The sequence below is a fragment of the Quercus lobata genome, chromosome 9, assembly GCF_001633185.2.
Source record: "Quercus lobata isolate SW786 chromosome 9, ValleyOak3.0 Primary Assembly, whole genome shotgun sequence".
Lineage (NCBI taxonomy): Eukaryota > Viridiplantae > Streptophyta > Magnoliopsida > Fagales > Fagaceae > Quercus > Quercus lobata.
In genome coordinates, this window is record NC_044912.1 from 49,643,894 (window position 1) to 49,715,982 (window position 72,089).

Below are 72,089 nucleotides of genomic sequence, written 5' to 3' on the forward strand. Positions count from 1 at the left end.
GACCCAATGCATGTGGGATCCACCTTCATGTGAGAGGAAAAACATGCATCCAATGCATTTTGTATTATCTCCCAAATTACAAGTGCATTTTATCTGTCCTACAATTTGGTCCTTCTATAAAATCTTCTCTCTCTGTACATACAATCAATCCGACACAGGTTGGATGTCATAGATTCTAGGCTGTTCTCTCTTTCCCACTCCTTCACATACAAAATCACTGTCAACCTTCTCATCTGTGAATATGGCAGGAACGCTTATGCATGCGGTTCAGTACTTTGGCTATGGTGGAGGACCTGCTGGTTTGAAGGTTATTTTCATTTTTTTTGTTCATTTTTACAATTACGATTGAATTTTGTTATCGGGGTTTATCCTAATATATATGAAGTTTCATGATTGCTGATAACTTGTGTTCAAATTTGTACTTTTAGATTAGAAAAAGATTGTAATTTGCAAATAAGATTATAGCATGAGGTTTGGATTCAAGACTCATTTCACCGATAAGAAGTATTACATCCATAATATTTTCACAACAAATTATAAGTAGTTAGCTGTTATTAATTCAAATTTGAACCTACCAATGAGGTTACTTCTTTGACCTAACAATAACAACTAGTAATAAGCTGTCATTTAGGATTTGTTGTGAAAATGTTATGAAATTGTTACAGATCTAGCATTTATCTTTCACCAGTATTTGTAATTCTTTTTCTCTGTTTTTCAAATCATTTTTGGCTCATGTGCTATATAGTACGAGGTTAAAATCAAAATATAGGAGGAATTAGGACGTGTATAGATGAACTTTTTTTTTCTTTGGTTGGCTTGTTTATCAAGGGGCTTAGTTTTGTTTTCTGTTTATGTGAGCAACTAAGTGAAACTATTATATTTTTTTAAAACTAAAAAATTTCATTGGAGACTTATTTTGAAGTTGGGTTTTTAGGGGTTTAAATGATATCATTTTTATAAAACAATTTGTAGTTTGGTGAAGGCAATGATGGGCACTATTATATCTATATAGTATATAGCCTTGTCATCATCGCATATAATAATAATAATAATAATTGATGAACTCTATTATATCTTATGTGTAAAAGTAAAACAGAAGGAAATGATCTGACTTGTGATGGAAATCCAAAGTCAACCTGTCCTCCTCTTCACAAAATTTGAAATTTCAATACTTAAAATAAAAATTTTTAGAAGGGATGGGTAATATTTCTGTAATGACAGGTTGGGGTTTTTATTTTTCCTTTCTTTGGAAATTATTTGGATTCAGTCTGCGGTGTAGTAATAGGTAATAGCAAAGTAGCCTACATATTTTTTTTTTGTCAGGCTGCAAGGTTCATCATTTTGTTTTTTGTTTTTTGTTTTTTTATTTTTATTTTTTGTTTTCCTGATAAATAGTTTGTAGAAAATTAATGAGAAGTGATATATACATGTGATTGTACTTTCTTTGGCAGTTGAACATGGGTATTATGGAATCTGAATAGTTGATACTTGGTTCCTGTCAAATTCATTCACCTAGAGTTATTCAAAATTTTGGAATAATTGGGGGCAAATTTCTAGGGAAAAAATAACTGTTGGGAGATTAATATATGAATTGGGTGCATTTATTATAAAAGCATGTAAAAAAAAGAAAAAGCAGCATATATGGCCATCTGAAAAAAAAAAAAAAAAAATTAATGACTATAGTTTTTTTAACGAAGCTGAAATTTTATGTTAGGAAAAAGTTTGGGGATATGCATGTAATGACTGGGGGTGAGTTGTATAGATCTCTTCATGGTCCAAAGAGTAAGTTACTGATGCTTTTCTTGCTGCAGAAAGCGCTCTGTATGTCAGGACCCTGAGGGATAATACTAGAATGCTGGATATGAGTCATATGACACTGGTTCTGCAAATTTTTTTCATCCCTTTCCTTCTTTCTGTATTCTTTTTTCTAGTTGCTTCATCTTCTCTTTCCTACCCTTCTCATTAATTGTTTTTACATTATACATTGCTGTTTGTGAGTATGATTACAGCCTTTACAAACTTTAGAATGCAAGGAATATAAGTCTACTGTATGTGCTCACACATGTATCAAGCATTTGATGATGCATCATTGCATCACAATCATCAAAAAATAATTGTTTTATTAATACTTTTAATGTGTCATAGTGCAATAGGGCAGTTCCATATTTTGCCAAACTTGCTATTTGAAGGTTTTATTGACAGATATGACAGTTTCTCAGGAACATTTTTCCAAATCTGGTCTAGATATTTGTTTTCTTTTGTCTTCCTCTTTTTTTATGTAATTATTATCAACCTCAGATATGTGTCGAAATTCAAGTTTCTGTGAGTTAATTTCAACCATCAGCTATTGAAAATAGTAAGCAGATTTCAATTTACACACTTTAAATTAAATAATAGAATGATTCTTCAGCCTGGTCTGTGTAACTGATAACAAGTTGAAGATAATGTCAAAGTTCTGTTTTTTCCCCCCTGAACCTCAAGAGAGAAGAACTAAGGACTCTGATGTGGTGCAGTTTAACAAAAAATTGAAGAACTAAGAACTTCAAGTTGAGAAAAATTGAACTTGCTATGGTGTAGTTTTGGAACAGCATGGATCCTCATATCTACATGAGTTGGATTTGTGGTTACCAAGAATAGAGTTAGGATTATGGTACTTAGATACAATGGAGGTATCTCAGCTCTACGATATGTTCTTCCTCATGCCAATGAAGCTTAAATGGTTGAAATCAGACTTGTGTTGGAATGCATGAAGGGTTAATTTAATTGATGATCCATGATGTTTAAATAAACTGCCTCCCTTTATTTGGTCTCAGTTCAGATTGCAATTTTGGGTTTGGAAGCTTTGTGAAAGTCTCATCTTGTGATTATAATGCTTGTTAACAACTTTTCTTTGTGGCTGCACCTCTTCAGCACTTTGACTTCTTTAGAAGCCCTGGTCCCAGAATGATTAATCATAGCCTTTGTGGAAAATTAGTGACAGCTGATGGTCCCAATCTCTTTCTAGTTGGAAACTTAAAGAAGTTAAAGTTGTGAATGTAGTTTTGTGGTTTTATTTTCTGTGAATATTTCCCTTGCATCTGCTGCTTGCTTTCCAGAGCTGTAGTGTTAGAAGTCATTGAAATTATGTTAGTATTCCTGTTTGTGCTTTTAAAGATAATATATAATTTTCACATTATTGCAGCATGTTGAAGTTCCAGTTCCCATTCCAAAGAAGGATGAGCTCTTGCTGAAACTGGAGGCAACTAGTCTAAATCCAATTGATTGGAAAATTCACAAAGGCGTGCTGCGGCCTTTTTATCCTCGCAGGTTCCCTCACATACCTGGTAATTCTTTATTGAGTGTGGTTCCATTAACAGAACTTTTTTTTGAAGCCCTTTTTACCTAGGGAAGTAGTTTAATACATACACTTCATTGACATTTGTGAAGCTGAGTTAAGCCATATGTTGACTTTTGTTTTCCTGTTACTATTTTGAAGTTAATTTTTGACAAATATGCTTGACTAATAGTAAGTGCTAAGCATGACAGAACATATCATTTAATTTGTAAATGCCCTGTTCAAGTTAACTAAGAAAGAAAAAAGTTATGACAGTAAGTATTTTATGGATGCTCCTTTAGCGGCCATTTGTGTATCAATCACAAGGATGCATATACATGTTTCTTTAATACTGCAGATGCAAGCAGATACCAACAGGAAATTTGTACTTTTTTCTTTCTTTTTCCGAGGGACAAGGATTGAATGTTGTGCTCTTCCCCTCCCTTTCAAATGCCATGCTTTCAGCACTATGCTATTGATGCAGGACAATCATTGCTACTGCATCAGCTTATGATGTGTTTCTTATTACGTGTAAAAATGTTTCCTTGATGTGCTATTGCTTTAACTCAAATGACATTTATCCTGGAATAATGGGATGGAGGATAAGGTTGCAGTTTTTAAACCCATGGCCATGGGTGTAACTTACAATAATTATAGAGTAATTAAAATAAAAAGTAATCCTTACACCACTTTTTCTCCAAGTTTGTTTGATTTGGTGACTGGATTTGTTCAGGCTACTCAATTTGGCATGAAGAGGAACACCTCACTATTGTTGTATGGGTTTTATAGTTCAACTACTTATGTCAATTTAAAAAGGTAGGAGCATGTGACATCTTCTTCAATAAAACACGCAAATAGCCTTAAGATTATGAACTTTGAAAGCCAAAAATTGCATTTATGCCATTCATGTGGTCCTGAAGATTCTATAACCATCACATTATAAATGGTATAACTTTCTTAACTAATAAGCAGTTTAGTGATATATCTATTGAGCTGAATTTCATGCTGATGGTTGCGTGTTGCAAAATTTTGGGAAGTCTTCCATCTTTGCCTTTTGTTGATTATATTTTCTGTTGGAAAAGGTACTGATGTGGCAGGAGAGGTTGTAGAGGTTGGACCAGGAGTCAAAAGTTTCAAAGCTGGTGACAAAGTTGTAGCTACAACTAACCATGCCGTGAGAACTCATTCTTATTCCTTTGGTTTTATGCTTCCCTTTAATTAATATTCATACCCCCATATCTATCATCATTCTTATCTTAATAATTTTAATTAGAGCCTTGCTTGAGTTTCACTGAAGTTGAACCCACTTTTATTCTTTCTATTTTCGAAGTAATTCTAATTTTTAAAAGTCTAAAATTAAAAAAGAAAAAGAAAAAAAGGGAAGGTGAGAGATTAGTCGCAGTGAATTTATTATATCTCATTTATTATATCTCTGATCTTCTTCACCCCTTTTAACTAGAATGAAATAAAAAAAAGTGGTAATGTTAACACATTCAGGAATAAACAAGTTATCTCTATTAATAGACCTCCTATACACCTGAACCATATAGTACTTACTCCTCTTCTCTATGTGGTGGGATTTTGGGCCAAGGTCAACTAAACCTTATATTGTTCTTTCCATATATAAGGCTTCAAATTCCATTCTTTAGTAGACAAAAAATGCCGACTTTTTTTTTTTGACAAGAAATTACTTTTCCCCACTCAAAGAAAACACCAAGAAAGTAACCAATGCAGCAAGTCTCCACCTTGGCTTAAATTCAATCAAGTAATTTATTTATTTTTATATATAGGTAATAAACTTTTATTGAAATGAGACTACTTTGTGAAAAAGACAGGAAGAAGCCTAAAGAATTACAATTGAAAAAATATCTACAAATGACTCTACTCTATGAAGGATTGAACAGAGATATTACCTGTGATACCCGATACAAAAGACCACTCAAAAAGAGAACCAGTGAAGAATCCTTGCAATTGAGTTGAACTATTGTAATTAGTAAGCGTGGATGCAAATCATCAGCCATCACTTTCTTATATTGATCAATTAAATTAATTAATTGCCACAGTCAAACAAGCCTGTGTTGCCTTTCATTTGATATCCAAGCACAGCAATAAAGGTTTGGCCCGTTTGGGAGTAACCAGATTATCATTTTTTCCTTCACTTGTTATATTGACAAATGCGTTTATTTTTAAAGAAAATCAAGTTTCAAAACTCACCTTATCCAATACATTTGTCTGTAACTGCGAAGTGAGATATTTAGATTGTGGATTGTTCTGGCACATGGAATGGGAACAGGAAGTGTAGGCCACTAATCTGGGAATGTGGAATGGACTTGTATTTAACTTCAATAGATTGTTTTACTAAAAGTTAGAATTCAAGAAGGTAGTTATAAGTTAATACTCCTAATTGAGCCTTGTATTGGCCAAGAACTTTAATATATATATGATTTTTTTTTTTTTTTTTTTTTTTTTTTTTTTTTTTTTTTTTACTTTCTATATTGCTTTTCAGAAAGACTATAAAAGAGAATAAAAGGTTGAAAATATTGGGTTTTCCAGAACTAGTGTGCTGGAATTTTCTGCTCACCATAGTAGTGAATTCTGTTCTCTGGGCTGTTACATAATTTGGCCTAGGCTTCCATGAATTTGTTCTTTTTTTAAAAAAATTACTTCCAGATTTGGGACACATACAGTGGTGATCTATAGCACATTCCATTCCTGATTAATCTCTTACCATGTTAATTATATATTGACAGGACGGAGGTGGACTAGCTGAGTTTGCTGTGACTAAGGACAGACTGACAGTTTCTAGGCCAGCTGAAGTTTCAGCAGCTGAAGCTGCAGCCTTACCAGTCGCTGGTCTTACAGCTCACCAGGCTCTCACCCAAGCTGCTGGGATCAACCTTGATGGAAGTGGCCATGGCCCGCAGAAAAACATTCTGATTACCGCTGCCTCAGGTGGTGTGGGTCACTATGCTGTTCAACTGGCAAAGCTTGGAAACGCTCATGTGACTGCTACTTGTGGGGCCCGCAACATTGACTTTGTCAAGAGCTTGGGGGCTGATGAGGTTCTAGACTACAAGACTCCAGATGGGGCAGCTCTGAAGAGCCCATCTGGTAAGAAGTATGATGCCGTGATCCACTGCGCAAGAGACATTCCTTGGTCAACCTTTGAGCCTAATTTGAGTGCAGATGGGAAGGTCTTAGATTTAACTCCTGGACCTGGTGCCATTATGACATTTGCTGTAAAGAAACTTACCTTCTCAAAGAAGCAGCTATTGCCTGTATTGTTAAGTGCCAAGGGTGAGAACCTGGATTATCTTGTTAAGTTGGTGAAGGAAGGTAAACTTAAGACTGTGATTGACTCGAAGCATTCCCTGAGCAAGGCTGAAGATGCTTGGGCTAAGAGTATTGACGGCCATGCTACAGGGAAGATTATCGTGGAACCATGAGCCCATAAGTATAATATGCTTGGAATTCTTGAATTTGTATGCACTTAGGCTGTGTTTGGTTCGCGTAAAATCATTTCCGGAAAATATGCTATTTTCCGGAAATGCTATTTTCCGGAAAGGAAAACGTTTTCATGTGTTTGGCTGTCACAAAATTCATTTTACGGAAAATTAATTTTGGTGTTTGGTTCGTTTAATCAATTTACCAGAAAATACATCAAATCCGGCGAAACGCTCGTCCGACGAGGTCCGACAAGCGTCCGACGAGCGGCGCTCGTCGATCGACGAGCGCGCTCGTCCATCGCGATCGTCGATCGACGAGTGCCGCTCGTCCATCGCGATCGTCGATCGACGATCACGATCGACGAACGATCGCGATCGTCAATCGACGATCGCGATCGACGAACGCGCTCGTCGATCGACGAACGCGCTCGTCGATCGACGAGAGACGAGCGCGCTCGTCAATCGCGATCGTCGATCGACGAGAGACGAGCGCGCTCGTCTGTGCTCGTCGATCGCGTCGCTCGATCGACGATCGCGATCGTCCACCGCGCCGCTCGTCGGCGCGGTGCGATCGTCAGACGAGCGGCGCGATCGTCCCTCTCTCTCTCTGATCTGGGCTCTCTCTTTTCTCTCTCTCTCTCTCTCTCTCTCTCTCTCTCTCTCTCTCTTTTTCCGGAAATGAAATGAAGTGAAAATGAAGGCAGATTCTAATTTCCGTGGTCAAGGCTTCAAATTTCGGTCAACAGGAAAAGGATTTCCGGAAAATAATATTTTCCGTCACAGCCAAACGCTCCATTTTCCGGAAATTGATTTCCGAAAATCGTTTGAAGTCGATTCAAACGCACCCTTAAATGAGGGGTTTTATAGGTCATGTACATAAAATAAATAAATAAAAATAAAAAAACAAAAACAAAAACATAAGTCTTAGGTGGTGATTCTTTGCAGATGATCCTGTCCGCAACTTTGCATCACTGAAACACGTATGTAAGTTTTAACATTGAAGTACAAACGTTAAGGAATTAATATTTCATGTTTTCCTAGTGTATGTGTCTGTCTCTGTTTTTACCGTCTTAGGTTTTGATCTGCATAGTTTTTTAATCCGTAGAGTCTGATATTCTATGTTAGAGAAGTAGGGAGATTCTAGCCTTTTGCCCTTAATTTTGAAAAAAATTAGCAATATGTCCCTTTTTCGAAACTATATAGGGATATGCCCCTGTTTCGATACTCGATTACTTTAAAATCGAGTTTCATTAAAATACTCGATTCGTAGAAAATCGAGTTATTTCAAATAAAACTAAAAAAAAAAAAAAAGCATAGAACTCGATTTTAGGGAAGTCGAGTTCCAAAACGCCGCCATAAGGCTTTAAAACGTCACTATAGGGCTTAAAAACGCCACTATAGGGCCCCTTGAACTTGGTATGGGGAGTTATAAAAATTTTTTGCAGGAAAACGCCGCTATAGGGCTTAAAAACGTCACTATAGGGCCTAAAAAAAATCACTATAGGGCACCCAGAACAAAGCGATTACACTTATAAAAAATTTTGCAGAAAAATGCCACTATAGGGCCTTAAAACGTCACTATAGGGCTTAAAAACGCCACTATAGGGCACCGTGAATATGGGCCAATCACACTTCTAAAAATATTTGCAGGAAAATGCCGCTATAGGGCTTTAAAACGTCACTATAGGGCTTAAAAACGCCACTATAGGGCTCCCTGAATATAGAGCAATCACACTTATAAAAAATTTTTTTGCATGGAACTCGAGTTCTATGGAAATTTTTTTTTTTATATTTTTTTTTAAGTTTGATCGGGCATAACTCGATTTTCTACAAATCGAGTATTTAATTGAACTCGATTTTAGGATAATCGAGTATCGAAACAAGGGCACGCTCCTATATAGTTTGCAAACAGGGGCATGTTGCTAATTTTTTTCAAAATTAGGGGTAAAATGCCAGAATCCTCAGATAAGTAGTGCAAAATTCCTTAAAGCTCTCTCCTATAAAATGAGAAGAAAGCGACAAGAAACTTTTGTTCTATTTTTGCTACAGAAGCAAAGTATAAGAAATGTTGTGTCCGGTTCCAAGACTTTATCAAGTTTTGCATTTATTTAGGGGAGATTCTAGCCTTTTGCCCTTAATTTTTAAAAAATTTAGTAATATGTCCCTATTTCGAAACTATATAGGGATATGCCCCTATTTTGATACTCGATTACCTTAAAATCAAGTTTCAATGAAATACTCAATTTGTAGAAAATCGAGTTATGCCCGATCAAACTTTAAAAAAAAAAAAAGTATGGAACTCGATTTTATGGAAGTCGAGTTCCAAAACACCGCTATAGGGATTTAAAACGTCACTATAAGGCTTAAAAACGTCACTATAGAGCTCCTTGAACCTGGTATGGGGACTTACAAAAAAATTTTGCAGAAAAACGCCGCTATAGGGATTTAAAACGTCACTATAGGGCTTAAAAACGTCACTATAGGGCTCCCTGAACACACTTAAAAAAATTTTTGCAGGAAAATGCCGTTATAGGGTTTTAAAACGTCACTATAGAGCTTAAAAACGCCGCTATAGGGCTCCCTGAATATGGGGTGATCAAAATTTTTGCATTGAACTCGATTTCTTGAAACTCGAGTTCTATGCAAATTTTTTTTTTCTTTTTTTTTTAAGTTTGATCGGGCATAACTCGATTTTAGGGTAATCGAGTATCGAAACAGGGGCACGTCCCTATATAGTTTGCAAATAAGGGCATATTGCCAATTTTTTAAAAAATTAAGGGTAAAATGCCAGAATCTCCTTTGTTTAGGTTAGAACTCTCATAAGTCATAACCAACTCCATTTATTTGGGTCCATTTGAACCCTCATGCATCACATAAATGTATCTGATTTCATTTTTCTTAATTGACTCACTTTTATGTTTGCAATCTAGAAAATGAGCCATAAAGTAATTGTTTTATTGTTTGGTTTTTGTGAAAAATTAGTAATATTTCTTATAATTCAGTCGAAGTTATTATATGAACAATCATTTTTATTCGCGTAAATAAATGGGAGCATTATTAGCGTTTATTTGGAAAAAAAAGTAATTAACTAATGAAAAAACATTTGTTTTGAAAATAATTCTTACATAAAAAATCTGTAAATTTTTAAAATTAATTTTATAGATTTTTTCATGTAAAAATAATATCCTTTTAATGGCAATTTTTTTAACAAAATTGGACAAAAGATTTGAATTGAATAAATTTGAAATTTAAAAGACTCAATTAAAAGAAATAAAATTAGAAGATGGAGATGAATTTCAGCCAAACTTAAATGGTGCAATTTGCGTTTTCACCTAAATATTATATGGCAAAGAAGAATGTCAAAATGGAAAGTTTAGGAGAATAAGGTAGCAAATCAATATTTTTCCATAATAGAGTGTATAAATTCTTATACACATTTTTAGTGTTACATACACACCATGTTTATAATAACAATTTCACCACCAAAAAAAAAAAAAGGCAACAATTTATTACTTGTTTCCATTTGGGTTCACTGCTGATAATATGGCAAAATGTAAACAAATTAACAAATAAAACCCAAAATGGCAAAATATAAGGATCCAATCTTAACTCCTCTAAGCAACTCTCTCTTTAGATTTTGGAACGCTGATCTTTGTCTCTCAAACTCTCAATGATGCTCTCTCTGATGCAGTAAAAGTAAATGTGTTGATGTAGAACAAAATACCATGGCCTTCCTAGACTGTCATGCACACCTAAAATCATCGTGCAAGGCAAAAATGCACCAGTAGAAATCATGAGCCTTGGAGTCGGAATCACACAAAATTTGGCTAGCTGAAGCAAAGTGGCCTTTTGAGCAATAGTCATCACTTTGTCATGAAATACCCCTTGAAAATGGCGAATTCCTTCATTTAAGCCCCGAAAACTACGATTTTGCCATTTATAGTAATTTTTGTTTCCTTAATAACTTTTTGCTCAAAAGTCAAAATAAGGTCCCGCTTATTTTGGGATGACCCTTAAGGCTAGTAGTTTATGATTCTGCATTTAACTCGATTTTGCTATTTTTGGTAAATTTCAGTATATTGTCACCTAATCGCGTAATTAGTGCAAATTAGGGTTTTAGACATTTTTTTCAATATTTATATATTTTGTAGCCATCAGAGGCAAATTAGACTATTATCAATAAAGACAGACTTTTATCAATTTTCTATTTTTCTTCTCTGGTGGATTCCAGTTTTATCACCTTGTGGATTCAAGAAACTCCTCATAGATTCGAGATCTACTACCTATAGGAATTATTAGTTTAGTTTCTGTCCATCAAAGAGAGCATTGTATATGTTTTCTTTTGGTTTCTGCGACATCATGTGTGGTCTTTGTTTTTTGAGTAAAAATTTGTGGTCTTTGGGAGTATGGAGAGAGAAGGTTTGGTTTTGGGTGAAGAAGAAAAAGAATAAGAGAGAAAGAAGACTGGTTCATGGAGGAAAATAAATAAGTGGAAAAGAGAATATATTTGATGTTAGAACACGACAAATTATCACAAAATTTTCACAAAGCTGAGATGTCAACCTTTCATACTTTCAAAAGAAAATTAAATTAATTAGTAAAATATTAGAATTGAGCATAGCTAAAGACAAAAGATGTTATGAAAATGTTGTAATATTTTGTTACTTTTTAAATTAGTGATATTTTTCCTTAGAAAAAAAATAGTGGTTAGGAATTTGAAAAATATTATTATTGGAAATGAAAAATGAAGAATACAGAAAGATTAAAAATAATAATAAAGGAGCATTAAAGAAAAAAATAATATCCCATAAAAAAGATAAAATAATAAATAAATAATATTCAAATGAGACTAGCTCTCTTTTATTTTTATTTTTGTAAAACTTAATAATTTGCATTCATAATAATTTGGGATTACTACAATTTTACATATTTATTATAAGTAGGATAGATAAATAGATAAGCAATAAATAAATAAATAAATAAATAAAACACCAAAAAGAGTTTTATTTTAGAAAGATGTAAAGTGTAAACGTGTGATTATTTAATCTATATCTATCCTAAAAGGAAAAAATAACATTCATTTCAATTTTCTAACCCAAAAAAAAAAAAAAAAAAAAAAAAAAAAAAAGATTCCTATAATAATAATATTAAAAAAATAAAAATAAAAAACCCACGTTAATTTGTTTAAAAATGTATCCTTATCCTTATCCCATATATTTTCATGTAGTTTTTATTTTATTTGTTATTTTTTTTGAGATTATCTCAAAAAAAAGAGTTAGAAAGTGTAAAGAGAGGTGGTGCCTAATTTTATGGGATATGGAGAAATGAGATGAAAAAAAAAAAAAACTGTTTTTTTTTTTCCTAAACTTTACTACTTTAGAATTTTTATTTATAGTCCAAGGCTTAGATGGCTTGGAAGCTTTTTAAATAATACAATAGATATAGATGACAACCTTTTGAAACTTTCAAGATAAAATTATAATCTACAAATATTCAAAATAAAATTATAAGGACAAAGTTTGGATACAAACTTGTTTGTCGTCTAAGGTGAGTCGTTCTACCATACCCACCTTTTTTTTTGTGTGGGTATGGTACCCACCCATTGATCTAACCATTTATTTCACTTGTTTTCATCTTGGCTGTTTATGTGATTTTAATGAATTACCATTTACCAGTCAAGCAGGTAACATATAAAATCAAACACGGGAAAAAAAACAAACGTTTCTTTTTTCTTTTTTCTCTCTCACCTCACCGTCTCCCGTGCTCTCTCTACTTCTCTACTGCGTTCTTTTAATTTTGCTCCTCCTCATCATTCTTGGCCGATCTTCACCTCATCTTCATGCAAATCTCAGGTAACCATTCTTCATACATTTTCCCTGAATTTATCATCAAGATTTGGGTTTTTGAATGATGGATTTAATTAATGATTTATTTCAATTGAATGTGTGGGTATGATAGGTTTTTTCTTCATCTCTTCTCCCTTTTCCCTGAATTTATCATCAAGATTTGGGCCAATTTAATTGGTTTTTTTTTTTCTCTAAGAATTTTGGAGCAGTAATGTTGTGAAATCTTAATTGAAATTTCGTAATAGGCAGATTCAAATTGCATATCAAGCCACTTGCTTCGATTTTTCCCCCAATGGAAACCCCATGTGAAAATTTCCCATTGAAGAATCCCTTAGCAAGTTTGTAATGCAAAACTTTAATTTTTACGTATTTGTTTAATATATAGAAAATTTGATTTCATGACATAAATCTTTGCACTCATTCTAGTTTTTCATTTATGATTGCTAGTGTATCTTTCTTTTTGTTCAATGGCTTTGAAGTTCTAAAATGTGTAAATTAGTTAGTATGGTGCGTAGAGGTGGAGGATCCCAATATATGTCATTCAATGATAAATTGACACACATAGCAGTTGGATCTCCTTTAAAGATGTAATAAGTCCTTGACTCTTTTAAGCAAAAAGATTATTTGTAAAAAAAAATTGGTTCTTTCTTTAAGGTCCCTTGCTAGTATGGTGACTCATGACATTAATGTGATATTTCTTTTATTCACATTGGCTCTCTGTTATGCTTGCTGAGTTAGGGAATATCTTCCCTTATTTGTATTAGCTTCATCTCTCACTTGCTTTTGTAATTTCTTAGTGAGAAAAAGGAGGTAAGGAGCCTTGCAGCTTTGGGTGTTATTTATGTAGTTAAACGCACATGGAGCTAGAAGATTGAGATTGCAAAAAGTAAGAGATCCATGTTCTACTGGGATACATAGCCTATGATCTACTTCTTCCAAAAAGTTTGCTTATTTCTATATTAAAAGTCTTGGTGTGTGTGAGTGTTTTAAATTTCACATCCTAGTTCAAGCCGGACTTATATCGTTATGTGGGCTGTTATTATTTCTTTCATTTGTATGTATCTTAATTAAAGTTGGCGTCATAAATTATCAAATAAGATTCTACAGATTGGTTTGAACACTAGAAGCAATTATGGATATGTTGTAAGATTTTAGAAGAAAAAGTATTTGTTGGCTTTGAGAACTTGATTGCTCTTTTTACACTTACTAGCGTGCATTTTTTGGGTTTTGCTAATTGTTTCTGATTCTCAATATTTTTTTTCTTTTGGTTGAATATATTTTTTATTATGTTCTTTCATTTTTTTGGTATGTAGTAATGAATTTGAGACAGGTATTAAATATTCAAATGTGTTTAACTATTAGCTATGATCTCTTCTCTCAGAGGACTGAAATTGTTCAATGGGTAATTTAAGGAGGAGGAAATGTAGTGGATGATCCTGTGAAACAAAATATGCACTTTACATTTTCTACACATGTAGATGGACAATGAAGCCAGTCATCAACCAAAGCTGGAAGGTTCAAGGACAAGGTGGACGCCATCCATCGACAAGATATTTGCAGACTTGGTTGTTAAGTATATACAACTTTTGAAAGAACAAATTAGTTTTAGTTGTTGAGAAAATGTAGCTACAGTGTATGGATTCTAATGTGTTATTATAGAGTTTTTAGCCAAAACAAAGTTATTAGCAAAACTTGATTCTATGGCGAAACTTAATTCATTCATGCTTGGACTTCATTTGTATGTTAAAAGTTAAAACTATGACATTTTTTGTTGAAACTATTAACTTCAAATTTAACTATTAGCTTAAAACTTTTAACTGGTATAGCAGCAAATTTAACTTAGGAGTACAGTTATGTGCAAGTTCAAAGTTTTGTAACCTTAAAATGAATCATAACTTGCCCACAATGGATTCCAATGGCATCTTCCACTAATTATGATGCTACAAGGAAGGGGTGGACAGGAGGAAAGAGAAGGTTTGGGCTTTTTAGATACCTAAAATAATTTATGCATTATTCCTTGCGATGCTAGTGGTGATGAATTATTTCTTGGTAACAGTGCCATACTAATGAATGAATGTCGATAACAGATAAAAAGAATCCACTCCATTCCAAGTATATCACAAATCAAGATAAGTATGCCTAAGAAATTCTATAAAGCCCAATAGTATTTTAGAACACATCTCCTAATGTTCCATCAGTTCAAGAGAGGAGAATTCCATTGACAAGACAAACTTATCCAAATAAATGTGGTTCTTCCATCTACGACACATCAAAAAATAAAGATTATTATAGAATTTTGTACATTCACACACTACTTTCAGAAAATCAACCTTTTAACAGCCAATTATGTTCAAATTACACGTTCCAATATTTTATAGGAACAAATACCAAACGACTTTAGAATGAAGAGTTTGTATAAATTTTGCCAAACCCTGAGAGAGAGAGAGAGAAAGAGAGATAACTACTTTGTGGCACTGATAAGTCTTCAACAACGAAAACATTTCAGTGCTATTAGGGCTCTCTCAAACTTAGCTAATGGAGGCTATGCTGACTCAAATGAGGCTCACACTTATCATCATGGTCGAAATGCTAAACTCTCAACAACAAAATTATTTTGATAAATTTTTTTAAAAGGATTGGGTTGTTCATTTTGGGTAAAATTGGCCAAATGTGCTTAATTGTTTTTAGCTTTTCTATTGGTAATTTTTGTTATTGTGGAAATTTTTTGGGATGCATATTTTGTTTTAGATGGGTCTAAATGTAATAATAATTTATACCCGTGTTGGGGTGGTTATACCCGTGTCAGACACAGTCATTTGGGACACTTTTGCACACGTGGATCTAACGAAAATGCCTAAAAAATATAAAACCTGTTGTAGTAGTCTTGATTGATGACTATTTCATGCTGGATCTGTAGTTTAAATTCAAGTGTTTACTGAAAATTTTAAAATTGTCAACAATCTTTGGATTGAATTTTTTGCATAACTTGCTAATTGTATAGTCACCCTATTTCCAACCTTGGACACCACAATAAACACACAACTGTGATTAAGTTGCAAATGTTGCATAAGAACAATTAGAGAGCACATAAGGTTATACATCTTCGATTTTATAGTATATAAAATAATAAAAATACAAACATCAAGAAAGTGACATCAACTATGTTATTTTATAGTGAGGTATGCCCCTGAATGTGATGGAAGCTACCAAGGGAGATACGTAGGAAGTTAATTGGTATATTCAAATATTTGTGGAAGAAACCAAAGTAAATCCAGCTGATTTTTTTTTTTTTTTTTTTTTTTTGTGAACAAAAGTAATTATTGTGGTTGGGCTAATTTCTTGGGATGCTTTTTTTTTTTTTTTTAGATTTTAGATTTAAATTTTTTTAATAACTTTTAAAAATTTACTATTATGATGAGCGATTATTAGTAAGTAAAAAAGTGACTTCAGTAGTGAGCCCAAATGTAAAATTATGGTTAGATGTGACATTGGTATTGCCTTCTATGATGATTAAACTGTAAATTGTAAGGAAAAAAAATAGGGTACCACTGAATGTGACAAAAGTACGGTCAGAAGTAATTTTGGTACTCCATAATGTAATAATGGAATTGTCAAATTTGAGAATAAAAAATAGAGTACCACTGAATGTGACAAAAATAGAGTCAGATATGATGTTAGTACTACTTAATGTGACAATTGGGTATGGCAATTTCTGCCTGACCCACGGGTACCCGACCCGACCTGACCATAATGGGTTGGATTTTACCCGACCGGATAAATAATAGGGTCAGGTTTGGGTTTAAAAAAAAAAAAAAAACCGAAGCGAGTTCGGGTCGGATCCGAGTTTTAAGAAAAAGCCGGCTCGAACCCGGACCAAACCCGACCCGCTTAGTTTGGCTAAAATTACCAAAAAACCTAACTATATATATTACCATATATCTAACCCTAAGTCTCACTCTTCTCTCATTCTACCCTCACTCAGCAGTCGCCCCTCTCTGCCTCTCATGCCTCAACCTTAGTTTCTAGTTTCCACTCTCACTTTCAATCTCAACTCAAGCGATCATTGATCAAGCCTTCCCTCAAGCGATCAAGTCCCACACAAGCCCTCCCTTAAGCGACCAAGAAAATCCTCGCCGACAAGCCCAGCCACCGTGAACTACCCCTCACTAGTTATAGACCCACCACTAGATGGGTTGGGGTTTTTTTATTTTCGTGTTTTTGTGAGCAAAATTTGGGTTTGGGTTTTGTTTTTGTGAGCCGAATTTATTGGTATTTTTTTTTTTTTTTAGTATTTTGTTGGTGGGATTTTCAAATTTACTAGTTTTATTTTTGGATTTGCAAAATTTCTAGGTTTGTTAGATCTTGGCATTCGTTTGAATGCCAAGAAAATTGCCAGGAAAATGTTGTTCTGTGATGATTTGTGCTTTTGGGTTTTTATCGATTTCTTTGTTTGTGATTTTGGGTCGGGGCTCGCGGGCCCCGTGGCCTCCGAAGGGGCGGGTTCGAGTGCAACCAAAAAAACCCGTTTATTAAACGGGCCTGGTTCGGGTTATGGGTATAGGCCCGCAAGTCAAGTTCGGGTATAAAGAAACCCGGCCCGAACCCGACCCGTTGCCATTCCTAGTGACAATGAAACCATCAAATTTGAGAAAAAAAATAAATAAAGGAACCACTATATGTGATAGAAGAACTGTCAAATTTGATATTGGAGCTGTATAATGTGATAATTGAACCATCAAATAAAGAAACCACTAAATGTAACAAAATAACTATCAAATGTGATGTTAAAATTGCACATTGTGAGAATGAAACCGTCAAATGTGAGAAACAAATAAGGGAACCACTGAATATGACAAAAGAACTGTCAAATGTGATGTTGAAACTGCATAATGTGAGGATGGAAGCATTAGATGTGAGAAAAAAAGTAAGCAAATCACTAAATATGAGAAAAGAACTGTCACATGTAATGTTGAAACTGCATTATGTGAGGATGAAATTGCCAAATGTGAGAAAAAAAATAAGGGAACCATCGAATGTGAGAAAAGAACTGTCACATGTAATATTGGAATTACACAATGTGAGGATGGAATCGTCAAATGTGAAAAAAAGAAGAAGTAAGGGAACCACCCAATGTAACTAAAGAACCGTCACATGTGACAAAAATATAGTAGATGCGATGTTGATACTATTTAATATGACAATGAAACCATCAAATTTGAGAAAAAAATAAAAATAAAAGAACCACTATATGTGACAAAAGAAATTGTTAAATGTAATATTGGAACTGCACAATGCGATAATGGAACCGTCAAATATGAAGAAAAAAAATAAGGAAACCACCAAATGTGACAAAAGAATTGTTAAATGTGATATTGAAACTGTACAATGTGAGGATGAAACAGTCAAATGTGAGAAAAAAGTAAGGAAACCACCAAATGTGAGAAAAGAACTGTCACAGGTGATATTGGTACAGCGTAATATGAGGATAGTACCATAAAATATGAAAAAAAAAAATAAGGGAACCATCGAATGTGACAAAAATACAGTCATATGTGATGTTGGTACTGCGCAATGTAAGGATAGTATTATCAAATGTGAGAAAAAAAATAAAGGAACCACCGAATGTGACACAAATACAGTCACATGTGATCTTGGTACTACGAAATGTGAGGATGGTACCATAAAATGTGAGGAAAAAAATAAGGGAACCATCAAATGTGACAAAAGTACAGTCACATGTGATGTTGGTACTGTGCAATTTGAGGATAGTATCATTATGAGAAAAAAATAAAGGAACCACCGAATGTGACAAAAATACAGTCACATGTGATTTTGGTACTGCACAATGTGAGAATGGTACCATCAAATGTGAGAAAAAATATAGGAACCACCGAATGTGACAAAAGTACAGTCACATGTGATGTTAGTACTGTACAATGTGAAGATGGTACTATCAAATGTGAGAAAAAAAAAAAAGGGAACCACCAAATGTGATAAAAGTACAGTCACATGTGATGTTGGTACTGCACAATGTGAGGATGTTACCATCAAATGTTAGAAAAAATAAAGAAACCACCGAATGTGACAAAAGTACAGTTACATGTGATGTTAGTACTGCATAATGTGAGGATGATACCATCAAATGTGAGAAAAAAAAAATAAGGGAACCACCGAATGTGACAAAAGTACAGTCACATGTGATGTTGGTACTGCACAATGTGAGGACGGTACCATCAAATGTGAGAAAAAATAAGAGAATTACTAAATGTGACAAAAGTACAGTTACATGTGATGTTAGTACTACATAATGTGAGGAGGGTACCATCAAATGTGATGTTTTGGTAACCTAATATAGCAGGTTGCCTACTAGTGGGTACCGTACTCCCAAAAAAAAAGGGGGTATGCTAGAATTACCCCCTTATCCCATATATTTTCATGTAGTTTTTATTTTATTTGTTATTTTTTTGAGATTATCTCAAAAAAAAGAGTTAGAAAGTGTAAAGAGAGGTGGTGCCTAATTTTATGGGATATGGAGAAATGAGATGAAAAAAAAAAAACTGTTTTTTTTTCTTTTTTATAATTTTTCCTAAACTTTACTACTTTAGAATTTTTATTTATAGTCCAAGGCTTAGATGGCTTGGAAGCTTTTTAAATATTACTATAGATATAGATGACAACCTTTTGAAACTTTCAAGATAAAATTATAATCTACAAATATTCAAAATAAAATTATAAGGACAAAGTTTGGATACAAACTTGTTTGTCGTCTAAGGGTATAATTCTATTTAATATCTTTTTATTGGATGTGAATTTTGACAAATTGTGTCATCAATGCTTGTAAAATTTCCAAAAAATAAAAAATCAATAGTTATGTCATCAATTAAATATTTAAATTTTAAACATAAAAAATAAGTCCACGGATCGAATAGTTAATAACATTTAATTCACATGAAGTTTAATAAATGTGTTAAGAATATTAAAAAAAAAATGCAATCTAATTGTTAGATTTTCAAAATATGTGTTATGTTAAATTTTTTTTTTTAATGAAAGTTATAGCCTTAACAACCAAGTTTATAGCCAAATTTTGCCCAAATTATAGTTGTAGGTTAGAATTAAATCAACTAATTAAATTTTTTACTGTCCAATAATAGACAAACAATAATTATAGAATAAACCTTCAAATTCTATCATATCTATATCTTTTTATAAACTACTAGCCTCATTGCACTCGCAACACGTGTGATGAGGCTTTTTTTTTTTTTTTGGTTTAGTAAAAACATTGAGCTTAGTGGTCTTATTTTATGGCAAAAAAATGTCTTTATTTTTATATATAATTTTTATTTTGAGAATTTAATTTACCTATACTACTATTTAAGGGGATTCCTCTGTTTGGACTGAAGTTTTTTTTGTTCCAAAATATCCCTACACCTCTAGATTTAAGTAAAGACAGGATAGTGTGGTAAAAATATATGTCTAACTTACACTAAAACATTACTTACAAAATAAGAACACTCTTCCATTATTTCACTTCTTCAAAACAACTATACGTTTACTTTAAAAAAAAAAATTAAACAACTCCAAGTTACTGTTTTTTTTTTTTTTTTTTTTTTTTTTTTTTTTTTTTTATCATTTAAAAAAAAAAATCATCCCCATGTTTATCTTCCTATCAAAAATTAAAAAAAAAAAATTCCTCAAGTTTATCAAAAAAAAAATCTAAGTAGATACACGTTTGGTTACATTGTATTTAACAAAAAAAAATCTACTCTCACGTACAAACCCACCCAGGTACAAATTTAAAGTTTAAACTCCACATTATCACGAACCAGTTAGCACTTAGCAATCTTGGAGTTATTACAATTTTATCTTATGTCTGACCATCCTTATCCTCACGTCTCATCTTTAATGCTAATTCAAAAAAAAAAAAAAGTTTTTGAGTACATGTAATGAGAGGTGTGATGAAAAAATTATTTCATCCCTACAAATCTATAATACTCATCATACTTCTAGGTATTTTGTGATTGAAACACGTAGTAATTTCAAATTATAATTTATGCAAATTATTAACTTAAAAAAAAAAAAAACCTCTAAGCACGTGCATCAGGGACAGAGTCAGGACTTTGAGTTAAGGAGGTCAATTCTGATCTCTTTTAGAGGTTTTTTTTTTAAAAAAAATTTTTTATGAGTTTTTGATGTGTGCACCTGCTGGGTAAATGCAAAATTATTTTATTTAAAACTTTTTAAAGGGCCAGTTGTTTGTTTGAGTAAACTTGGTTAATTGGACTTAATTTTTTTTTTTTGTTGTTGCATAAATGTTTTTGGGCTAGTATATGTTGTTTTAAATTTTAGATCTATAAATTTTTTAATGGCCTTTAAAATGAGGAAAGTGCTAGAGGTATGTTGTTGATATAGTAAGTGATTATTGGTAAGTAAAAAAGTGATGTAAGTGATAAGCTCATATGCGAACCAATAAGAATTTGTACTTCAACAATATATAAAAATGTTGTAGATAAATTTGTAACGGTAACATTACTTTAAAAAGAATCAAAGATATTGTTAAAGGAGCAATTAATGCCTCCATCCCTAACGTGCATGCTCAGAGGCTAGTATTATTTAAGGAGCTTCTCCTGTTTGGATTTTTTTTTTTTTTTGGTTCAAAAATGTCTGTACATCCCTATGTTTAATTAGAGACAAAATTAAAAGACAATTCAGTAAAAATACAATTCTAACTCCTACTAAAATATTGCCTAAAAAATAGGGTCATTCTCCTATAGTTTTTCAAATTTTTTTATCTACTTATACATTAGATTATCAAAATAAAAATTATATATATAAAATAAAAACACAGATTTTTTTGGCTACAAAATAGGACTACTAAAAAAAAAGTCTCATTGCACGCGCAAAGCACGTGAAATGAGACTAGTAAGTGAATAAAGTAATTTGAAAATAAACAAAGAGTGACCCTATTTTTTAAGCAATACTTGTAAATAAAAAATAGTAATGATAGAAATGGAACTGTGCTAGAATAAAAAAAAAAAGAAAAAAAGAAATGACACTGTACTAATGTCACGTAAAATGGCACAATTTGTACCAGAATTTACCAAATATAACAAATTGTGAATAGTAAAAAAATGACCTCACATGTCCTTATCACCACTTCTTTACCGCTCACAACTTGGCGAGAGGTGAGGTGGTATAAGTTGTGCCAGTTTTTACATGCCGCAAGCATTGTTCATGGATACGTATTATGTATACTCTGAGGTTGTTTGTCTATTTCGTTCCCTCTCTCTCTCTGTACACAAAATCCAACGCACATTGAGTTTCTACTTCTAGGCCGTCTCTCTCTCTCTCTCATACACACACATACATAAAAAACTGTGGTCTGTGGACCTTCTTATCTGTGAGTATGGCAGGAAAGCTTATGCACGCGGTTCAGTACTTTGGCTATGGTGGAGGAGCATCTGGTTTGAAGGTTATTTTCATATTCGTTGTTCATTTTTGCAATCACCATTGAATTTTGTCATCTGGGTTTATCCATATTTGTAAGAAGTTTCATGATTGCTGATTACTTGTGTTTAAATTTGAACTTTTAGATTTGAAAAAAGATTGCAATTTACAAATTAAGATTATAGTCTGAGGGTTAAATTCAAGACCCATTTCACCACTCTATGTAATTCTGTGTCTTTGTTTTCAAATCATTTTGGCTCATCATGTGCTATAGTACAAGGTTAAGATAAAAAAATATGAAGAATTAGGATGTGTATAGGTGACCTTTTTTTGTTTGGCTTGTTTATCAAGAGGCTTAACTTTGTGGGTTTTTTTTTTTTTTTTTTTCTCCTTATATGTGAAAATTAATTGAAGCACTTATATATATATATATATATATATTTTTTTTTTTTTGTAACGAAAATTTTTTATTGGAGACTTATTATGAAATTGGGTTATCAGGGGTTAAAATGATTTCATTTGTATAAAATATTTTGTAGTTTGGTGTTAGGTGATGACAATGATGGGCAATATTATATAGACTTGTCAATTGTCATCATTGCTTACCAAGAAAAAGAAGAAAAAAGATGAGCACTATTCTATCTTTTGTGTAAAAGATAAGGAAATTGTCACTTGTGATGGAAATCCAAAGTCCACCTGTCCAATTCACAAATTTTGGAATTTCAATAAAATAAGAATTTTAAGAAGGGATGAGTATTGTCTCTGTATGTGACAAGTTGGTTTTTTTTTTTTTTTTTTTTTTTGGGGGGGGGGGGGGGGGGGGGGTGGAATTATGTGGTTTAATCAATAGTGTTCTCACTTCTCATATAATAATGTAGTCATTAATAAAATTATGAAAAGTTACCACTGAAAGTTTTCGGAGGTTTGCTTTATAAATTTTATCCATTGGAGATATGACAGAAACTCATAGTTTCTGAACTCCCATGTTTGACCTCTAGAGATCTCCTTCATATACGAGCTTTTGGGAAATGCTAAATGTAATCTAAACTTCAAATCCAAGAATAGTTGAAGGGCTTTTTAGATGACCGAGCCAGGAAGATTAATCCCTTAATGAAGGGAAAGAAATCTTCTTTTAAACAGGAACACAAAGAAAACCGAGTCCTCATAATATGGAGTAGAATTTTTAAGAGGATTCCTTTGTATTTGTTTGAGTGTACCACTTGTATAAACCTAATCTAGGGTAAATATTTTGTTCAATGTACAGTAAGTCCAGAATGTAGAATTAGTGAAGGCGCCTACATTTTTTTAGGCTGCAAGGTTCATGTGATTGTAATTTCTTTAGCAGTTGAACATGGCTATTTTGGAATCTGAATAGTGGATACTTGGCTCCTGTCAAATTCATTAAACTTGAGTTATTCAAAATTTTGGAATAATTGGGTTTAAATGTCTGGCAAAAAAAGTTGTAGGAGATTAATATATTAATTGGGTGCATTTTTTTTTGATAAGTAATAAATTTCATTGATAGAAAAAACAATACAAAAGACCAAAGCATACATGACATGTATTAAGGTAAGTAAGAGAACAGACAGAACTCAGAGGCATAAAAACTACATCTATCAAGCAAATCGGACAAAGAAGTAAAAAAAGAAGACAACTGATGCATTTGTCCACCCAAACAAAGTCTGGAAGGACATGTTCCAAATCCTATTTCTATGTTTACTAAACTTGCCTTGCTAGTTAGCTAGAAGCTCCACTACATCCTTGGGCATAACCCAAGATAATCCAAAAAGTGTAAACACCATGGACCATACTCGGCAACTCTCTGACTATCAGGCAGTGCAAGAGTAAATGATTAATAGTCTCCCCTACCCTCTTACACATACAACACCAATCAATAACAGCAAGCTGATGCTTCCTAAAATTCTCATTAGTCAAAATTCTACCCAATGCCACCATCCATACAAAGAAATTGATCTTTGAAGGCACTTTGGAACTTGACACGGTCTTCTAAGGAAAAGATAATTGGGAAGGGGATTGTAAAACTTTATCGTAGGATCTAACATAAAAAATTCCTCAAGAAGCAGGTTTCCATAGAGCTCATCCATCCCTTCCCCTTTCTACACTCCAGATTACAATAAGTCCATAAAGGAGGAAGCAAACTCTTAGCTCCCAATCTTAAACCGATGGAATGGAGTTAATATTCCAGTGGTAACTATCCCTAAGAAAGAAACTAGCTCTGCCACTGATGCATCTTTGTATCGAGCAATTCCATAGAGCTCTTGGAACATCTCCTTTAGAGGAGGTCCTACACACCAAGGATCATGTCAGCATTTTATAGAAGAACTGTTCCCCACCTTAAAACTAACACAATGGCGAAAAGTATCCCACCCCTTACTTATTGTCTTCCAGAGGCAAACCCCATATGGCCCTTGTTCGCTATTGGAACACCAGCAGACCCCTGCCCCCCCCCCCCCCCCCCCTCCGGGCCCCACCACATACTTCCATAATTTGTGTCAATAACCCTTCTCCACAGCGCTTCCCTCTCTAGAGAGTACAGGCATAACCATTTCCCCAACAACGCTGATTAAAGAGAACCAGATTTTGAATGCCTAGCCCCACATTTTGGAGTGGCTCACATACATCCATCCAACTCACCAAGTGGTACTTGAATTCATTTCCCAATCTTCCCCATAGAAAATCTCTTTGTAGCTTCTCTATGCATCTAGCCACACTCAAAGGGATAGGAAACAAGGATAAATTGTAGGTGGGTTACGTGGGTAGACAAATGCATCCTTTCCAACCAGCCAACTGCCTCTCATTGTCTCAACCCTTGAGAACTATGAAAAAATCCTCTAGGGGTACCATGCACAAGCACAAAAGGTCAAACCATGGAAATACATGAATGAATCCAATGTCTCCATTTAGACAAAAACCAACATATAGTCTTGAAACCTCTAAAATGACCAAAAATATCTTGAAACCTAAAAAATGACAAAAAATACCCTGAAATCTCGACGAAGCATGTGCACCAAGAAATTCTATTTTACGTGGTCATGTGCTTTCTCCAAGTCTAGATTGCACAAAACCCTTGGTATTCCTGACTTAAGACGGCTATCTAAGCATTCATGGGCAATTAAAGCTGAATCCAGAATGTGCCTATTGCTAACATAGGCGTTTTGAGGAACCTCCACCACCTTATAAAGCACCAACTATAACTTGTTTGCCAAAACTTTGGCCAAGATCTTGTAAATCCTTGTAATCAAACTAATAGGATGAAAGTCCTTAATCTTGATCACCCCAAGTGTTTTTGGAATAAGAGAGATAAACGTGGCATTAATGCCTTTCTTAAAGGTGCCATGCCCATGGAAATGATGGAAAACCCTCATAATATCTTCCTTCACGACACCCCCAACAACTTTGCAAACAGCCATTGTGAAACCATCCGGATTTGGTGCTCTATCCCCATTCATGTTCGACACCGCCTTATAAACCTCATTCTCCATGAAATTCCTCTCTAGGCCTTTAGAATCCTCCAACTTAATGGCTGGAAAATTTAGGCCATCCAATAAAGGACGTCAAATGCCTGGTTCGGAGTATAAAGCTTTATAGAAATCCACAATCTTCTCATTATTAGTCTTTTATTTTTGAGCTCCTCTCCATCTACCAGTAATCACTCAATAAAATTATGTTGATGATGTGAATTCGAAAGACTGTGTAAAAAACTTCGTATTTCTATCCTCTTCCTTCAAGAGCATTCTTGATTTTTGCGTCCAATTAATCTCTCTCATCAACAGGATCCGTTCAAACTCTTCTTTGGCCTGCTCCCTTTACACTTTTTCGTCATCCAGGAACACTCTAGTCTCCTCAATCTCATCCATTGAGTTAATACTATACAACAAGCAATCTTTTTGTCGAGTAATATTACCAAACTCTCAGATGTTCCACTTTTTCAAATCAAGCTTCAAGGCCTTGAGTTTATTTGCAAGAACAAAGTTAGGGGAAATATTAAACTGATAGGAATCTGACCAACCTTTCACCTTATCTACAAAAACGTCCACCTTAGGCCACATATTTTCAAATCAAAACTGACTCAGCCCCCATTGTACAACAGTGCATACCAGTAAAATAGGTTGATGATCAGACAATAGCCGTGGTAGACGCCTTTGGGTAACCAAAGAAAAAAACTCCTCTAAGACAGAGTGAGCAAAAATCTATTTATACTAAAATGAGAAAGACTATTGGACCAAATAAAATTTCCACCCTCCATAGGAAGATGAGCCACCAGACCGTGAGAGAAAATGAAATCAGAGAACCATTGCATGGTACTTCCTGCCATCTAAACAACCCAGCTAACTCTTCCCAAAGTAATCTCATATCAGAGGCAAGATTAGGTCCATAAACCCCAGAAAATGCCCCTTCAAAACCAGAAGACGCCAATTTGAAACAACATGGCTAAGAGTAATCTCCCACCACTTCATCTACTTTCTCCATAGTCCTCTTGTCCCACATTAACAATATACCACCTGAGGCCCCTACAGAATCCACATACAGCCAATCTACATGATGACTGCCCTACAAGCTTCTCAACAAATTACTGACTCTCAATCTCTCCAAAGGATCATTCAGCCCACATATTCAAGGTTTGATGCTTCAAATACATAGCTCTGTACTTGCCCACCTGCTATTAGATGTTTTTCTTCTGGAGCCGCCTGCCTCATAATTTACATTGGTTATTAAATTCTTCAATTCTCTGGAACCCTTTGTCTCTGCATTACCTTTTAAGACTTTCTTAGGCTATGATCAAGACTCTCATCCTCCAGATTTGCTTTAACTGCACTAAACAACTCCAAGAAGTCCTCCTCAAAACCATTATATTTAACATCCAGAAACTAACTGAAACCCTTGAATTTCTTCATCACCCCACTGGGGTGAGATTGTTTGGGTCTGTAGTCACTGCTAATATGCTGCCCTCATCTGCGGCCAGAATTGTCATCCTCGGAGGCTCAACCTAACCCATGTGAAGCCAAATCGGCATTTGGGATTGAATTGGGTGTATATTAGAAAAACCATATGAAAAAAGCAGCATATGTGGTCATCTTGAATTTTTTTTTTTTTTTTTGAATAACTATAGTTTTTTTAACAAAGCTGAAATTTTATGTTAGGAAAAAGATTGGGGATATGCATGTAATTGGGGGGGGGGGTGTTACACAGATCACTTCACGGTCCAAAGAGTAAGTTATTGGTGCTTTGCTTGTTGCAGAAAGCTCTTTCTGTATGTGGGGAGCCTTGAGGAATAATACTAGAATGCTGGATATGACGCTGCGAACTTTTTCACCCCTTCCAATTCTTTTTTCTTGTTTCTTCATCTCTCTTTCCTACCCTTATCATTTGGAAGCATTTGTTTTTACATTATACATTGCTGTTTGTGAGTATGAGTACAACCTTTACAAACTTTAGAATGCAAGGAAATTAGATTCCTGTGTGTGGTAACAAATATATCACACATTTGATGATGCATCATCAAGAAATAACTGTTCTATTAATACTATTAATGTGCATAGTCCTATATGGGCAGTGCCGTATTTTGTCATCAAACTTGCTATTTGAAGGATTTATTGACTGATATGACATTTTCTTAGGAACATTATATCCAAATATTGTCTAGATATTTGTTTGCTTATTTTATCTTCTTTTTATTTATTTATTTTTATTTATATATTTTATAATTATGAAACTCATATATGTGTTGAAATTCATGTTTCTGTGAGTTAATTTCATCCCTGCAGCTATTGAACGGAGTAAGCAGATTTCAGGTACATACCATAAAATAAATAATAGAATCATTCTTTAGCCTGGCCTGTGTTAGTGATGACAAGTTGAAGATTATGTCAAAGTTCTGTTTTTTCTCCCTCCAAACCTCAAGAGAGAAGTACTAAGGGCTCTGATGTGGTTTTGTTTGACAAAAAATGAAGAACCAGGGACTTCAGGTTGAGAAAAAAATTGAATTTGCTTTGATGTAGTTTTGGAATAGCATGGATCCTCATACCTTAATGAATTGGATTTGTGGTTACTGAAAATAGAGTTAGGGTTATGGTACTTAGGTGAAGTATATGATTTGACAATAATGCAGGTATCTCACCTCTACGATATTGTTCCTCATGATGATGAAGCTTAAGTGGCTGAAATCAGGCTCGCATTGGAATGCATAAAGGGTTAATTTAATGAATGATCCGTGATGTTTATATAAATTTCCTTCCTTTATTTGGTCTCAGTTCTGATTGTAATTTTGGGTAGGGAAGCTTTTGCTAGTGAAAGTCCCATCTTGTGATTATGATATTTGTTAACAACTTTATTGTGTGGCTGCACCTTGTTGGTACTTCATTCTTCTTTGACTTCCTTAGAAGCCCTGGTCTCAGAATGGTTAATCATAGCCTTTGTGGAAACTTAGTGACAGCTTGTGGTCCCAAAATCTTTCTAGTTGGAAACTTAAAGTTGTGATTGTAGTTTTGTGGTTTGATTTTCTGTAAATATTTTCCTTGCATTTGCTGCTTGCTTTACAGAGCTATAGTGTTAGAATTCTTTGAAATTATGTTTAGTGTACCTGTAGGTGCTTTTAAAGATAAATATATTTCACATTTATTGCAGCATGTTGAAGTTCCAGTTCCCATTCCAAAGAAGGACGAGCTCTTGCTAAAACTGGAAGCAACTAGTCTAAATCCAGTTGATTGGAAAATTCAGAAAGGTTTGCTGCGGCCTTTTATGCCTCGCAAGTTCCCTCACATACCTGGTAATTCTTTGTTGTGTGTGGTTCCGTTAACAGAACTCTTTTGCGAAGCCCTTTTTACCTAGGGAAGTCGTTTAATACATACATTTTGTTGACATTTGTGAAGCTGAGTTAAGCCATAAGTTGACTTTTGATTTCCTGTTACTATATTGAAGTCTCAAACAGTTAATTTTTGACAAACTGACAAATAGTAAGTGCTAAGCATGACTGAACACATAATAAAATTTGTAGATACCCTGTTCAAGTTAAATTATAAAGAAAAAAATTATGACAGTATTTTATGGATGCTCCTTTAGTGGCAATTTGTGTATTAATCACAAGGATGCATATATATGTTTCTTCAATACCCGCATATGCAAGCAGATACCAATAGGGAATTTTCTTCTTTTTTCTGTCTTTGTCCTGGGCACAAGGATTGAATGTTGTGCTCTTACCCTCCTTTTCAAATCCCATGCTTGCAGCACCATGCTATCATGTGTTTCTCATTACATCTAAAAAATGTTTTCTTAATGTGCTCAACTCAAATGACTTCATGGAGGACAAGGTTTCAGTTTTAAATGGTGTAACTTACCAATAATTATAAAATAATTAGAATAAAAGTGCTTCCTTACACTATTTCTCCAAGTTAGTTTGAATTGGGTGACTGATGCAGGGAGCAATAAAATCATCTAAGATTTTATTTTTAAATGTATTTTCCTATTTGTGTTCTGCATCAGCAACTTGGCTGGTTCAGGCTACTCAATTTGGCATGAAGAAGAACACCTTATTATTATTGTATGGGTTTTATAGTTCAACTACTTATGTCGATTTAAAAGGGTAGGAGCATGTGACATCTCCTTCAATAAAAGCATGAAAATAGCCTTAAGATTATGAACTTTGAAAGCCAAAACATACATTTATGTCATTCATGTGGTGCTGACGATTCTATAACCATACAGACATCATATATAAATGGTATTAATTTTTTAACCAATGAGTAGTTTAGTGATATATCTATTGAACTGAACTTCTTGCTGATGGTTGATTGTTGCAAATTTTTGGGAAGTCATCCATCTCTTCCTTTTGCTGAACATGTTTTCTGTTGGAAAAGGTACTGATGTGGCAGGAGAGGTCGTAGAGGTTGGACCAGGAGTCAAAAGTTTCAAAGCTGGTGACAAAGTTGTAGCTGTGATTAGCCATTCCGTGAGAACTCATTCTTATTCCTTTGGTTATATATTTCCTTCTATTAATAACTTATATGCTATCCTGTTATCATTCTTTTCTTAATAATTTAAATTAGAGCCTTGTCCTGAGTTTTGAGTTTCACTGAAGTTGAACCCACTTTTATTCTTTATATTTTCAAAGTAATTCTAATTTTAAAAAGTCAAATTAAAAGAAGGGAAGATGTGGGATTTGTCACAGTGATTATATTAAATCTCTAATTTTCTTCACCCCTTCCCATGTCATTAACTAGAATGAAATAAAAAAGGGGGAATATTAGCACATCTGGGAAAAAATAAGTAATTTCTATCAATGCACATACTAAAACCTGAACCATATAGTACTTACTCCTCTTCTCTATGTGGTAGGACCTTGGGCCAAAACCAACTAATCCTTTAAAAAAGAGGGAATATTAGCACATTTGGGAAAAATAAGTTTTCTATCAATGCACATCCTAAAACCTGAACCATATAGTACTTACTCCTTTGCGCTATGTGGTACGACCTTGGGCCAAAACCAACTAATCCTTTTCTTGTACTGTTGATATGTAAGGTTTTAAATTCCATTCCTTGGTAGACAACAAATGCCAATTTTTTTCTTTGACAAGAAATAGACTTCTTCCCCAATCAAAGAAAACTCCGAAAAGTAACCAAAAAATAGAAAATATTTATTTTGCTCATGAAATTACTAGATTTATTAATGATTTTCTATGCAAGCCACGGTGGCGCCGATGGAGGGATTGGAAGCTCCGTTGAGGGCGAAACCTTCGTCGAGCCCAGCTCCGGTGGTTAGCGCCTCTATCTCGGCAGCTCCCCAGTCAGATCGGGAGCCAGGGACTACGGCGGAGGCGCCGGCGGCGGGTTCTGAGGCTCCGATAAGGACGAGTTTCCCCTCTAGCTCAGTTCTGGAGGTTCGCGCCCCTATCTCGGTGGTTCCCTTGTCAGTTCGAGAGGGTGAGAGGCAGATTGGGGTTGATCCGATGCTTATGGTGGACTCCAATAGTTTTGGGCAGTTTTCTCCTTTGAACTTTGTTGGTAGGGAGGGAGTTCCTTGGTCGGAGGAGGTGGAGGACGTTTTCACAGAGTTATTAAGCATAAGTGATAAAGAGAAGTGTGATTCCCAAACGGGTATGACAGAGTCGGTAGCTGTGTATGCCGACGGTATTGGGGAGCACAACTGCAGTCCACTAGAGTGTGCGCCGTTGTCTTGTTGGGTCCCTAGGGTAGCTGAAGATTTGGTGTTGAGCACGGTGGATGAGGTAAGTGAGTTTGATGCATCTAAGGTGGAACACTCGAAGTGGGTGTCTACAATGTTGAAGAGCTTCTGCAAGTTGGTGGGTTTTCCTATTGTTAAACATGAAGCTCATTGTGTGGCTTTATTTCGTTTATTAGAACAGGAGTGTATTGAGGTTGCCAATGGTGGCTGTATTAGGCCACCTGTTAAAGCTGGTCAGAGAGGTTTAAGGGAATTGAGGGGTCTGTTTTCTTCAGTGAATTATGATGGGACTGTCTCTCGGAATAGAGGTTCGTCGTCAGGACCAGGGGCTATTGGTAGTTATTAATGTCTTTATGACTTCTTTCTTGGAATGTTAGGGGGTTGAATAACCCTCAAAAGAGAGAGGTTTGTAAGAATCTTTTGAAGGATTGGAGATGTGATGTTGTATGTTTGCAGGAAACTAAGCTTGCTTCTTCAAATTCTGCTCTTGTGCGAAGCTTGTGGGGTAGTCCCTTTGTTGATTGGGCGGTATTGGATGCGGTTCAAACATCTGGGGGGGTTTTGTTGATTTGGGATAAACGGGTGGTTGAGAAAATTGATGTATCTGTTGGTCAGTTCTCTGTTAGTGTTCTTTTTAGGGGAGTGTTGGACGGTTTTGAATGGGTCTGCACTGGTCTTTATGGTCCTAATGCTGATCATCATAGGGCTGCTTTGTGGGAGGAGCTGTCCAGGGTTCGGACCAGGTGGAACACAGCTTGGTTTTTATTCGGTGATTTTAATATTATTAGATACCCCTGCGAGAGGCTTGGTTGTGATTCTTTTAATCCAGCCATGTTTGCATTCTCGAACTTTATTGAGAATAATTATTTAGTGGATCTTCCATTGGATGGGGCATCTTTCACCTGGTTTAGAGATGCTGAGCCGCAGGCTATGTCCCGTATTGACAAGACTCTTGCTTGTGTGGATTGGGTGGATCATTTTGGGAATGTGTCTCAAAGGGTGCTCCCTCGTGTTATTTCCGATCATTGTCCGCTCTTGGTGGAAGCTGGTGGAGTGGATAGGGGTCGCTGTGCTTTTAAGTTTGAGAATATGTGGCTTAGATCTGAGGGTTTTCTCGAGAGAGTTAAACTTTGGTGGGAGGGGTATAGCTTTTTGGGCTCCCCTAGTTTTGTTCTAGCTCAGAAATTAAAGGCTTTGAAAGAAGACCTTAAGAAGTGGAATAAGGAGGAATTTGGAGATTTGGCTTTTAGGAAGAAGTGTTTGTTGGCTGAATTATTGGGTCTAGATTCTAAGGAAGAAATGCGGGGCCTCTCTAATGAGGAAGAGTCCCGTCGAACTCAGGTTAAAGGTGATATTGCAGCTTTAGCTGCTTTAGAAGAGACTTTTTGGAGACAAAAGTCTCGTGCTTTGTATGTGAAGGAGGGAGATAACAACACTCGATTTTTTCATAGACTAGCGAACTCTCATAGAAGAACAAATCACATTAGAAGCATTGTGGTTGATGGGGTCTTATATGAGGACGGTTCTACTGTAAAAGCTCAGGTGGCTCAGTTCTATCAAAATCTCTACAAAGAGCCAGATATATGGCGTCCAACAATGGATGGATTGGATTTTGATTGCATTGGAGAGAATGAAAGGTTGGCCTTGGAGAGGGAGTTCTCTAAAGAAGAGGTGATCCAGGTTTTGATGGAGATGGAGGGGGATAAAGCTCCTGGACCAGATGGTTTCACCATGGCTTTTTTTCAAAAATGCTGGAGGGTGGTGGAGGAGGATGTTATGGCTGTTTTTGAGCACTTTCATAGGTATTCAGTGTTTGAAAGGTCTTTAAATGCCTCGTTTCTCACTCTAATTCCCAAGAAAAATAATGCTATTGATGTTAAGGACTTTCGGCCTATTAGTTTGGTAGGGAGTGTGTACAAGCTGCTGTCTAAGGTGTTGGCAAATAGATTGAGGGTTGTGCTAGATAGTCTCATCTCTGAGTCCCAAAATGCTTTTGTTGGTGGGAGACAAATTTTGGATTCAGTGCTTATTGCTAATGAGTGCCTAGACAGTAGATTGAAGAGCCATGTGCCCGGGGTGGTTTGCAAATTGGACATTGAGAAAGCCTATGACCATGTGAATTGGGACGCATTGTTTTACTTATTGGCTAGGATGGGTTTTGGGGTGAGATGGAGGGGGTGGATTAAGGCTTGCATAACTACTGTTCGTTTCTCTATTATTGTGAATGGATCCCCGGCAGGCTTTTTTGGAAGCTCTCGTGGGTTGAGACAAGGTGATCCGTTGTCCCCTCTTCTTTTCCTCTTTATTATGGAAGTTCTAAGTAGGCTGCTGAAGAAAACTGAAGATTGTGGTCTACTTCGTGGCTTTCGTGTGGGGCCTACTAACACTATAGGGGTACGCATTTCACACTTGCTGTTTGCAGATGATACCATTTTGTTTTGTGATGCGTCTAGAGATCAGTTGTTGTCCATTAGGCTGGCATTGACTAGCTTCCAAGCTTTTACTGGTCTGAAAGTTAATGCGGGGAAGAGTGAGATTGTTCCTGTTGGGGAGGTTGAAAATATAGATGTGTTGGCTACCATTCTTCGTTGTAGGGTGGGTAGTCTGCCTTTGAAGTACTTGGGTATGCCGTTGGGCACCCCTTACAAAACAGCATCTATGTGGAATCCTATTTTGGTGAGGATGGAGAAGAAACTCTCGGGTTGGAAGCATCTTTATTTATCTAAGGGGGGTAGACTTACCCTGGTGAAGAGTACTCCTTCTAGCCTTCCTACATACTATCTATCCTTATTTGTCATTCCTGTAGCTGTGGCTGATAGATTGGAGCGTATTCAGAGGAAGTTTTTATGGGGATCTTCAGAGGAGTGTTTCAAATATCCTTTGGTGGCTTGGGAGAAGGTGTGTTTACCGATAGCTTTGGGTGGTTTGGGGATCAGGAAGTTAGTGCACTTTAATAAAGCATTGTTAGGGAAATGGTTATGGAGGTTTGGGCGAGAAGGCACTCATCTTTGGAGGAGGGTTATTGCTTCTAAATACGGTGAGGGTCAAGGGGGGTGGAGTTCTAAAAGTTGTAGAAGGGCTCACGGTTGTGGTCCTTGGCGTGGTATTCATGATGGTTGGGAGAGCTTCTCCAACCATGTGTCCTTAGTGGTGGGGGATGGCTCTCGTATTCTTTTTTGGCATGATAAGTGGGTTGGAGATAACACGCTTAATAGGCTTTATCCTCAGTTGTATGTGTGTTCTAACGACAAGGAAGCTTACATTTCTGATGTTCTATGCTACCAAGAGGGTGGTAACGATAGAATCTGGAATTTGAGATTTCATAGGAACTTTCATGAAAGGGAATTAGGGGCTGCCTTATCTTTCCTTGAGTTCATTCAATCTCGGATCCCTAGAGGTGGTGGGAATGACACCTCTCATTGGTGTCTCAAAGGGAATGGCATGTTTGATACCCGGTCCTATTACAATATCATTAGGGGTGCAGCTGATTCCAATTTCCCGTGGAAGGGTGTTTGGAAAGCTAAGATCCCTAGGAGGGTGGCTTTCTTTGTGTGGACAGCGGTTTATGGGCAGATCCTTACTTTGGATAATCTTAAGCTTAAGGGGCGCATTTTGGTGAATAGGTGTTGTATGTGTCATCGGAATGAGGAAACCGTGAATCATCTTCTCCTCCATTGTCCGGTAGCTCACTCTTTGTGGGTTTACTTGCTTCAGATCTTTGGGATACATTGGGTCATGCCAGGCTCTGTGGAAAGCTTGGTGTATTGTTGGAGTTTTTGGCTTGGAAAATTTAATTCAGACATATGGAATATGATTCCCAGTTGTTTGGTGTGGATTGTTTGGACGGAAAGAAATCGGCGCTCTTTTGAGGACACTGAGAAATCCTTGGTTCAATTACAAGCTCTATGCCAGAAGACTTTATTTGATTGGTCTAGGTGTTGGGGCTTCTCGGAATGCTCCACTATCTTAGAGTTTATTTCTTCCCTTAGTATTGCGTTTTAAGTTTTTCCTCTTAGTTGTTTGCTGATTATTTTGTTTATTGCTTTTCCTTGTGTTCACCATCATGAACACCTTGTATTGGCTTTTTTCTATTTTTTAGTTTGTTTTAATAATATTATTATTACCTATCAAAAAAAAAAATAATAATAATAATAAAAAAATTCTGGGTCATTTTCAAGGTTTCAATCAAACACAAGAAAATTGGTTAGTTTTTTTAAAAAGGGAAAAAAAGAAGTTCCTCCTTTATGTTGGGGTAGTTCACAATTTCCCCCTCAATCTTTGGAATAGAGCAATGTCCCCCTCTATATTTTGGAAATGAGCAAATTCACTGATTCCTGTATCATTTCAGTTAAATTTGACAGAATCTTTTGATTTCTAGCATATTTTATTGTGCAAATTCTAAAATAACCCCAACTAAATATGAAAACACTCAAAATACTCCCAGTGTCAAACCTGGGTAAACACAACCCGAATAAATCTCTCGAAGTCTCTTGAAACCCCATATGGTCAATCTCTTGAAGTCAACAGCAACAATTCACCTGGTACGGTAATGCTGTTCTTTTCGGGTTTCTTGCTGAGATGAAGCCAAAGTTGTTGGTTTTCTGACTATTCTCTATTGATTTTCTCTGTCATTGGCTTACAGTGATGAGGGTGTAATTTCATTCAATTTGATGGAGGGAGAGGGTGTGAGATTTGAAATTTGAGAACATTGGGAAATATAATATGGAGTTCGCATGTACCTTTGTGCTTCTGCCGTGTAACAAGGTTTTGGCAGGGATAAATATCTTATTGGTTGAGGGGAATGGCTGGCAGCCACTCTTATTTACTTCTTTATATATAAATATATGTGTGTGTGTGTGTATATATATATATTCCGTATTTATTTTATTTGGAGAATGATTCATGTGTGAAATATAAATTGTGGATTTAAGTTTGAAATGGGCATGGATTACTGGAGGCGAAATGAGAATGTTCGTACCGAATCTGGGATTTTCAAGTCCTTGACTTTTGTTGTAATTTTTGGTCTGGGTGTTTTTATAATTTTTGTTCTATAATCTAGGTTTTGGTTTACCCGGTTTTTTATTTCAAGAGATTTACCTGAGTTTTGTTTACCTGTTTTGACACTGGAAAATTTTCAGGTATTTTCATATTTTCTTGACAGTAATTTAGACTTTGCACAATGGAATGGTTCAGGAATTAAATATTCTATTAGGTTTAATTGAGAGAGTAACGGAATGGGGGGTATTTTCTCATTTCTGAAATATAGAAGGGGACATCGCTTTGTTCCAAAAATGTTTTCTGTTGAAACAAACTATGAATATACTATACTATAGTGTCCTCTCTATTCACTGAAAAGGAAAACAATTCAAGGATGAAAACTTAGAACGCACATCTGCACAACATAAATCATGTAAAAAACAATGGTGGCTCCTATCCCGCACAACATATGTCTCCCACAACTAATGTGCTTCCCCAGACTCACCCTATGAGCACCCCTAACCCGAGCAAAATACTAATGGCAGTAAATCTCCTAATATTTTTGCCCCAATTACCCTCCAAAGAAGATGCCTTTCTGTAGCATAATGCCAAAGCCATTTTCTGGAAGACCTTGGTTAAAAATGCCAAGCTTCTTACTACCTAAACCTCCATATTGAATTGGGGAACAAATTGCCCAACCAAAGTGATACTGCACCTCCTCCGCTATACTACCTCACAGAAAATCCTTTTGCCACATCTCTAACCACTTAACAACACAAACTAGTTTGGGAACGAAAAAAACTATAAGTATGTAGGTAACCCTAAATGTGCTTTTAACCAATGTGACCCTTCATTTGGACAAATAAATTTTCTTAAATCATGCTAATCTCCTTCAGGTCCACCCATCAAAGAATTAGTGTACCATCCTTCAACAGAAGATAAGAATTTAGTAACCCTCCCTTACTCTCATTCCCAACTTGAAAATCTGACACTATACCTTCCTTGATTGCTTATTAGTCATACAACTAAAAACCTCCATCACCATAACAAGCAAAGGAAGCTATCAAGTATCCCCCTGACATAACCTACAAGTACTACTGAAAAAGAAAACCAGTCTGGTGCCCCATCTACCAGAATAGAGAATCTAACCGTGGAAATGCAGCAACCCGTGTCCTCCATTTAACCTCCAAAATCCATCTGCTCCCTCAAGTATAACATGAAATTTCAATCTAAGTCATTCAACATTTCTGAATGTGTCATTTCAACCTGCTATCAAAATATTCATTTGAGATGAGAATCGAATCCAAGACATGGTGCTACCTGACATAGACACAGTGCATGAAGAAGTAAATGGGGAGTCTTAGTCTCTTTTGATAGGTAAAAGAGTAATATTATTATATATAAAATAAATAAAAAAAGAAAGAGGATAAAGAATACAGGTTGTTCACAATAATGAACAAAGAACAACCAAAAAAAAGAAAAGAAAAAAAAAACAAAGAAATATAGGAATCAAGAAGCTATGTTAGGAGATGAGAAATTCAGTAAGAGAAGAACAATCCAAGAAATCCTAACACCGAGACTAATCTAAGAGAGTCCACTAACACAAATCTATCACTGAGACAACTATTTCTCAGTATCCTCGAAAGAATGCCAATTACATTCTGTCTAAATAATCCACATAAAAAAGCTTGAAACCAAATTCCAAACATTGGAATTATGTTTTCCAAGCCATTGCTGCCAACAAAACAATAAGCCAGCAACAAAACCTGGCATGACTCAATGAATCCCAAACAACGGTAACATATGCACCCACAAAGAATGTGCTAATGGACAAAAAATAAGAAAGTGATCCACAGATTCCTCATTACAACAACACATACAACACCGATATGCCAAAGGGCAACCTTAAAGCATAAGATTATTTAATGTAAGAATCTGGCTATGAGTTGCTGGCCACATTTAAAAAGCCACCATTTTAGGAACTTTTGCTTTCCAAATGCCCTTCCAAGGGAAAATAGAAGTAGGAACATCCAAATCTTATGGTAGAAAGGCCGAGTATCAAACCTGCTTCCATTAAGGCCCTAACATACACTGTCAATTCCAAAACCCTAAGGAATCCGAGATTGAATAAATTGAAGATAAGAGAATGATGCCCCTAACTCCCAGTCATTGAAATCCCTATAAAATCTTAAGCTTCACACTTTGTCATTTCTACCCATTGGAAGACACAAAACATTAGAAATACAAGCTTCCTCGTTGACTGAACACTCAAATAACCCAGATTAAAGAGTTTTGAGAGGATTCTACCCAAGCCACTTATCATGCCAAAAAAGAATATGAGAACCATTACCCACCACAAAAGACAAGTGCTTAGAAAAGCCCTTCCACCTTTCACTAATGCTTCTCTGCCATAAACCACACCCATGGGCCCTTCTACAAACTTTAGTACTCCACCCCCCTTTCCCCTCTCCATATTTCATGGCAATAACCCTACGCCAAAAATGAGTAACTTCATGGCCATATCTCCGTAACCATTTCCCTAATAAGGCCCGATTAAAATGATCCACCCAACTCAAGAGGTAAGCACCTTTTCCCAAGCCACCAATGGGTGTTTGAAACACTCCTTTGAGGAACCCCACAAAAAATTTCTCTAAATTCTTTCTAATTTAGCAGCCATAGCTTTAGGATAGTAAATAGCAAAAGAAAATATGTCAGAAGATTTGAAAGGGTACTTTTCAACAAAGTGAGTTTACCACTTTTTTATAATTATAGTCACTTCCAACCCAAAAGCTTCTTCTCCATCCTCTCCAAAATAGGATTCCAAATAGAGGCTGTCTTATACGGAGTACCCAAGTGCATACCCAAAAATTTCATAGGCAAACTACCCATCTTGCATTGAAGAATATTAGCCAAAGTGTGAAGGTTACTCACCTTCCCAATAGGGACAATCTTGCTTTTTCCCATATTCACCTTCAAACTGGTAAAAGCTTAAAAACAATACAAAGCCAACCCAATCAAAAGCAACTACTCCCTAGAAGCATCACAGAAAAGAATGGTATCATCAGCAAACATAAGGTAGAAAATAAGATCACTATCCTCGGATTTCTTTAGAATCCTACTTAAAACATCCATAATCAAAAGGAAGAGGAGGAGACAACGGATCACCTTGACTTATACCTCGTTAGCTTCCAAAGAAACCAGCAGGAGATCCATTAACTAAAACTGAGAAAATGAACAATAGTGACACATGTTACATGATGATTGTAGCTTCCAGAAATTGTAATTGATTATTTAATAGAAGCAGGCATTTATCATGTGCAAAATTGAAAGGCAGGTATTTGCAAACTCAGCTCACATGTTACATGATGATTGGTTGTATTTGTTAGAGAGCTGTTATTCTGTTTTCCCTAATGGCTAATTAGTTCAGGCTGTATAAATACAGAGCATCAGTTGTAATCTGTAATTTAGATTAAGAGCAATAATAATCTCTTCCATTTTTACTTTACATCTTGCATTTACGTTTCCTTAACTTTGCTTAATTGAACAGTGCAAGGGAACATTACAATAATAAAATGGTGGCATGGCTAATTTTTAAAACAGTTGGAAATGTCTACTGCTGGTCAACAGAGATTTATTTTGAAATATAATTGCTTCATACAGTAAAATTATTAATGGTAATCATGTGGAATATCAAATACTCCAGAGGAAACTTATTGTAATTAGTAAGTCATGGATGCAAATCATCACTTTCTTCTTCCATGAAGCTTGACCATACAAGAAGCCCTTGTTTTCCATCACTTTTCTACTTCAACTGATCAACTAAATTAATTTTTTGTTATAGTTAAACTAGCCTGTGTTGCTTTTCGTTTGATATCAGCAATAAATGTTTGGGAGTAACCTTACAAATGCATTTTCTGGAACCTATCCTAGAAATATGAGCCTGTAAAACTGAAATATCTAGATTGTGGATTGTTGTGGCCCATGGAATGGGAATAGGAAGTGTATGCCACTTATCTGGGCGTATGGAATGCTGGACTTATATGTAAAAATATAGATAGTTTCACTAGAAGTTAGAATTTAATAAGGTAGTTGGCTAATACTCCTTATTTAGCCCAGTATTAGTCAAGAATATAAATATATATAAGATTTTGATTTTATTTTCTATATTGCTTTTCAGAAAGATTATAAAAGAGAAGAAAAGGTTGAAAATTTTGTGATTTCCAGAACTAGTGTACTGGAATTTTTAATTCACCAGGGTAGTAGGCTGTAACATACATTGGCCTAGGCTTCCTTGAATTTGTTCTTTTTACATACAGTGGTTATCTATATAGCACATTCCATTCCCGATTCATCAGTCATCCATGCTTTACATTTTGAGGGTATGACCATCCTCGCTTTAGATAGTATGTGCATGGTTTCTTGCATGATGTTGGAAAATTCCTTGTAGCAAATTGTGCGGAATTTCTGGTCAGTGGATATTTCAACTGTGATAATATAAGTTGCTGGTATTAGCCATACTTATTTTTGTCTGTTGTCATGTTATATATTGACAGGATGGTGGTGGATTAGCTGAGTTCGCTGTGACCAAGGAGAGGCTGACGGTCTCTAGGCCAGCTGAAGTTTCAGCAGCTGAAGCTGCAGGCTTACCGATCGCTGGTCTTACAGCTCACCAGGCCCTCACCCAACAGGCTGGGATCAAGCTTGATGGAACTGGCCAGCAGAGGAACATTCTGATTACTGCCGCCTCAGGTGGTGTGGGTCACTATGCAGTTCAACTGGCAAAGCTTGGAAACACTCATGTGACTGCTACTTGCGGGGCCCGCAACATTGACTTTGTCAAGAGCTTGGGGGCTGATGAGGTTCTCGACTACAAGACTCCAGAAGGGGCAGCTCTGAAGAGCCCATCTGGTAAGAAGTATGATGCCGTGATCCACTGTGCAAGAGACATTCCTTGGTCAACCTTTGAGCCTAATTTGAGTGCAGATGGGAAGGTCTTAGATTTAACTCCTGGACCTGGTGCCATTATGACGTTTGCTGTAAAGAAACTTACCTTCTCAAAGAAGCAGCTATTGCCTGTATTGTTAAGTGCCAAGGGTGAGAACCTGGATTATCTTGTTAAGTTGGTGAAGGAAGGTAAACTTAAGACTGTGATTGACTCGAAGCATTCCTTGAGCAAGGCTGAAGATGCTTGGGCTAAGAGTATTGATGGCCACGCTACTGGGAAGATCATCGTGGAACCATGAGCCCATATGTAAGAATAATATGCTTGGAATTGTTGAGTTTGTATGTACTTAAATAGTGGTTTTTATAGGTCATGTACATAAAGAAAACATGATATCTGCAGTTGAAAGGGGCATTTGACCTGAATCGATATTGTGAAATCATTAGTGTTAGGTGGTGTTTATTTGTAGATATTCTGTCCACAACTTTGCGTCACAGAAGCAAGTATGTTTGAACATTGAAGTACAAGGGAATATTTCATGTTTTCCCTAGTGTATGTGTTTCTTGTTTTCTTGCCTTGGATTTTTTTTTTCTCGCCATATACTTAGTCATTTACAATCGGAATGAACCTTTGATCTGCATAGGTTTTTTAATCCGAAGAGTCTGATATTCTATGTTAGCGGAGTACAATGAAATGCCCCATACATTTGAAGGCATTAGAAGTTGGCTTTTGCTGTAATAAGATTGCCAATTAATGTGCAAGATCCTAAATGAGAGAGAGAGAGAGAGAGAGAGTCTTTAAACCGTATATTTCACTTTTAACAACTTTTAATGCTTGTAAGCATGGTTTTGAGAATTGAGACTCGCTTAATAAATTCCATGTTAAGACATCAATTAATGGTGATTCCATGCTAAAGAGCGACAAATTTCAATTGAATTTCATCCAAAAAGAAGTTTCAAATGAAAGCAATGTACCAGAGTAGATAGTAATGCAATGATTACATCTCTAATTACGGTGCTAGTGCTACTGGTTTCATTTTGCTACAAAAAGGAGCTTTATGCACTAAGCCGGATCTTTTTGCTCAAAAGTGATTTTAATCTCAAGTTTGAGTGACGTTTTTAGTCCTCAACAAATTTTATAGTGACCGCTTTTGATCCTTAAAAACATATAATTAAATAAAACTTAAAACGATTGATTTTAGTCTTTAACAAATTTAAAGTGATTGATTTTAGTCCTTATATAGTGATGACATATTAATTTTTAGTTTGACCAAGTGTTAAACTTTATTTTTTATTTTTGATAAGTAAACCAGGTGTTAGACTTTTGAGATCAACAATGTATTTAAATGTTTTCTTCCCTTTGCCAAAAATATGTGACAAGAGAAGTGGTGCAAAATTCCTTAATGCTTTTCTTCTATAAAATGATAGGAAAGCGACAAGAAACAATGTCTCTCTTTTTGCAATTTTGTGTCCTAACTCCAAGACTTGATCAAGTTTTGCATTTGTTTTCGCTAGAACCCTGACAAATCTTTGCTTTCAAATGGATCATAGAAACTTGTAGTCACCCCAACAGGTAGAAGATAATGTAATTTATTTTTATGGAAACTTATTAACTGTTGCAAGAAGTGACATCGAAGAAGGACCAAGAGCAGAGTACTGGTCTGTTCTGGACAGCCCTTACCGGTACATACCTCCTGGAAAGTTTGCTGAAGCTTTTCGTTCATATCCTGCCGGGAAGAATTTGTCTGAGGAACTGGCTGTTCCTTTTGATAAACGCTATAATCATCCAGCAGCCTTGGCAACATATCGCTATGGAGTGAAAAGGCGTGAACTTCTCAGGACCAGCTTTCACTGGCAGAGGCTACTCATGAAACGAAATTCATTTATTTATGTCTTCAAGTTCATTCAGGTGGTACAACTTATTAACTGTTGGCAAAATCTCCATTTATATCCTAGGATTCAGCAGTGTTTTTGGTGATATGTCAAATTGAGTTTTGTTAATTTTTTTGTAGCCAATGCAGGTTATAAACCACTTAACTTCCAACTTTTAATTTAAAATATTTAGTTTGGCTTTGTGTCATTTATCTAAAAAAAAAAAAAAAACTCTCATAAGTCATAACCAATTCTATTTATTTGGGTCAAGTGAACACTCATACATCAAATAAATGTATCCGATTTCTTTTTCAAATTTTTTTTTTTAAAAGAAAATTGACTCCTTTCTGAGTTTGCAGAAAATGAGCCATAAAGTAATTGTTTTATTGTTTGGCTTTTCATAAAAATTATTAATATTTTTTTATAATTCATTATTATATGAACAAGAATTTTACTTCACGAAAATAAATATTAAATGAGAAAATATTATTAGCGGTTATTAGGAAAAAAGCAATTAAAATTGGTACATTATTAGTGTTTATTAAAAAAAAGTAATTAACTAATGAAAATAACATTTTTTTGAAAATAATTCTTACATAAAAAATATATAAAATAAATCTATATCTATATAATAACTAATAGTCGATACATTTGACTTTTTGTTGACTGCGTTTTATTGCGTCACGTGGCTACACAAATTATTGCCACGTTTACATTTAAAAACATTGAAACATCGTGTCTTTTCGTTTGGTAGAATAAGAGAAACATTTTAGTGAATTAATACACAATCACACAATGTTCTGTTTCAAACAAACACTTCTTTTTGGCTCCTGGGTAGTTACAAATTATGCACCTTTCACATTCGTTCCCACAAAAAAAGAAAAAAAGAAAAATACGAGTACACTTCTTATCTTTTTTTTCTTCCCTATACGCTTCTCTCTCTCTGATAATTTATTTTCTGCACAACTTTGATACATTGCTCTATACAAGTTTTCCTCTATTTACCAAATATATCATAACACTCTCCAATGGGATCTACGACTGTCTCTTCAAGGTACAGAATTGGAACACTGTAAGTTGCATGTTTCACTTTTCTTTTTGGTGAAAAACAAGAAAAAATATTAAATAAAGGTTTTTTTTGTTTTTGTTTTGTTTCTGTCTTAATTTTTTTGATTCATTTGTAGAACCAAGTGCAGGAATGGTGGACATAACAAGCACGGCTGTGGCCATATCAAGTAAGTTTATCAAGATTTGAATTTTTTCTAACCGCTGGGTTTTTTTTTTTTTTTGTTAATTTGGAATTCTGTTCTTTAATTTCTTAAATTTGAGTCATAATTGATTCACGTAACTTCACGTATAGGATCATTGTCTCCTCAAAATATCAAAGACTGCCACTCCTGTAAGAGTCTCTCCTCTATTTGTCTTTCTCTCTAATTTCTTCTTCTTCTTTTTAATTGAATTTGATCAGTCTGATTTACATTGTTATTTTAGATTTTTCAGTGATATATATGGGCCCTGAAGCCACATAGCAGATAAGGATATAGCAGTCAAGTTATTAGAATAATTGTAGCAGTTTATCCCTATCAAGTGACAGTAGTTTTCTCTATCATAAAAAACAAAAAAGTAGCAGTAGTTTTTTGCGTTTTTTGTTGATAGGGTCAAGTAGCAGTAGTTGGATTTGAAATAAACTCATTCCATTTTGTAGAGTAGATAAGGTGATTACGTTGGTTATCATTAGTCATTAGGATGTTATTATATCATTAGCCAATTGTTTCGGCTATTTTATACAGAAAAGTGATGAAATATAGATCATTAGAAAATTTAAACCAACACTCTTTGATGTTAGGGTGTGCTGTCAATTAGAGGTTTCATTGTACATTTTTTTTTCTTTTTTTGCAAACTGATTATTAATGTACCTTCAAGCAAATTAAATATATATATATATATATATATATATGATTATTATTGAATTATCCCGTGCATCGCAGGGGTTAGCGACTAGTTTTTAATAAAATTTGATAGAATACTTGAATTGAATAAATTTGAAATTTTGTAAACTCAATTGAACAAAAATAAAATTAGAGGACTAAAATAAATTTTAGACATACTTATAGAGTGCAATTTGCGTTTTAGCCTAAATATTTAATGGCGAAGCAACTAATGTTGAAATGCAAGGTTTAGAAGAATAAGGTAGCAAATCGATAATTTTCCATAATAGTGTATCATTTTCATACATATTTTTAGTGCTATGAACACAACATTTTTATAATAACAATTTTACACACACACACACACACACACACACAAATCATGTGGCAAAGTTTAGTAACAAAATTAGTTATAGTCTAAGGTTACAAATTTATTCAATATCTTTTTATTGGGGTTGAATTTTGATAAATCCACTATTGAATTACATTTTCTCTATATATCTTCCATGCTTGCAAAATTTCTAAAAAATTAAAAGTTAATAACTATGTCATCTTGTTTAAATTGCAAGTTTTTATATTTTAAAACTATGCATAAAATTTAAGCTTATAGATCATATAGTAAATAGATGGGTTTCAGTTAGCTCAACTGGTAAAATTTTTTATCGTTGAATAAGAAATTTAGACTTCAATTCTTATCTACACAAAAAACCGAGCTATCATTTTTATTTTATTTTATATAAGATAGAATTTCTACTCTAACCTAATCTAAGTCTATATGTGTGTGAAATTTAGTAACAAAATTAGATGTAGCCTAAGGTTACAACTTTACTTAATATCTTTTTATTGGAGGTGAGTTTTGATAAATCCATCACGGGATTACATTTTCTGTCTATATCTTCCAAGCTTACAAAATTTCTAAAAAATTAAAATTCAATAGCTATGCCATCTCATTTAAATTGGAAGTTTTTTATATTTTAAAATTATGCATAAAATTTAACTTTATAGATTATATAGTAAATAGATGTGTTCCAATTAGTTCAATTAGTAAAATTTCTGATATTTGAATAAGAAATCTAAACTTCAATTTTTATTTACACAAAAAACCGAGCTATCATCGTGACAACATAAGTTAAACTTGTAACTTTAAAAATATAAAATAAATAATATCGAATTGCTCTCCTATTATTATTATTATTTTTCCTATAATTTATACATGACCCGGTAGTAAGTTGCATTTTATTTGTCTACTTCGTTCCCTCTCTCTGTCTGTCTGAACAGAGAAAATTCAAAACTCTTGTCTGCACCAGCGCATGAAGTCTACTTCGTTCCCTCTCTCTGTCAGCACAGAGAAAATTCAAAACTCTTGTCTAGACTGGCGCATGAGTCTACTCCGTTCCCTCTCTCTCTCTGTCTACACACAGAAAATTCAAAACTCTTAAGCATGCGCCGGCGCATGAGACCTTTGTCTCACCGACAGTGAACCCCACCTGTCAGTGAGACGTACGTGTTGAATATCGCAAACATGTATTATATGTATAGTTTCCTCTCCCTCCCTCTCTCACACACATACACAAAAGTACTCTTGCCACTCTGCGGACCTTCTCATCTGTGACTGTGAGTATGGCAGGAAAGCTTATGCACGCGGTTCAGTACTTTGGCTATGGTGGAGGACCTTCTGGTTTGAAGGTTATTTTCATATTTATCGTTCATTTTTACAACCACCATTGAATTTTGATATCTGGGTTTTGCTGATTACTTGTGTTTAAATTTAAAGTTTTACATTTGAAAAAGATTACAATTTGCAAATTAAGATTATAGTCTAAGGCTTGGATTCAAGACCCATTTCACCAATCTTTGTAATCCTGTGTCTTTGTTTTCAAATCATTTTGGCTCATCATGTGCTATAGTACGAGGTTAAGATCAAAAAATAGGAAGAATGAGGATGTGTATAGGTGGCTTAGCTTTGTTTTCTCTTATATGTGAGCAATCAATTGAAGCACTTAAATATATATATATATATATATATGTATGTATATATTTGTGAAGAATAAATTTCATTGAAGACTTATTATGAAATTGGGTTGTCAGAGGTTAAAATGATTTCATTTGTATAAAATATTTTGTAGTTTGGTGCTGGTGATGACAATGATGGGCAATATTATATAGCCTTGTCAATTGTCATCATCGCTTACCAAGAAAAAGAAGAAAAAAGATGAGCACTATTCTATCTTCTGTGTAAAAAAGAAGGAAATGGTCACTTGTTATGGAAATAATCAATAATGCTCTCACTTCTCATATAATAATGTAGTCATTAATAAAATTATGAAAAGTTACCACTGATAGTTTTTGGAGGTTTGCTTTATAAATTATGTGGTTTAATCAATAGTTTCTGTAGTGACTGCTAATATGCTGCCCTCACCCTCCGCTGGAATTGTCATCCTCAGATGCTCAACCCAAATGGGTTCTTCAGAACCCAACCCATATGAAGCCAAATCGGCATCTGGGATTGAATTGGGTGTATATTAGAAAAGTATTTGAAAACAGCAGCATATATGGCCATCTCGAAATTTTTTTTGAATAACAAAGGTGAAATTTTATGTTAGGAAAAAGATTAGCAATATGCATGTAACGAGAGGGGGGGGGGGGGGGAGTTATACAGATCACTTCATGGTCCAAAGAGTAAGTTACTGGTGCTTTGCTTGCTGCAGAAAGCTCTCTGTATGTGGGGAACCTTGAGGAATAATTCTAGAATGCTGGATATGACGCTGGTTTTGCGAACTTTTTCACCCCTTTCCTTCCAATTCTTGTTTCTTGTTTCTTCATCTTCTCTTTCCTACCCTTCTCATTTGGAGGCAATTGTTTTTACATTATACATTGCTGTTTGTGAGTATGAGTATAGCCTTTTCCAACCTTAGAATGAAAGGAAATAAGTTTCCTGTTTGTTCTCACAAATATATCACGCATTTGATGATGCATCATCAAGAAATAAACGTGCTGTTTGAAGGATTTATTGACTGACATAACATTTTCTCAGGAACTTTATATCCAAATATGGTCTAGATATTTGTTTGGTTCTTTTTTCTTCTTTTATTATTATTATTATTTTTTTTATTAGGAACCTCAGATATGTGTTGAAATTCATATTTCTGTGATTTAATTTCATCCACGCAACTATTGAAAGGAGTAAGCTGATTTCAGGTACATAACTTAAAATAAACAATAGAATCATTCTTCAGCCTGGTCTGTGTTAGTGATGACAAGTTGAAGATTATGTCGAAGTTCTTTTTTTCCCCCTCCAAACCCCAAGAGAGAAGAACTAAGGGCTCTGATGTGGTTTGACAAAAAATGAAGAACCAGGGACTTCAAGTTGAGAAAAAAATTGAATTTGTTATGATGTAGTTTTGGAATAGCATGGATCCTCATATCTACTTGAGTTGGATTGTTGTTGTTGTTTTTTTTTTTTTTTTTTTTTGGATAGAGTTAGGATTATGGTACTTGGGTGGAGTATTATGATTAGACTATAATACAGGTATCTTACCTCTACGATAAGTTCTTGTTCCTCGTGCTGATGAAGCTTAAGAGGCTAAAATTGGGCTCATTGGAACGCATAAAGGGTTAATTTAATAATGATCCGTGATGTTTATATAAATTTCCTTCCTTGATTTGGTCTCAGTTCTGATTTTAATTTTGGGTATGGAAGATTTTGCTAGTGAAAGTCTTATCTTGTGATTATAATATTTGTTAACAACTTTATTGTTTGGCTGCACCTTATCAGTACTTCATTCTTCTTTGACTTCCTTTAATGCCTTGGTCTCAGAATGATTAATCATAGCCTTTGTGGAAAATTAGTGACTGCTCATGGTCCTAAAATCTTTCTAGTTGGAAACTTAAAGTTGAGAATGTAGTTTTGTGGTTTTATTTTCTGTAAATATTTTCCTTGCATTTGCTGCATGCTTTACAGAGCTGTAGTGTTATAAGTCTTTGAAAACATGTTAGTATACCTGTAGATGCTTTTAAAGATAAATATATTTCACATTTATTTCAGTATGTTGAAGTTCCAGTTCCCATTCCAAAGAAGGATGAGCTCTTGCTAAAACTGGAAGCAGCTAGTATAAATCCATTTGATTGGAGAATTCAGAAAGGCGTGCTGCGGCCTTTTTTGCCTCGCAAGTTCCCTCACATACCTGGTAATTCTTTGTTGTGTTTGGTTCTATTAACAGAACCTTTTTGTGAAGCCCTTTTTACCTAGGGAAGTCGTTTAGTACATACATTTTGTTGACATTTGCGAAGCTGAGTTAAGCCATAAGTTGACTTTTGATTTCCTGTTACTATTTCGAAGCCTCGAACAGTTAATTTTTGACAAATATGCTGACTAATAGTAAGTGCTAAGCATGACAGAACGCATAATAAAATTTGTAGATACCCTGTTCAAGTTAAATAAAAAAGAAAAAAAATTATGACAGTATTTTATGGATGCTCCTTTTGTGGCCATTTCTGTATTAATCACGAGGATGCATATACATGTTTCTTTAATACCCACAGCTGCAAGCAGATACCAACAGGAATTTTGTACTTTTTTCATTCTTTATCCAGGGGGCAAGGATTGAATGTTGTGCGCTTACCCTTCCTTTCAAATCCCATGCTTGCAGCACCATGATACGATGCATTTCTCAATACATGTTAAAAATGTTTTCCTAATGTGCTTTAACTCAAATGACTTCCTTATCCCATAATAATGGGATGGAGGACACGGTTGCAGTTTTAAACGGGTGTAACTTACCAATAATTATTAACTAATAAAATGTGCTTCCTTACACCACTTTTTCTCCAAGTTTTTTTGAATTGGGTGTCTGATGCAGGGAGCATTAAAATCATCTCATATTTTATTTTTTGAATTTGGTTTTAATGGTGAGGGTTTTAAGGGATTTGATTAGATGTCATATTAATATAATCCCTAAAACATATTTAATTAGTACTCCTTTAATGGTGAAACACAGTACAATTTGAATAAGAATAATATTATGATGGGTTGAGAATATGTCTCCTCCTTTGTTCTCTTTGTTTGGTGGTGATGCCAAATGCCCTTAGGTGGTGATGCCTAGGGTTTTCAGGCAAACTCCAGGTGGTGAAACCTAGGGCTTCGTACTGTTGTTCCGTTTGTGAATCTTTATTTCCTATTTGTGTTCTGCATCAGTGTTCATGCTACTCAATTTGGCATGAAGAAGAACACCTTGTTCCGTTTGTGAATCTTTATTTCCTATTTGTGTTCTGCATCAGTGTTCACGCTACTCAATTTGGCATGAAGAAGAACACCTTATTATTATTTTATGGGTTTTATAGTTCAGCTACTTATGTCAATTTAAAAGGGTAGTTGCATGTGACATCTCCTTCAATAGTAGCATGAAAATAGCCTTAAGATTATGAACTTTGAAAGTGAAAACACACATTTATGTCATTCATGTGGTACTGACGATTCTATAACCATACAGACATCATATATAAATGGTATTACTTTTTTAACCAATGAGTAGTTTTGGTGATATATCTATTGAACTGAATTTCTTGCTGACGGTTGTTTGTTGCAAATTTTTGGGAGGTCTTCCATCTCCGCCTTTTGCTGATCATATTTTCTGTTGGAAAAGGTACTGATGTGGCAGGAGAGGTTGTAGAGGTTGGATCAGGAGTCAAAAGTTTCAAAGCTGGTGACAAAGTTGTAGCTACGATTTACCATTCCGTGAGAACTCATTCTTATTCCTTTGGTTTTATGCTTCCCTTTAATTAATATTCATAACCCCATGTCTATCATCATTCTTATCTTAATAACTGCCTTGTTTGAGTTTCACTGAAGTTGAATTATTCTTTCTATTTTATAAGTAATTCTAATTTTAAAAAGTCAAATTAAAAGAAGGGAAGATGAGGGATTTGTCACAGTGATTATATTAAATCTCTAATTTTCTTCACCCCTTCCCATGTCATTAACTAGAATGAAAAAAAAGGGGAATAATAACACATCTGGGAAAAAATGAGTTATCTCTATCAATGCAACTCTTAAAAGCCTGAGCCATATAGTACTTACTAGTTACTCCTCTTTTTTATGCGGTAGGACCTTGGGCCAAAACCAACTAATCCTTCTATTGTGCTGTTGATATGTAAGGTTTCAAATTCCATTCCTTGGTACCATCCTTAAACAGAAGATAAGAATCTAGTAAGCCTCCATTACTCTCATTCCCAACTTGAAAACCTGACACTATACCTCCCTTGTTTTTGCTTATTAGTCATACAACTAAAAGCCTCCATCACCATAACAAGCAAAGGAAGCCATCAAGGATCCCCCTGACGTAACCTACAAGAACTACTGAAAAAGAAAACCAGTCAGGTCCCTTGTCTACCAGAATAGAGAATCTAACTATGGAAATGCAGCAACCCATGTCCTCCATTTAACCTCCAAAATCCATCTGCCACTCAAATATAACATGAAATTTCAATCTAAGTTATACAACATTTCTGAATGTGTCATTTCAACCTGCTATCAAAATATTCATTAGAGATGAGAATTGAATCCAAGACTTGGTGCTACCTGACATAGATACAGTGCATGATGAAGTAAATGGGAAGTCTTAAGTCTTTTTTTTTTTTTTTTTGGATGGGTGAAAGAGTAATATTATTAATAAATAAAAAAGGGAAAAAGAATATTGGGTGTTCATGATAATGAACATAGAACAAAAAAAACAAAAAACAAAAAGATACATGGGAATCAAGAAGCTATGGTAAGAGATGAGAAATTCAGTAAGAGAGGAGCAGTCCGAGAATCCCCAACACCGAGACCAATCTAAGAGAGTCCACCGGCACAAATCAATCAACTTAGACAACGATTTCTCAATATCCTCGAAAGAACACCGATTATGTTCTATTCAAATAATCCACATCAAACAACTTGGAATCAAATTCCAAATATTGGAATTATGTTTTCCAAGCCATTGCTGCCAACAAAATAATAAGTCAACAATAGAACTTGGCATGACCCAATGAATCCCAAACAATTGAAGCATATGCACCCCCAGAAAATGTGCTAACGGAAAAAAAATATGAAGGTGATCCATAGATTCCTCATTACAATAACACGTATAACACTGATTTGCCGAAGTGCAACCTCGAAGCATAAGATTATCTAATGTAAGAATCTGGCTATGAGTAGCTGTTCACATGACCACCCTTTTAGGAACCTTTGCTTTCCAAATGCCCTTTCAAGGGAAAATGGAAGTAGGGACATCCAATTCTTATGGTAGAAAGATCGAGTATCAAACTTCCTGCTTCCATTAAGGCCCCAACATAGACTGTTGCTTCCAATACCCTGAGGAATCCAACATTGAATCAAGTGAAGAAAAGAGAACGATGCCCCTAACTCCCAGTCATTCAAATCTCTATAAAATCTTAAGTTCCACACTCTGTCATTTCCACCCACTAGAAGACACAAAACATCAGAAATACAAACTTCCTTGTTGTCTGAACACTCAAATAACCCAAGGTAAAGAGTTTTGAGAGGATTCTCCCCAATCCACTTATCATGCCAAAAAGAATATAAGAATCATCACCCACCACAAAAGACAAGTGCATAGAAAAGCTCTCCCACCCTTCACTAATGCTGATTTGCCCTAAACCACACCCATGGGCCCTTCTACAAACTTTAGTACTCGACCCCCCTTTCCCCTCTCCATATTTTATGGCAATAACCCTCCGCCAAAGATGAGTAACTTCATGGTCATATCTCCATAACCATTTCCCTAATAAAGCTTGACTAACAAACACCAACTTCCAAATCCCCAATCCATCCAACTCAAGAGGTAAGCAAACCTTTTCCCAAGCCACCAAAGGGTATTTGAAACACTCCTTTGAGGAACCCAACAAAAACTTTCTCTGAATTCTTTCTAATCTAGCTACCACAGCTTTAGGAACAATAAATAGCGAAAGATAATATGTTGAAAGACTTGAAAGGGTACTTTTCAACAAAGTGAGTCTATCACCCTTTGATAAATAAAGTCTCTTCTAACCTGAAAGCTTCTTCTCCATCATCTCCAAAATAGGAGTCCAAATAGAGGCTATCTTATACGGAGTATCAAAGGGCATGCCCGAATATTTCATAGGCAAATTGCCCGCCCTACATCGAAGAATATTAGCCAAAGTGTGAAGGTTACTCACCTCCCCAATAGGGACAATCTTGCTTTTCCCCACATGCACCTTCAAATCGGTAAAAGCTTGAAAACAAGACAAAGCCAACCTAATCAAAACAACTCCTCCCTAGAAGCATCACATAAAAGTATGATATCATCAGCAAACAAAAGGTGGGAAATACGAATACCAGTAGAGTTAATAGGTCCCACATGAAAGCCCCAAATAAGACCACTATCCTTAGTTTTCTTCAGAATCCTACTTAAAACCTCCATAATTAAAAGGAAGAGAAGAGGAGACAACGGATCACCTTGTCTTAGACCTCGTGAGCTTCCAAAGAAACCAATAGGAGATCCATTAACTAAAATTGAGAAACAGACAATAGTGACACATGTTACATGATGAATTGATGATTGTAACTTCCAGCTATTGTAATTGGTTATTTAATAGAAGCAGGCATTTATCACATGCAAAATAGAAAGGCAGGTAGTTACAAGCTCAGCTCACATGTTATATGATGATTGGTTGTATTTGTTAGAGAGCTGTTATTCTGTTTTCCCTAATGGCTAATTAGTTCAGGCTCTATAAATACAGAGCATCAGTTGTAATCTGTAATTTAGATTGAGAGAAATAATAATTTCTTCCATTTTTTCTTTGCATCTTGCATTTAGGTTTCCTTAACTTTGCTTAATTGTACAGTGCAAGGGAACAACACAATAATAAAATGGTGGCATGGCTATATTTTATGAAATATAATTGCTTTATACAGTATAATTATTAATCGTAATCATGTGGAATATAAAATACTCCAGAGGAAACTTATTTTAATTAGTAAGGCACGAATGCAAACCATCACTTTCTTCTTCCATGAAGCTTGACCATGCGAGAAGCCCTTGTTCCCCATCACTTTTCTACTTCAACTGATCAACTAAATTAATTTATTGCTATAGTTAAACTAGCCTGTGTTGCTTTTCGTTTGATATCACTAATAAATGTTTGGGAGTAACCTGACAAATGCATTTTCCGGAACCTATCCAAGAAATATGGGACTGTAAAACTGAGATATCTAGATTGTGGATTGTTGTGGCATATGGAATGGGAACAGGAAGTGTCTGCCACTTATCTGGGCATGTGGAATGCTGGACTTATATGTAACTTCAATAGATAGTTTCACTAGAAGTTAGAGTTTGATATGGTAGTTTTCTAATACCCCTTATTGAGCTTGGTATTAGCCAAGAACTTAAATATATATATATATATATATATAAGATTTTGATTGTACTTTCTATATTGCTTTTCAGAAAGATTATAAAAGAGAAGAAAGGGTTGAAAATTTTGGGATTTCCAGAACTGGCGTACTGGAATTTTTAATTCACCAGGGTAGTGGTGAATTCTGTTCACTATACTGTAACATACATTGGCCTAGGATTCCTTGAATTTGTTCTCTTTTTTTTATACTACTTCCTGATTTGGGATACATACAGTGGTTATCTATATATCACATTCCATTCCTGATTCATCAGTCATCCATGTTTTACATTTTGAGGGTAAGACCATCCTTGTTTTAGATATTATGTGCATGGTTTCTTCCATGATGTTGGAAAATTCCTGTAGCAAATCTAGATGTGCGGAATTTCTGGTCAGTGGATGTTTCAACTGTGATAATACTTATAAGTTGCTGATATTAACCATATTTATTTTTTTCTGTTGTCATGTTATATATTGACAGGATGGAGGTGGATTAGCTGAGTTCGCTGTGACCAAGGAGAGGCTGACAGTTTCTAGGCCAGCTGAAGTTTCAGCAGCTGAAGCTGCAGGCTTACCGATCGCTGGTCTTACAGCTCACCAGGTTCTCACCCAAGATGCTGGGATCAACCTTGATGGAAGTGGCCCACAGAAAAACATTCTGATTACCGCTGCCTCAGGTGGGGTGGGTCACTATGCTGTTCAACTTGCAAAGCTTGGAAACACTCATGTGACTGCTACTTGTGGGGCCCGCAACATTGACTTTGTCAAGAGCTTGGGGGCTGATGAGGTTCTAGACTACAAGACTCCAGATGGGGCAGCTCTGAAGAGTCCATCTGGTAAGAAGTATGATGCCGTGATCCACTGTGCAAGAGACATTCCTTGGTCAACCTTTGAGCCCAATTTGAGTGCAAATGGGAAGGTCTTTGATTTAACTCCAGGACCTGGTGCCATGATGACGTTTGCTGTAAAGAAACTTACCTTCTCAAAGAAGCAGCTATTGCCAGTATTATTAATTGCCAAGGGTGAGAACCTGGATTATCTTGTTAAATTGGTGAAGGAAGGTAAACTTAAGACTGTGATTGACTCAAAACATTCCCTGAGCAAGGCTGAAGATGCTTCGGCTAAGAGTATTGACGGCCATGCTACTGGGAAGATCATCGTGGAACCATGAGCCCATAAGTAAGTATAATATGCTTGGAATTCTTTGAATTTGTTTGTACTAAAATCAGGGTTTTTAAAGGTCGCGTACATAAAAGAAAACAAGATATGTGCAGTTGAAAGGGGTTTACTTGCCCCAATTGATATTGTGAATTCTGTGTTAGCGAAGTATGATGAAATGCCTCTTACATTTAAAGGCATTAGTGTGTAGTTCCGTGCAAAATCCGTGCATATGTACGGATACAATTAAAAATAATTATAATTATACGATTTAAATTTTTTTTATTTTTTTATAGAATATGTTCAAATTGTGCATGGTATTTGCTTCATTTTTTTTAAACCATACATTTCTAAAATATGTAATGGTTACTCATTATACATATACACACACATGATTTAGAATTTAATTAGTTTTAGACTCTTCGATTTTCGCACCAAATAATTCACTTGTCACAAAAAATAGAAACATAAATGGACACGTGGCGAAAAATTGGACTCTAATTGAAATTCAGTTTAGAATCTAATTGTATTTAAAACTCTTCAATTTTTACGCTTAGTAATTCACTTGGCACAAAATTAAAATTAAATAGGCAGTGAGTTGCCCACTTGTGGTATGACCCAAATTTACATTTTCTAACCGTGGTTTGGAAAGTGTCACTTTATCTACTTGAAATTCGCTCCCTTTGTCTTTCATAACCCACCTCACTTTTGCTGTTAAAAACACAATAAACATAACAAAATCAGATCAAACAATATCAAAAAATGGTTTTTGTAAAAATTGTTAAAGCTAAAAGAGAAGAACTTCAATGAGAACGTAAAAATACCAAATATAGCCTCCCCCCCCCCCCACCCCCCCCAAAAAAAAAAAAAAAATTAAATGTCCATTTTACGCTTCAATTTCTTGACCATAACCAAACTACCAAATTCCTAGAACCCAATCATCAACCAAACTAAAACAAAATGGTAAGAACTTTCAATGTTAGCGGAGAAACAAAAAGAAGAATGAAAAGCAAAAGGAAAAGAATATTAAAACAAAGTGAGAGGAGGACCGTCAATACTCCATTAAACACTAATCCCAACGGTGGTGCTGCTATGTAGAGCATAAACAGGCCTGAATCTGATGGAGATGGGCTTTTGTATTGTGGGGACAAAGATGGATTTGGGGTTTTTGGATGGAGTTGTTGGATAGAGAGAGACTGAGAGTGAATCAGGCTTAGCGAGAGGAAGCCATGCCGTTTGCAGCTGGTGGTAGCCATGATGTTCAGCAATAGGTCGTGATGGTAGTAAGGGCAGTTGTGTTTAGTTGCTGAGGAACTCAGGGAAATTGATGTAAACATGGAATTTTTTTTTAGAACACCTAAGGTAAGGTAATGTGCCTAAGTTTTATCCATTTATATATATATATATATATATATATATATATAAATGCTATATTTATCCCCATGTTTATCTTCAAATTGTGGCTAAATATTCTCAATGGTGAATGTCTTGGTGTTTGTGCTTTAGGTGTTCCTGTTTAAGCAACTCAACAAGATTAGCAACATTGCTAGGTTTTACTAAAGAGAGTGTTTGAGTTGAGAATTTGATTTTTTCTTGGGTAATGGGTGTTCTGTATTGTTTAATTATGGTTTACTTGTAGGGATGGACCATTGTATAAATTTCTTTTTTTGTTTGTTCTGAATCATCTTATATTTCCCTTTCCTCTTCAATCTTTATGCTTCAATAGTGCCCAGTACGTTTTCTTCATCTTCCTTCACTTCCATTTCTTTCTTTTGGCTTTTCATGTTCTTTCTCCACTACCAAATATCTATGGGGTGCTTTGCCCTTTTTTCTTTTTAGTAGTTGCGTTCGTAGGGAACATAGAATTGAAAGAAGATGCAGAGTAGGATTTGTTTTCTGGGATTGAATTTTTTTTTATTTGAATATTTTCATGCAACTGAAAAGAGTCCTTAAAATATAAATTCCTGGGTTTGAAAAGTCCTTGAAATATATCGGATTTGAAATTTTTAGTTTGAAATATATGCCTGGGTTTGAAATCTTGTGTTCTTGTTTTCCATTGAAGTTCTTTGAGCTAAGTTCTAGAACATTGCATAAAATTTTATACCTAGCACTTTTTGATCTTGTTCTCTTGTTTTCTTAATACATATTTTTGTTTGGGAGGAGAGAGACATAAAAGGAGAGCAAAAATACACATTTGCCCATATTTTTAACAAAGGTGGGTTACGGAAGACAAATAGAGAGGGTCAATCAAGAAAAACCCATTCTCTATTTTCTTAAAAGAACTTCTGAGGGGCAGGAGTTGTCGATTATGAGGGTTAATCAATGTTTATCAGCTCCCTATTTCATTGGCTGTCAGTAGATGCAGAAAGACCTAGTGATATTGTAAATTCCATAGACTGCATTTTTCATAGTTTTGTTGGACTTTCAGAGCGTCTACATCCAGAAACTCCCCATATTGAAGACCTGCTGTACTTTTTCTTTTTAAGACAAATTATTCTTTACCTATCAAATTATAGGTGTTTGTGCATGTGTGTATGCCTATATATATAATCTATTTATGATCTACCTCTCAATTATGCTCCAGTTAATTCTACAAGCCTCACACTAATTCCTCAATTCTCCTGTATATATGTGAAGAAGATATAAAGGCATGCAAACCATAAGTATACAACATTGAGAAAGTTGGAAACTTTTTTTTAATTCATTATAAGATCAAACCTGTTTACAAAACTCCCGTTTCTACGAGGTCTATGAGAGGTGATTGGCAGGTGATGTCCCCCCTAAACATACCTTTTTTGTGTGGAGAGGCTGATTCCAGCAAACCCACATCATTTTTGAATCCTCTTTGTCAAATAAAATAAGGGCTAAACACCCAACTCTCCTAGAAGAAGGATCTCAAGCATTTAATATATGCATCCCCTCTTACAAACGTGTGGACCAGTCGTGAAATGGAGGATGCATATATTGGATACAAAAGACAATTATTGTCTCTCTTAAGACCCTGCAGAAGCAAGAGCTTAATGCATGGAGTACAACCTTCTCTTTTCTTTTTTTCACTTCCCAACCATTTCTAGGACCCAACTTCCTATTGGGTTTTCAGATGATGAAATTCTTTAAAATCGATTTCTATATGACATGGCACTAGAGCATCTATTTCTATCAAACAACCAAAATCTTTTGACCTTTGGTTGGTTTATTTGTTTTGGTTTTTTTTTTTTTTTTTTTTTAAATTAAATTTTATGGTCTATCATTTGTTCAGTTACAATTTGAGCTTTGTTCAATCTCCAATCAAGATTCCGAAACCTAGTTCCGAGCAACTTTTGTCCTCGTTACAGTTATAGTTGAGGTGCATGCAACATAAAAGAGACATATACAGCAACTTCTAAGTTCTAAACACACTCGCATGACATGGGATTTGATTGGTTTTTGAAGTAGAAGTTCAAAAAATCTCTTAAACAACGGTGACTCGCTTTTTGCTGCTTTGTGTCCAATTCAAAGACTTGTTCAAGTTTTGCATTTGTTTTGGTTAGAACCCTGACAAGTCTTTGCTTCAAATGGATTGTACAAGTTGTGGTCACCCCAACAAGTAGAAGATGATGTAATTTATTTTTCGATAAATTGCAAGTACATCTCTAAAGTTTATAGTTTCTTGGATTTTACATCTGAAGTTTGGTTCCGTTAGCAAAAACTCCATCATCCATTAGATTGAGCTATTAAATGACACATTTTTATGTTGACATTTTTTTTTTTTTTGTTGCCAAATCAGCCCCCTAAAACAACACCATTTCACTTAAAACAAAGATCATTGCTGGAGCTTCCGAAATGACATTGACATTGTTTTGCTAAAGAAGGAATCTATACTCACTTAAAACCCAACCCTCTTTGATTCGTCACCCACAAACCCTCTCTATCTTGTTCGTTCTAGCTCGCTAGCGACAGAGATTTGCTTCTGATCCACAGTGGTGGCTGCAGAGTAGGTCCAACTTGACGGCAACCAAAACCCACCAACAATTCTCGCAACAAAAACCCCCCCAACAAATTTAAATCCAACAATGGCTAGAAAAAGCAAGAGAGAGAGAGTGAAAGAGAAGAGAAACTCATTGTTGCTGTTGTCGCCACTTTGGACCTGATCTGGAGCCATCAAAGTTAGGTTCTTGTAACACTACTCGAAAATAAAATATGTTTCTGAGGAAAAAATTGGAAACTAGTACCAAGCCCCAAATAATGTTGTTAGTTAACAACGTTTCCAAACTATTTAGGAAATTAACATCTTGAGCCTAAGAGACTTGATTTTGCTTTTTGAACTCGAGCCACAAAGCCTCAAGTTTTATGATTTTTCTAGTAGAAATCGAGTATGAAACAGTCGAGTTCCATATTGAAAGGACAAAGAAGAACAAGGCAGCGAAGAAGCCAGAGAACAAAGAATTCAAAGAAGAAAGAACGCAACAAAGAAGGCAAAGATTAACTAAAAAAGAAGAAGTACATGCAAATCAACAAAGAAGAAGAATGCAGATCAAAAACAACAAACCCTAACCCCTAACAGAAACAACGAACCTAGATCTCCCTAACCACCCATGAACCCAAATCTCCCTAACCACCCTTTAGCTTGAACTAAATCCAAGCGATGGCGGTTGGCTCAAACTAAACAGCGAAGGCTCCAAGCGGTGGCAGCGGCAAGGGCTCTAGGTGAAGAATTTGTTACAGAGTTTTTCTTATTCCTCATTTGTTTGGTTTTCCTCTATCTCTTTTTTCTTTAAATGTGTAGACCAGGAACTCAAGTGTTTCATACTCGAGTGCAATTTGTGTTTTAGCCTAAATATTATATGGTGAAGAGACTAATGTTGAAATGCAAAGTTTAGAAGAATAAGGTAGCAAATCGATAATTTTCCACAATAGTGTATCATTTTTATACACATTTTTAGTGCTACATATACAACATTTTTATAATAATAATTTCATATAATTTCATACAAAAAAACTTTGGTGACAAAGTTTAGCATCAAAATTAGTTATAACCTAAAGTTACAACCTTACTCAATATCTTTTTATTGGAGGTGAGTTTTGATAAATCTACCATTGGATTACATTTTCTCTCTATATCTTCTATGCTTGTAAAATTTCTAAAAAATTAAAAGTCAATAACTATGTTATCAATAGATTGTTTTTATTTCAAGTTTTTATATTTTAAAATTATGCATAAAATTTAAGCTTATAGATCATATAGTAAATTTGACATGTGTATTAAGCAGGCCAAAATGGGGATATACCCTTTTCAGTCAAACTTTCCAACAAAATGTTCCCTGTTTGAAACTATTTAGGGATATGCCCCTGTTTTAAACTCGATTTGGCAAAAATCGAGTTATAGGAAATTAAACTTTAAAAAAAAAAAAAAAAAAAAAAAAAAAAAAAAAAAAAAACCTACATGGAACTCGAGTTCCATGCAGGTTTTTTCAAGCAACTCGATTTTTGTCAAATCGAGTTTCAAAATAGGGGCATATCCTTATATAGTTTCAAACAAGGGGCATTTTACTAGAAAGTTTGACTGAAAGGGGTAAAATCCAATTTTGGCTGTATTAAGCGTAAAAAACATGTTAATTAATGCTAATCAATCAATATATCATATACTATATAATAAAAGTTAGGCTTAGACACTGTGGTTGAGCCAAGTGGCTTCACCAAATTGCAAAAAATTTAATAAATTTTTAGATTTTAAGAATAGATATATACATATTTTTTGGATAAATATGACAAATCAAGTAATAAAACAAAGTAGCATTTGATTTACAACTATAACAGTTGTGTCTATCTAAAATGTTGTCAACAAACCTTAAAATCAATAGAATAGAATTACTTAAGGATATAATTTAAATAAAAAAGAGAGATAAAAAAAACGTAAAAGAAAAAAAATGGAACTTGCATTTTTTTTCCTACATTTCTTTAAAAAACATAAAAGGAAAAAAAGATAGAACTACATTTTTTTTCCTACCTTTTTTTTTTTTTTTGGTGGATAAATTTGCATTTTATATCATTGTAGGTACACAATTCGTAACGACCCACACATGATTGTGGGCTCGTACATAAAGGGCCCAAACAATACAATTTGTAAAGCATGGGGTTGAAAGACTAGGCCTTAGTCACCGGACAGCAGTTTAATTGTGGTTTTTATGGAGGTTTATATGAGGGTGGACCTAGCTAAACCTTCCGTCGGTTCGGTTTGTAGGGTTTAGGTCCTTGGACCATGTCCGAGGAGCATAGTACTCTTCTCATTCTTCTTTTTTTTTTTTTTTTAGGACTCCTTCCTCTGGGGACCCCCCTTCCCCCTTGGCTCTCTTTCCCTTTTATACTAGTATTTACTTTCCTCTCAGTGTCCACGTGTAAGTTTTACTTTCTGGGGTGTAGACCTGTCCTATCAGTCCATACCTAGAGTGGTTGGAGGTGGTTGTAAAAGTTGAATAGCATGGTGAGGAGTATGGGCCTGTCAGATGCAAGGTTCTATACTACAGTATTGGCAGCTTTCTCCCTTGTCCTGTCCCTGTACTGAGTTTGTCCTTTTCTTTAGGCATTCTGTGAGGTGCCGAGCATAAGATCGTCTTCGACCATATTCTTAGGTCTTTTTTGGACTCTTACTACCTGTCCTCGGAAATTATTCTCCTTGGTTTGGGTCTTGGGCCCTATTGTGAAGTGGGCCGGGACCGTAAATTCTCCGACCCCACAATAGCCCCTCAAAATCCTGTTGCCCGACCTCCTGGTTAGGGAGGAGCGTTTTGGTGATGTCGGGCTCAAATCATGGCTTGCCCAGCTCTGTACTTTATTAATGTCGGTGTTTCTCCATTTGCATGGGAGGTGCGCCGGATTATGTGACATCCCTCTAGATTTACTCACGCGGCGTCCTCGACGTTTCAGTGCTCGAGGCGCATTTTTAATATGTCCCCTTCACGAGGCTATTCAAATCTTAAGGTTGCAGACAGTGTTGGAAATTGAACCAAAACCGTCTTGTCTGTAGCACTTCTTGGAAACCTACATAGATTAAATGCCACCTATTTGCCCTCTATATAAGTAGGATAGGAGGTTACTCCCTTTACATATAAACCCTTCGGCCCCTTCAAATTCCTAACCCTTCAGCCATACTCACAGTCTTCATCTCCAGTGCAATCCACCCTTAGAGCAATATGTTTGAGGCACGGGTGGGGGTGAAGAAACCTCACCCGCTCTAGAGACACCGGATCCTTCCGAGACTCAAGGTGGTGCGGTCTGAACGGGGGAGACACAGACTTAAGACAATCCTCCGTTTTTCCAAGGTGGGGGCGATATCTCCACCTCTTTCAGTCCAAATCCGAAGCAGGTACTGGTTGCATCAGATTTTTGGTGCGACAGCAGTGAGGTTTCTCATCGTCAGCACCATCCGCTCTATCACGAGCGCGGCTAATATGGAGGTTCATTAACTTCCTGTGTGGCCACCTACGAGTACCCTGCTCCCTGCACCTTTTCTTCAAAGGTGCTAGCCCCATGTTAAGTTCTTTTGCTGCCTGAGTTATGGGCATGTAAAAGTATTGAGAAATGGTTTCCTTAGACAACGACTTGGAATTGCTGCATCTCTCTTCTCTGCACCTCTTCTTCTGCTTCTTCTTCATTCCCTTGTATTTTTTCTTTTTGTTTATGTAGTTAGTTTTTAGTATAAGTTTATTCAAGCTCTTTCATTGTACGTTGTACTATTTTTTTGTCTTAATAAAAGATGAATCTGTTTCCTTCTAAATACTTTTCTTTTCTGCAGCAATTACTTTGTGAATGGGTGTACTACATGTGTATTTTCCTTTAATGATACTTAGGACAGGAAACCTTGTAACAAAAAGCTATTAATTTGAACTTATCAACATTATCAAATATAATAATGCTAACCCACAGTAGATTAAACTTATGAGACTAACCGAGATAACAGCTGAGTGCTCCGTAATGCGCGTGAGGCAGCCATCCGAGAATGAAAAACTCAAAATAAACTATCTGAGAGGGTTGTCGAGTAGTGAGGGACTTTGGCCGTGTTTTTGATAACACCTGACCCCATCACAATCGCATTAGTTCCCTTGGTATTGAGGATCCGAGGATAGACTGGGGATTCCATTCGGTCTAGGGATTAACCCAACTATTAATGGGTAACCCCTTCATGGGGTAGAGTCTGAGGGCCATATAATGTCCAGGTTGTGTCCAGAACCTTTACTTTTTCTTTTAGGTAGTTGGTTTCCCCATAGGCTTGAGTCCGAGGACCATACAATGTCTTGGTTCTGTCCAAAACCTTTACTTTTTCTTTCAGGTAGTTGGTCTCCCTATAGACTTGAGTCCGAGGACCATACAATGCCTTAGTTCTGTCCAAAACCTTTACTTTTTCTTTCAGGTAGTTGGTTTCCCCATAGGCTTAAGTCCGAGGACTATACAATGCCTTGGTTCTATCCAAAACCCCTGCTTTTTCTTTCAGGTAGTTGGTTTCCCCATAGGCTTGAATCCGAGGACCATACAATGCCTTAGTTCTGTCCAAAACCTTTATTTTTTCTTTCAGGTAGTTGGTTTCCTCATAGGCTTGAGTCCGAGGACCATACAATGCCTTGGTTCTGTCCAAAACCTTTGTTTTTTCTTTCAGGTAGTTGGTTTCCCCTTAGGCTTGAGTCTGAGGACCATACAATGCCTTGGTTCTGTCCAAAACCTTTGTTTTTTTCTTTCAGGTAGTTGGTTTCCCCATAGGCTTGAGTCCGAGGACCATACAATGCCTTGGTTCTGTCCAAAACCCTTGCTTTTTCTTTCAGGTAGTTGGTTTCCCCATAGGCTTGAGTCCGAGGACCATACAATGCCTTGGTTTTGTCAAAAACCTTTATTTTTTCTTTCAGGTAGTTGGTTTACTCATAGGCTTGAGTCCGAGGACCATACAATGCCTTGGTTCTATCCAAAACCTTTGTTTTTTCTTTTAGGTAGTTGGTTTCCCCATAGGCTTGGGTCTAAGGACTATATAATGCCTTGGTTCTATCCAAAACCCTTGCTTTTTCTTTTAGGTAGTTGGTTTCCCCATAGGCTTGAGTCCGAGGACCATACAATGCCTTGATTCTGTCCAAAACCCTTGCTTTTTCTTTCAAGTAGTTGGTTTCCCCATAGGCTTGAGTCCGAGGACCATACAATGCCTTGATTCTGTCCAAAACCCTTGCTTTTTCTTTCAGGTAGTTGATTTCCCCATAGGCTTGAGTCCGAGGACCATACAATGCCTTGGTTTTGTCCAAAACCTTTGTTTTTTCTTTCAGGTAGTTGGTTTCCCCATAGACTTAAGTCCGAGGACCATACAATGCCTTGGTTCTGTCCAAAACCTTTGCTTTTTTTTTTTTTTTTTTTTTTTTTTTAATATTTGGGGGGGGGGGGGGCTAGCTCCTTGGGTGATTCGCCCCAGTCAAGGTGTAAAACGTTGACCTGAAGTTGAAAGCCCCTAGAACTGTTCACATCGTTAATGTTTCAAAACGCAACCCCTAGTGGGACTTTACATTAGGATACGGCAGCGGGCTGCTAGAAATTATGGGAGGACTTTTCGTTCCACCGCCTGGGCCACCGCATAAGCCTTCCCACAGACGGCGCCAATTGTAGGGACACAATTCGTAACGACCCACACATGATTGTGGGCTCGTACGTAAAGGGCCCAAATAATACAATTTGTAGAGCGTGGGGTTGAAAGGTTAGGCCTTAGTCACCGGACAGTGGTTTAATCATGATTTTTATGGAGGTTTATATGAGGGTGGACTTAGCTAAACCTTCCGTCGGTTCGGTTTGTAGGGTTTAGGTCCTCGGATCGTGTCCAAGGAGCGTAGTACTCTTCTCATTCTTCCTTTTTTTTTTTAGGACTCCTTCCTCTGGGGGCCCCCCTTCCCCCTTGGCTCTCTTTCCCTTTTATACTAATATTTACTTTCCTCTCAGTGTCCACGTGTAAGTTTTACTTTCTGGGATGTAGACCTGTCCTATCAGTCCATACCTAGAGTGGTTGGGGGTGGTTGTAAAAACTGAATAGCATGGTGAGGAGTATGCGCCTGTCAGATTCAAGGTTTTATACTATAGTATTGGCAGCTTTCTTCCTTGTCCTGCCCCTGTACTGAGTTTGTCCTTTTCTTTAGGTGTTCTGTGAGGTGCTGAGCATAAGATCGTCATCGGCCATATTCTTAGGTCTTTTTTGGACTCTTACTACGCGTCCTCGAAAATTATTCTTCTTGGTTTGGGTCTTGGGCCCTATTGTGAAGTAGGCCGGGACCGCAAATTCTCCGGCCCCACAATCATCTTTTTCCTAATAATAAAGTAAAAAAAAAAAAAGTATTTGAGTTTTGCCTAAATTAGTTCTTTTTGTTCATATCAACTTCTTCACAACTTAAAATTCTCACTATATATACACATAGTTTTTTGGTGTTTCATTATTTCTACTACGTATTTTACAATTATTTGCTATATTCTTCCTTTCTATTCTCTGCCCTACCTACAACCTTGCAGGTAATTTCTTTTTCCTTCATCAAATTGAATAGATTTTGTGCATTTGTTGCCTTTTTATTATATATAATATGATTTTTATCAACAAGTTTTATAAATAGGTTGAAATTCTATGTTTGATCACACTTTTTAATTTTTTTTTTTAGAAGTCATTATAGCAAGCAATATATTTGTATTTTTTAATTTCTTATTACATGATTATTTGTTGTTGACATTAATATTTTATAATGGATTTAATTTGTTATGGCTTTTGTTTGGAGCTTTGTTCCTTGTAATCTCTATTCTTTAATTAAAAGCAAAATTTGCTGTCAAACATGAAATTGGATATGAGAGAATCCATCCGTCCAAATTCTATGTAAGTCTATCTTTGCTTAACTTTTTTTTTTTTTTTAATTATAATCCAAATTCTTCATATTATAATCCTCTAAGTTGATAAAATTTTTAATTTGATTACAATCCAAATTCTTCATATTACAATCCTCTAAGTTGATAAAAATTTTAATTTGATTGCAATCCAAATTCTTTATCTAATTATTTTATTATTATAATTTATAAGTCAATAAAAAATAAAGAAAAAATTTACATCACAAAGGTGTATATAGCAATCCAAACCTTTTCACGGTAATTGAAATCAACAAAATTGTACAACCTTTTATCAAAGAAGTATATTTCAAATACTCACCTCAAGGATTTAGGTTATAGAATAATTTTTTAATTAATAATCCTTTTATTATTAATGTATTTTGAATTTTGGTTTAACATTAATTTTTCATATCAATATTAATTATTTTTTTAAAAACAACCACAGTATAGGTATACAACTACTAATAGTCTAATATCAATGTTTAATTTTATATTTTTTTAAACACCTCATAGATAAACACAAAATTATAATTATTCTTATCGACTTTTTTTTTTTTCTATACATCTCTATCAATTTTTTAGATAAATACAAAAACTTAGTTTTTGTTATCTTTTGTTCTTTCCGTCACTCTTTTTGCTAACATTGCATGTATATATTAGACTTTATTCTCTAAATTTCTTCTCTGTAAATTTCTTTTCTTTCGATGCTTCATTTAAGTTACTTTTTTTTATTTATATTTATATTACTTTATTTTCAATGCATCGTTTAAGTTACTTTTTATTATATCCAGTTGGTTTGATCTTCTTGGTAATTAAGCAAGTTTTATATAACTTAAAAAGTCAAATACTCATTTATTTTCATTATCTATTTTATTATCTAATTTTAAATAAATTATTAAATAAAAACTATTTACATATGAATTTTGATTAAGCCAATTATAAATTATAATAATAAAATGATTAGATAAAGATCTTGGATTGAAATCAAATTAAGATTTTTATCAACTTAGAGAATTGTAATATGAAGAATTTGAATTATAATTAAATTAAAATTTGTATCAACTTAGAAATTATAGGAGAATAAGATAAGGACAATATATATATATAAATAAAAATATAATTTCTACAATTTGGTGAAGCCACTTGGTGCAACCTCAGAGTATATGATTTTAAGTAAATTATTAAATAAAAACTATTTACATATGAATTTTGATTAAACCGTGCATTGCACGGGCATAATACTAGTATGTATATATATATATATATATATATATATATATAAGAGTAGAAACCTCATGTGGGAGATTATAAGGTTTTGCCATGTGGCGCTCCCTTTAAAAAGTTTACTCCCTCCACATCTCTCTTCTCTTCATGTCTTTTGGCATACCCGAACAGTTGCCTTACCTAAATGTTTAACGAGTGCCATGTGGTCATTTCTCTTTCTCTCTCATTTAAAATGGTGTATATCCTTATCTTAAAAGGAATTAGAATGCTTTTCATTTACCGGCCTTGATTTCAGATTTGGGCTTTTCATCTCCACCTTCACATGTAACTCTTGCGTTGCCTAAATTCTCCTATTCCTAATCTTCTTATATAAGTACTAGAACTAGAATACAAATGCAAAAGCATTAATGTGAAGAAGGTAGGGTTAAAAGTATATTGAACCTTGTGGGTTGTGATCACGTTGGGAATCACCATTTGTATCTTTGTCCTCAATTTGTTGGATGACACTTCCTCTGGTACTCTCTCTCTCTCTCTCTCTCTCTCTAGATGTTGACAAGCATATGGTTGTAACTAAAATTATATTGAAAGATAATACTCATTTTGACAAGAAAATAGTTGTTTTCCTTCTTTCTTTCTATTTGTGTGTGAAGATACGACTTCATTGTATCACAACAATCGAGGATTTGAAGCTTGCATTGAAGAAGAAAGTGAATGCCATGGATGGAATAATCCAAGATCGGTCATGGTGATATCACATGGTAATTGTTCTTTATTTGGGTTAATTATGGAGTACGTGAATTGGCAGCCTATAGTGTTATTTCTATATTCCTTGAAATTTTTGGTTGTGTTAAGATCAATTTAGTCATTGCACAATAACAAAAACACATCAAGGATTACTATAGGATTGGAGAATTGATATTAGCTAGATAAATCTAACATGGCATGTGTCTACAGATATTATTTTAGCAAACGATTTCATATCTACAAAAACAAATTGACCTTTGGTGATTGGCTGCTTGCTGATTCCAATTAAGGGTAAATATGGTGACCCAACACACACAACGGGACCCTATTTGGTCTTGCGTCAATTTAGATTTCTTTCAAAGATACAATATTGAGTCACCTGACCTTAAACATGTACAATTTTATTTAAATGGAATTATGGTGGTAAGTTGGTAGCCATATGGCTTTAAAAATTCATCTGATTTTTTTTTCTTTTCTTTTTGTATTTACAAATTATTTGGAATTTGCGACCATCCACTCTTGGCACCATGTATTACTATATGTGCAATATATTATAATTCAATTTGGTATCTTCTCTTAAGTTCCATGGCACAGTATTTGGTCATTTGGTGTTCTTCCATTGTTAAATTATTTGTAATAATGACTCTGTTACAAATGAAATGTGCAGCTATAAAAATAACTTCATATACATTATTTTAAAACATAAGGTTCTGTTATATGGTGCTTTATGAGAGTAATTTTTTATTTAACCTTTAATCTTATATTTGCACATAACTTTGAATAATTGGCATTCAGCCCTTAAAGCATGTAACTTTGAGGTATCCAATTGAGAAAGATCTCGAAAAGGATTACAACCGAAATTGAATTTTGTGTTGTTTTGTATTGTTTTGTTTTCTTATAAAAATGCACACCATAGTCATTGAAGTGTATTTCCAAATTAAGAGGATTCATATCAATTTAGCACCCAAAAAAAATTGTAATGGATATATGGGTGCAACTTGCTTTATATGACAAACTATTTGCTTCTTCTAATTTCTAATTTTTATAACAATTATGCTATAGTCTATATTTTTTATCACCTCAATTTGTACTACTTTAATTCAACAAAAACCTTTATATTATTGCAACAATAATTCATATTATTACTCTAATATATTCAACATTTTCCAAAACCTTCTTACATAGAAGCTTACAATATTATCCGCATATCGCGCGAGCAATCCACTAGTATTTTTAAAGGAAGTAGTAGTCGTAAGTTATAACCAATTTTGTAATTAATTTTTTTCATAAATAAATAAATAAAAACCCAAAATGGCATAATGCAAGGGTACAATTACAATTTAGTCCTTCTATAATTTATCCATAACCTGGACACCCGGTAGTGAGCTGCATTTTGTTTGTCTACTTCGTTCCCTCTCTCTGTCTGCACAGAGAAAATTCAAAACTCTTAGGGTCCGTTTGGTTGGGAGGATGGAAAAGTGGGAGGATAGAAAATTGTGGGAGGATGGAAAAGTGGAAAGATAGAAAAGATTTAGTTTTCTCTCATTTGTGTTTGGTTGGAAGGGTGGAAAAGTGGAGGGATAGAAAACTTTTTTGTTTAGTTGAGATAAAAAATGAGATGATGAAAAATGAAGTTGATATAAATTTACCATTATATCCTTACTAAATATATAAACAAAAAGTAACACATTTATTATTAAAAAAAAATTGTATGGACACTTTAATTTTTTTATTTATTTATAAAATAAGCAAATGCTAAAAGGATATTAAAAAAAAAAAAAACAGATAAAAACAAACAAAAAGAACCAACGTCTACTGTGCAAAATTTTATCCACAAAAAAAAAAAAAAAAAAAAAAAAAAAAAAAAACCAAAACCAAAACCAAAACCACGTGAACGTACTGTGCAAACCTGAAGAGATTTTATCCAGGCCAAAAAAAAAAAAAAAAACGATGGAAAGACAAAAAGTTGGCATGGGATAGAGAAAGGCAATTTTGTCCAATACACTCTTCCTCCTTTTCTCCCCCATTTTCTCTTCATTTTGGAGAGATTGAATTGTGGTGGGCCCAGAGAGAAAATAGCTGGGCCCCACCACTTTTCTCTCCCCCTCCCCCTCTCATCCAAACACCATTCCCACCCATTTTCTCTCCTATTTTCCACTCTTTTTTTTTCATCCTTCCTAAAATCCACCCATCCAAACATAACGTTAGTATGAGCCGGCGCATGAGACCTTTGTCTCACCGACAGTGGACCCCACCTGTCAGTGAGACGTACACGTGTTGAATATCGCAAGCATATAGTTCCCTCCCTCTCTCATACACAGACACAAAACTTATCATCTGTGACTGTGAGTATGGCAGGAAAGCTTATGCACGCGGTTCAGTACTTTGGCTATGGTGGAGGACCTTCTGGTTTGAAGGTTATTTTCATATTTATCGTTCATTTTTACAACCACCATTGAATTTTGATATCTGGGTTTTGCTGATTACTTGTGTTTAAATTTAAAGTTTTACATTTGAAAAAGATTACAATTTGCAAATTAAGATTATAGTCTGAGGTTTGGATTCAAGACCCATTTCACCAATCTATGTAATTCTGTGTCTTTGTTTTCAAATCATTTTGGCTTATCATGTGCTATAGTACGAGGTTAAGATCAAATAATAGGAAGAATGAGGATGTGTATAGGTGGCTTAGCTTTGTTTTTTCTTATATGTGAGCAATTAATTGAAGCACTTACATATATTTTTTTGTAAAGAATAAATTTCATTGAAGACTTATTATGAAATTGGGTTGTCAGGGGTTAAAATGATTTCATTTGTATAAAATATTTTGTAGTTTGGTGCTGGTGATGACAATGATGGGCAATATTATATAGCCTTATCAATTGCCATCATCGCTTATCAAGAAAAAGAAGAAAAAAGATGAGCACTATTCTATCTTATGTGTAAAAAATAAGGAAATGGTGACTTGTGATGGAAATCCAAAGTCCACCTGTCCAATTCACAAAATTCGGAATTTTAATAAAATAACAATTTTAAGAAGGGATGAGTACTGTCTCTTTATATGACAAGTTGGTTTTTTTTTTTTTTTTTTTTTTTTTTTTTTGTGGGGGGGGGGTGGTGGTGGGAATCATGCGGTTTGATCAATAGTGTTCTCACCTCTCATATAATCATGTAGTCATTAATAAAATTATGAAAAGTTACCACTGATAGTTTTCGGCGGTTTGCTTTATAAATTTTATCTATTGGAGGTATGACAAAAACTCATAGTTTCTGAACTCTTTAGATAAAACTTGTTATGTTGTCTGAAGTTCCATGTTTTACCTCTAGGGATCTCCTTCATATACGAGCTTTTGGGAAATGCTAAATGTAATCTAAACTTCAAATCCAAGAATGGTTGAAGGGCTTTTTAGATGACTGAGCCCGGAAGATTAATCCCTTAGTGAAGGGAAAGAAATCTTCTTTTAAACAGGAAAACAAAGAAAACTGAGTCCCCATATTATGGAGTAGAATTTTTAAGGGGATTCCTTTGTATTTGTTTGAGTGTACCACTTGTATAAACCTAATCTAGGATAAATATTTTGTTCAATGTATAGTAAGTCCATAATGTAGAATTAGCAAAAGGTGCCTTCATTTTTTTAGGCAGCATGGTTCATGTGATTGTTCTTTCTATAGCAGTTGAACAAGGGTATTTTGGAATCTGAATAGTGGATACTTGGTTCCTGT

The 72,089-nt window shown here is 35.1% G+C and overlaps 3 protein-coding genes and 2 long non-coding RNA genes across 7 annotated transcripts; all 5 read left to right on the forward strand.

The window, feature by feature from the left end:
• Positions 1 to 118: 118 nt before the first annotated feature.
• LOC115960608 (chloroplast envelope quinone oxidoreductase homolog) lies at positions 119 to 6,785 on the forward strand. Of its 2 annotated transcripts, none has more exons than XM_031079545.1 (4): positions 119 to 307; positions 3,182 to 3,323; positions 4,396 to 4,487; positions 6,064 to 6,785. In XM_031079545.1, the coding sequence occupies exons 1-4, from the start codon at positions 242 to 244 to the stop codon at positions 6,757 to 6,759; spliced, it is 996 nt and encodes a 331-aa protein (XP_030935405.1). In that variant the 5' UTR covers positions 119 to 241; the 3' UTR covers positions 6,760 to 6,785. The 2 variants fall into 2 exon arrangements, with proteins under 2 accessions (XP_030935405.1, XP_030935406.1); XM_031079546.1 differs by lacking the exon at positions 119 to 307 and adding an exon at positions 1,760 to 1,782 and having other exon boundaries at positions 6,064 to 6,784.
• A 5,700-nt stretch (positions 6,786 to 12,485) lies between these two features.
• On the forward strand, positions 12,486 to 14,296 carry LOC115961051. Its single transcript, XR_004085288.1, has 3 exons — positions 12,486 to 12,611; positions 13,403 to 13,491; positions 13,987 to 14,296. It is a non-coding gene; the product is annotated as an uncharacterized LOC115961051 (long non-coding RNA).
• Positions 14,297 to 21,822: 7,526 nt separating this feature from the next.
• On the forward strand, positions 21,823 to 41,717 carry LOC115959027 (chloroplast envelope quinone oxidoreductase homolog). Its single transcript, XM_031077319.1, has 4 exons — positions 21,823 to 22,074; positions 28,695 to 28,836; positions 29,924 to 30,015; positions 40,779 to 41,717. The coding sequence occupies exons 1-4, from the start codon at positions 22,009 to 22,011 to the stop codon at positions 41,466 to 41,468; spliced, it is 990 nt and encodes a 329-aa protein (XP_030933179.1). The 5' UTR covers positions 21,823 to 22,008; the 3' UTR covers positions 41,469 to 41,717.
• A 2,254-nt stretch (positions 41,718 to 43,971) lies between these two features.
• Positions 43,972 to 44,745, forward strand: LOC115959029. Its single transcript, XR_004084739.1, has 4 exons — positions 43,972 to 44,110; positions 44,223 to 44,273; positions 44,399 to 44,437; positions 44,530 to 44,745. It is a non-coding gene; the product is annotated as an uncharacterized LOC115959029 (long non-coding RNA).
• A 1,631-nt stretch (positions 44,746 to 46,376) lies between these two features.
• Positions 46,377 to 55,746, forward strand: LOC115959028 (chloroplast envelope quinone oxidoreductase homolog). 2 transcript variants are annotated; one of them, XM_031077320.1, is made up of 4 exons: positions 46,377 to 46,652; positions 49,012 to 49,153; positions 50,609 to 50,700; positions 54,862 to 55,746. In XM_031077320.1, exons 1-4 carry the CDS (start codon positions 46,587 to 46,589, stop codon positions 55,549 to 55,551), a joined length of 990 nt encoding a protein of 329 aa, XP_030933180.1. In that variant the 5' UTR covers positions 46,377 to 46,586; the 3' UTR covers positions 55,552 to 55,746. The 2 variants fall into 2 exon arrangements, with proteins under 2 accessions (XP_030933180.1, XP_030933181.1); XM_031077321.1 differs by having other exon boundaries at positions 50,624 to 50,700.
• The last annotated feature ends 16,343 nt before the right edge of the window (positions 55,747 to 72,089 follow it).

Excerpts from the sequence above, each read along its gene's own strand:
- LOC115960608 (XM_031079545.1), top strand. The coding sequence starts at position 242 with ATGGCAGGAACGCTTATGCATGCGGTTCAGTACTTTGGCTATGGTGGA. Across the intron at positions 3,324-4,395 it reads CAGGTTCCCTCACATACCTG|GTACTGATGTGGCAGGAGAG; the intron begins GTAATTCTTTAT and ends CTGTTGGAAAAG. Across the intron at positions 4,488-6,063 it reads TAGCTACAACTAACCATGCC|GACGGAGGTGGACTAGCTGA; the intron begins GTGAGAACTCAT and ends ATATATTGACAG.
- LOC115959028 (XM_031077320.1), top strand. The coding sequence starts at position 46,587 with ATGGCAGGAAAGCTTATGCACGCGGTTCAGTACTTTGGCTATGGTGGA. Across the intron at positions 49,154-50,608 it reads CAAGTTCCCTCACATACCTG|GTACTGATGTGGCAGGAGAG; the intron begins GTAATTCTTTGT and ends CTGTTGGAAAAG. Across the intron at positions 50,701-54,861 it reads TAGCTACGATTTACCATTCC|GATGGAGGTGGATTAGCTGA; the intron begins GTGAGAACTCAT and ends ATATATTGACAG.
- LOC115959027 (XM_031077319.1), top strand. The coding sequence starts at position 22,009 with ATGGCAGGAAAGCTTATGCACGCGGTTCAGTACTTTGGCTATGGTGGA. Across the intron at positions 22,075-28,694 it reads GAGGAGCATCTGGTTTGAAG|CATGTTGAAGTTCCAGTTCC; the intron begins GTTATTTTCATA and ends CATTTATTGCAG. Across the intron at positions 30,016-40,778 it reads TAGCTGTGATTAGCCATTCC|GATGGTGGTGGATTAGCTGA; the intron begins GTGAGAACTCAT and ends ATATATTGACAG.